Source organism: Chinchilla lanigera, unplaced genomic scaffold (genome assembly GCF_000276665.1).
Source record: "Chinchilla lanigera isolate Chin_1 unplaced genomic scaffold, ChiLan1.0 scaffold00011, whole genome shotgun sequence".
Taxonomy (NCBI): Eukaryota; Metazoa; Chordata; class Mammalia; order Rodentia; family Chinchillidae; genus Chinchilla; species Chinchilla lanigera.
This window is the reverse complement of record NW_004955412.1, coordinates 18032292-18102267: the sequence shown is the minus strand read 5'-3', so window position 1 is coordinate 18102267 and position 69976 is coordinate 18032292. Positions and strand designations below refer to the sequence as shown.

The window sequence follows — 69976 nt, the reverse complement described above, 5'->3', positions numbered from 1 at the left end:
CAGGCAGGCGCTTTTGCCGCTGAGCTAAATCCCCAGCCCCTTTGTTTCTGTTTTATAAGGCTTTTGTGAGAATATAATATGAATTAGTGTAATTAAAACTCATAGCAAAGTGTCTGGGACAAAGTAGGCATTTGATATTAATGATTTATTATTATAAATTGAACTACTGGTTTCTGTATCTAGAATTTAAAGAGAGGTACTTGAAATATAAAATTACTTTTACAAATTATATTGTCTGGGGTGTTAGTATTTTGTTTTATTTTAAATCTGTGATAAAGCCAGGGGTGGTGGCACACGCCTGTAATCCCAGCACTTGGAAGGCTGAGGCAGGAGGATGGTTGTGAGTTCGAGACCAGCCTGGGCTACAAAGTGAACTCAAGGTCAGCCTGAACTGCATAGCGAGACCCTTTCTCAAAAAGGACAAAAAACAAACAAAAACAAAGACAAAAAACCCTAAATCTGTGGTAAAGCTTGATGAGTTAACAAAAGAGAAACACACATGAACCTTGAGTAGTCACATTACAAAGAACACCAGCAACAGTAAAGGAATCTTACATATGAGTTGGGTAAGGAAGAGCCTGTGATGTGCATGTTTTTCTTCAAGGCAAACTTCTCAGGTAAGTCTTTGCTGCAGTAGGGTTTGAGAAGATGGGTCCTGGTAGCATAGACCAGCCTGTCCCTAACTCTCTTTGAAGAGTTAGATCCCTAGTTTAACTGGACCCCTTGACAGTTTATGTATCCCTGTAGTCCTTGGGCAGTTTAATATGTACTCAATTTGTGGTTTGGGGTTTATTTGCTATCTTGATACAAAGTGGAGATTTGTAGGAAGTTTTCACAAGGTTATATCTTTTGTTATTATCCTTACTACGTATCCTCAATGTGAAGGTCTGAGGTTTGCTTAAATTTGCACTTTAAATGGAATGTTCTATCTTCTGGGTCTCTAGTGAATGGCCCAGAGCTAAATACAGATTTCTGACCAGGTGATCTGAGAGAGTGAATCTTCACATGTGCAGTTTATATATTAAGAGTCAGAAATACAAGTGCTTAGCTCTCCCTCTAATGAATTGTTGGTATGTGCTTCTGTTTACTCATAAAGTTGATAGTACTATTACATTTTCTATGAAATTAGGTTTTCTCTCTTTTTTTCTATGTTGTGAATCCTGTGGTCTATAAGTGGAATAAAAGCTAGTGTTTGTGGTGTGGCTGTTGCAGGCAAAAATGTAATTAATCATGTAGACCCATGGAGCCTCTTGCTGTACTGCCTTACTGATGTTGGGTGCTCCCTTTTCCATTGCACAGGCTGCGCACATGTATTCTGGGGCTAAAACTGGGTTGGTGTTAACTGACATACAGCAAGAAGAGCAGGAGCTCAAAAAACAGGACCAAGAAAACATGGTGTTTGAAGGTAAACATGAAAGTGCAAGATGGAGTCTAGGCTTGTGTAGCTTTATTTTTCTTTTTAATGTAGCTGATACAGTAAGGTACCTGATAGTTTGAATTTTTAATTGCTATCAGATCTGAGCTCTTATTTTTATGCATCATTTTAATCTTTCAGGAGATGTATTTCTTTCTCTCCTGAAAACATCAGTTTTTAGGCCTGTACTCAATATACACCTATATGTTGGTAGGAACCACTTATGATCTGGCTGCAGGTGTTCTTATCCAGCATCAAAATCTCAAGTAGTTGATTTCATTTGTTAAAATATTATTTCTAATTTTGACCTTAGGCATTTATCTTAAAAAGATTTCTTCTATCACAGCTGAATTCCAGTTTGCTGAAACTGTGTTTCGTGACAAATCTGGTCGTAAGAGGAATTTGAAACTGGAACGTCTAGAGCAAAGGAGAAAAGCAGAGAAGGACTCAGAACGAGAAGAGCTGTATGCCCAGTGGGGCAAAGGGTAAGGGCAGCACTGAAAGTGAAAGCAAGATTGCAATGCCTGCAAAATGTTGCTTCTTTGCTTTTCTTCAAAGCTGTTTTTAGGAATGGAGATTCAGTATGCTGAATCTCCTTTTCAAGACTGATAGATTCTATACTTGCAGTTGATATTCTGGGGATTTTACCCTTTATTTAATATTTGACGTAGGTCACTGCCAGGGGGAGTTTCTTTGAATGTGACATTGTGGATCTCCATGTAGGAGTGAAAATGTCCAACAGAATGTTTTTTTTCTACCCAGGCTTGCCCAGAGCCGGCAACAGCAACAAAATGTGGAGGATGCAATGAAGGAGATGCAAAAGCCTCTGGCCCGCTATATTGATGATGAAGATCTGGATCGGATGCTGAGAGAACAAGAAAGAGAGGGAGACCCCATGGCCAACTTCATCAAGAAAAATAAGGCCAAGGCGAACAAGAACAAGAGAGGTAAGACTGGGGACCCTCAGAGCTGGAGCTGGCTTAGTGAAGAGAGAATTATTGGAGTGCCTCTACATGGCTATGTGCAAAGAGGGCTTTCCCATGTGATTAAAAATTCTTTGTATTTGCCTGGGAGTTTGAGCTCAACTGGTAGAGATGTGTTTGCAATATGTGATGTTCACGTTCCTTGTGTGGAGTTGGTACATGTACACAGCACGTCCTAATTGCATTTTTGTCCCCTTTCCCTTCCCTCCGTCACTCCTCCCTCCACCTCTTGATCTTCCCATCTGAGAAATATCTGTCTCCCTACTTCCTATTACCTGTTTTTTGTTTTGCTCTTTATTTATAATTTGGGTTTCTTATATAAGAGAAGCCATGTGATACTTAAGCTTGTGTTTCTGATTTATTTCACTTAATATTATGATCTCAAGGTGTATCTATTTTCTTAAAGATGACCTAAGTTTACCTTTCTCTCTGACAGAGTAATACTCCATTGTATGTAAAGACCACATTTTCTTTATCCATTCTTCTCTTTATGGACATACAGGCTGCTTCCAAGATTTAGCTATTATGAATAGTACTGCTATAAACATGCATATGCATGTATCACTGTAATATGGTATCTTTCATTCTTTCAGGAAGAGGCCTAGGAGGGGAATAGCTAGGTCAGATGGAATTTCTAGCTTTAGTTTTTAGAATCTCCATACTGATTTTTAGAATCTCCATACTGATTTTCATAGTGGTTGTACTAGTTTACATTCTTAACAACAATGTAGATGGGTTCCTTTTACTCCTACAGCCTTTGTTGCTATTTTTCTTGATGGTAGCTCTTCTTTCTGGGGTAGGATTTAAAAACTTTTCCCCCATCACCATCCATTTTCTGAATTAAATTGCATAAGTAACTTTTTTTTTTATTCCACTCGTTAGTGAGACCTCGATATAGTGGCCTAGCACCTCCTCCAAACAGATTCAATATTTGGCCTGGATATCGCTGGGATGGAGTGGACAGGTAAGACTATTTCCTATGTTTTTTCCCCTATTTTCTTCTGACCCTAACCTCCACTACCATTCTTAAACTACACTGATTCTCTGCTGTAATCACAAGGTGAGTAGCGTGCTTTTTTTTTTTTTTTCTTTTATTCCTCCTCTTTTAGTTTCCTTTTCAAAATGGTTTTAAAATTTCTAGGGCAGTGATGACGAGCCTTTTAGAGCTTTTAATGATACAAACAACCCATTGTAGCACGTGTGCCATGGTTTCGCCACCACTATGTTAGCCAAACAACTGACTTGGTCCAGATAGGATACCCTTTGTGTTTGGAGATTTGTCATTTTTAATATTTTCTAAAGTTTGGAGGGGTTGGGTGATTTGTTGTGATCTGGAAACTTCTGTTTGTTTTATCTTTAAAATGTGCCTGAACCATCATTCTCCTCACAGTTTTAGGAGTAAGTCTCTGGTAATGTCTCACAGATCCCTACCACCTCATCTCCCTACCAGTGTCTGCCCCTGTGTACTCTAACTTCCTGTCTGTTACGATGGATGAACTGTATCTGCTCCTACTCAGTGTCAGTCCTTCTACTTACATAGTGGGTCTCATCTCCTTCTGCCTACTAGAGAGTATTGTTCTTACATCTAGCACAATGATTGTCAAATTTGTTAATCTCAGGATCCTTTTATAATTTAAACATTGAGTAGTCCAAAAAGCTTTTGTTTACATGGTATATATCTGTTGATATTTACCATTGTATAAATGAAAGTGATATGTTTAAAATGTAAAAGGTCAGGGAGGTAGCTCAGCGTCACAGTGCGTCCCTGTCAAGCGCAAGGTCCTGAGTTTGATTACCGGTACCAAAAAAAAAGTGTTACTATGATTATTATTTTTTTAAATGAAAAATATTTTCCAAACAAGGAAATAGAAGGATGATGTTTATCTCAGTTATTTTTTTCATTGCTCAGACAAAATATCCAATGCCCAAAATTAAGGGAGGAAAGTTTTATTTGGCTCACAGTTTATAGAGGTCCCACTCCATAATCAGTTGGCTCTAAGGCAGGGTGACATATTGCACAGGGACACCATGGCAGCTGTGGCTGTGGAAGACAGCAAAAGCAACCAAGGGGAGAGAGGGAGAGAAGACTTTCTGTCCCTTATATTGTGTGCAGAATACCCACCCTAGGGCGGATGTAGCACTCACACCCCAATCCCAGCACTAGACAGTGAACCAATCACAAACTAGAATCAGCTGCCTCTGAAAAGCCCTCCCTTCCCATGACCACAGGAGGCTTTGGGGAAACATCTAGACACAAACTGTAACAATGTTGATGTTCAGTTTTGCATATCTCATTAATGTTTAGGTTGGTAGTAAACAGCTGGATTCTGCATTTGCCTATTGTGAAATAATTGTTTAGCTGAAGTGTGGAAAGAAAATTCTGCCTTATATATAGGTAGTAGAAAAAGAAGGTGTGTTGTATTTTTTGATGCTGTATAAAAACTCAACAGGTGCTAGTCCTTTCTGATTAGTTAAACCATATCAAAGAACTTTTCATTTGTAAAATACTAGTTAAGTTTTTCAGACTTTCTAAATGTTGATATATTTTAATTACATAATATCAAGAAGTTGCTTTTGGTAGTATCATCTCTGGTTTTATTGCGGAAGCCTTTAAATAATGGGAAGGTAACAAATTCATGGTGATGCATACAGTTTTTCAGAATTCTCATTTACACTTAAAAGCTTGAACTTTATTCTTGGCAACAAATATTGTCAGTTGTTTTCTTATACTGATAGTAAAGCTCACTTTGTATAATCTCTTTGTATAGATCCCATCAAATTTTATATTTAGAGAATTATGCCATCTACAAATACAGATAATTTTACTTTCTTTCAATCTGGATGCCTTTTATTTTCTTACTGTTGAATTAGCTACCAGTAAGAGCAGATGTCTTTTCCTTCATCCTAATCCTAGCAGGCAAACATTCATTCTTTTATCATTAAATGCAAAGTTTCTTCTTCTGTAAATACATTTATTGAGTTGATGAAGTTCTCTTCTATTTCTGGTGTGCTGAAATTTTTCTTCCAGAAGTATGTGTACCTGATTCCAAGTCTGTATTTCCAGCCTAGTTTAGAGCATTTAATTCCATGATGGATTTCTCTTAATATGCTCTTGAGATTCCTAAAATAAAACATATTCAAACCTGCCTTCAACAGTTTCCCCTGTTGTAAGTCTCCTTCTGCTCTTGTGCTGTCTATCGTGGCCGGTGGCAGTCTCATTCATGTGCTCACTCAAATTACTAACCAGTGAGGCAAACTTATCTTCTCCTTTGTCGTTTTTTCTAGTCAATCAATAAGTTCTACTAGTTTTGCCTTTCATGTTATCCCTCTTGCTGTCCTTCTTCCTTTATCATGTGTTGCCAAGGCTACTGCAGAGTAATCTTCCAGAGTAATCTTTTTGAAATGCAGTTTATGCTTCTGCTTTAAACCCATGGATGAAATCGAACTTTTTACCATGTATGACAGAACTCATTATGATTCAGCCTCTCCATTTTTGATCATAGCCACTCCTTTTGTCATACTTAAGGCTCTAGCCACACTAGTTTGCCTTTGGTTCCCTGCATGTACCAGAATAACTCTTACTTCTGTGCCTCTGCTTTTGTCCTTCATGTTGTGCTCTGACCTGAAGTGACTTCCTGACCCTTCTGTCCCTTGTTTGTAACCTCCATCCCTTTGGTTAAGTCATTCTTGTTTCAGACTTAGCTTAGGCGCCACTCCTGTGAATCCTCTCCTGCCATCAAAACCATTCCTCCCCTAGACTGAATAAAGTCGCCATTGTCTCTGTGATGCCCTATGCGTGTCTCTACCATAGATTATGCTTTTTGTTTTTGTTGTTTAACTGTCTGTCTTTAACAGCTCTATTTATCTGTCAGTTTAACAGGACAGGCACTGTGTCATACTAATTTTCCTACAGTGCTTACCGCAATGCTTAGTGTACACTGAGAATTCAGTAAATGTTTGTTTAGTGAATGGAGAAATATAAGATGTGGACATCAGCTAAGAGTTAGCTGGGTCTTTAGAGAATGGTAAGGGTTTGAGTAGTTGTCAGAGAGTGGGAGAAGGGTCCAGGAAAGGACTAAGAAGATAAATTGGGTACTTTGACTGTTTTATTCTATTTGCATATACCTTAAATATGTCTTTTCTCCCTATTCATTATGAACCGTTCTCTTTCTTTTAAAACAAATATGTGCCGGGCGTGGTGGCGCACGCCTGTAATCCCAGCACTCGGGAGGCTGAGGCAGGAGGATCATTGTGAGTTCGAGACCAGCCTGGGCTACAAAGTGAGCTCAAGGCCAGCCTGAACTGCATAGTGAGAGCCTGTCTCAAAAAAGACAAAAATAACAAATAAAACAAATACGTGATGGAGGGTTCTGACTGATAATTATGTCACCTTTGATTACAGATCCAATGGATTTGAACAGAGGCGCTTTGCCAGGCTTGCAAGCAAGAAGGCAGTGGAGGAACTTGCCTACAAGTGGAGTGTTGAGGACATGTAGTCTCTGAGGCTGTGCCAGTGGCTGTGGGTTGGGGTAGTGGCATGGGAGAGCCAGGCACCTAGCTGTAACATTTGCTTGTGCTAATACTCAGGACCCTCACAGACTAGCAACTTGTTGAATGCCAGTTTTGACCACAGAGGAATACTTGAGACCTGATGTATGGACTGAGGCACCTGAACTTTGGAGGTGTGCCAGCACTGTAGCTGGCTTTTGCGGGAGGTGGTGATTTCTGTATTCCAAGGTTTGTTTGGCTAGGGTTTTTCTTTTTCTGTTTTTAATAAATGTACATTTATTTTTTTAAAATCATTTCCTCACTGGGTGTTGTGTTTGGGGAAGAATTCCAGCTAATAATGAATACTTGGGGATCTTGTGACCAATGAATGATTAGAGTTTTCATTAATCTAGTTGGTAATGAGTAAAAACTTTCTCAGTGATCTTTCTTCTGAGAAGACAAGAATTACTGCTAAATTAGATTCAGGAATATTGGAGAGATGTGATAAAGATAGTGTCACAAACTAGTGGGATGGGGGCTGGGGATTTAGCTCAGCGGCACAGCACCTGCCTGGCAAGTGCAAGGTTGTGAGTTTGATTCCCGGTACCGGACCAAAACAAAACAAAACAAAACAAAACAAAAAAAACAAACTAGTGGGATAGAGATGGAAAGTGGTGCTCAGAAAATTGGCTTAGTATATGGACAAAAATAAAGCTGGATCTCTACCTCATACCATATAAAATAAAAACCCTAAAGCAATTAAGGACCTAAATGAAATATAGCTTAATAAAACTAGTAGGGGGCTGGGGATGTAGCTCAGTAATAGAACATGTGCCTAGCATGTATGAGGCCCTGGATTTGATTCCTAGCAACAACAAAAATAAAGCTAGTAAGAACAGATGATGAATATGTTTGTGACCTTAGGGCAGTGATGAATTTCTTCACAATCCATAAGATCTGATTGCTTTGACTATTTCATAATTAAAGCAAGCAGTTTATACTCATTTGGAGTATCTAAAACTGACTGGGGATTGCCTGAATAAGGGATTGAATATAGAAAGAACTCATCAATCAGAAAGAAAAAGATAATACAAAATTAAAATATACAAAGAACATGAATAGGTAAAAATCAAAAGAGAAATCCAGAGGCTAGTAAGTATAGTACCTCACAAGTAATGAATTAAATGCAAATTAAAACTGAATTTCTATTTTAGAGCTATTAGTTTGGCAAAAATAAGTAAGTGACAACTCATAGAAAATGAAAACTCATGGAGAATTTCTGGTTTGCCTATTTTGGAGTGCAAATGGGCAACACTTACGGAAATTAAGGATTACTTGGGAAGCAATATTGTATAGTTTTTAAGAGTAGACTCTCGGGCTGGGAATATAGCTCAGTGGTACAGTGCCTGCCTGGCAAGTGTGAGGCCCTGAGTTTGATTCCTGGTACCAAAAAAAAAAAAATGGGCTTTCAAGCCATACTGCCTAAAATTGAATCTCACCTATGTCATTTGCTAGCTGTGTGACTTTTGGTAAGCTTCATAACTTCTCTGTGCTTTAGTTTATTCATCTGTGGCACAGAGATAATGGTCAGGGAGAAGGGTTAATACCGCAAAACAAAAAAACCACAAAATGACTATTTTTGGGTGCCATGGGTTGAGCCCAGGGCCTCATTTATGGTAGGCAAGCTCTCTACCACTAAGTCATGCGCCCCGGTGGGAACATTTTTTAAGGAGAATCTTACACTTGAACTAGAATAGGGTCTATGGGAAGGAATGGAATGGGACTAGAATGGAGAGTGAAGAGGCGAAGGAAAAGAAATCTGCCTGGATGTTTTTTGTTTTTTTTTTTTTTTTTTTTTTTTTTTTTTTTTTTTGGTTTTTCTCCGGTACCGGGAACCGAACTCACGACCTTGCGCTTGCCAGGCAGGTGCTTTGCCGCTGAGCTAAATCCCCAGCCCCTGCCTGGATGGAAGTGTGTGTAGAATTGGTATTTGTGAGACGGAACAAAGCACTTAGAGCTCAAAGTAAGCCAAGATCCCAAAGTCAGCACGTGGCAGAGTTGGACCTAAAACCTAGTGTTGTTTTTCTGCCTGGCTTATCTTGTCCCTTTATTCCCTACTGAAAACTTTCTTTTCTTCATTATTTTGTATTTTCTTTTTTTAGTAGTACATTTTAGATATACATAATGATCACATTCATCATAGGGAATTTGTACCTATACATGATGTATCTTGCTGCTGCTTTGTTTTCCCATTCCTCTCCCCTCCCTTCAACCCCTCTTCCCCTCACAAAAGCTTTGTTTCCATTTTTTCCTTCTCTTTTTTTCTTTTATGGAGACAGGGTTTTGCAATTCAGGCTGGCCTTGGACTCACTTTGTAGCCCAGGTTGGCCTTAAACTCGCAATGATCCTCCTACCTCAGCCTCTGGAGTGCTGGGATTACAGGTGTGCCCACCGTGCCGGGTTTATTCTCCATTTTGAAAACTTCTTTTAAAGGACCAAGCTAGCTGGGTGAGGTGATGCATGCTGGTAATCTCAGCACTCTGGGAGGCTGAAGCAGGAGGATTGCAAGTTGGAGGCCCAGCCTGAACAACTTAATGACTTAGCAAGATCCTTGGGTGCTGTTTCAAAATAAAAGATTAAAATGGGTGGGGGCTCGGGATGTAGCTCAGTGTGAAGTTCCTTGGTTCAATCCCCAGTACCACAGGGGAAGTGAAGGATAGGGTCCAAGCTATCTGAATAACGTCTATAGTTCGTAAATACGCTAATAGTAACCTCTTAGTATGATTTTAACATTAGAGGAGTTGAGTATGGAGTATACTATTTTATATGTTTCTGTAAATATAAAATTAAATAAAAAGCTTATGTTTAAAGAAGGGGCTGGGGATTTAGCTCAGCGGCAAAGCGCCTGCCTGGCAAGCGCAAGGTCGTGAGTTCGGTTCCCGGTACCGGAGAAAAACCAAAAACAAAACAAAAAAAAAAAATTAAAAAAAAGAAAATGGCCCCAAGAAATATAGATTCCAGACACTGGATTCTGCTCTTTCTACTTTTGAGGTTATACTATTGTAAGCTATTCTTCAGGCTAGCTCCTTTCCTTGGGCAGAAGTGGGAGTGTGTATATTCAACTCCTAGCTCATTGTCATACTGCTCTGCACAGCAAAGTTTTGATTTTATATAGGCTCAAGTTTTAACTTTGTTTTTGTGGGTTCTTATGCAATTTCTTAGGAACAACTTGCTTTAGGCCTAGGTACTTTGGAAATCTTAAATTACTTTTTTTTTCCATTACAGAGGAGTTTTGATGTATTTTCTAGGGGAGACTGGGCTGGAAGGAAAGTCAGTGGACTCTGTTCCAGGTGAACTCTGGGTTTAGTAGGCCTTGGCACAAGTGTATAAACTGTCTTCCTCCAACTTCTCTCCATTTCAGTGTAGAATGGCTCACCCTTTAGGGCCAAGACGCACATGTCTAGTTTGCAGCTGTCATTTCCTAGGCTGGCTCCTAGAGGGCAGTGTGACATGCTGTTCTGAACTAAGGCAAACAGGACCTGGCTGTATACATGTAGACTCCAAAATAGTAGGCCTTATACTCCCTTAAGGATGTAGGTCGCAAAATTCAGTGGCATATCTCTCCTTTTTCTGTCCCCACCTCAGATCCAGAAACACCATCTTATCTCCAGTATGGTGAAGATTTTCAAGAGAGATAACCAGTATTTAGATTTTGATCAGAATTACTCTTTCTTGGACTTTGGAAATCTTTCTGTACATGAAAGATTTTTCTTTTCTCTCTTTTGATAAAATTCAGACCACCTTGGCTCCCTTTCTGGTGCCTTCTCTACTCAGGTTAGGTTTAAGGAAGGGCAATGCAGGAAGCCCTGAATTGTGTGTGTTAAAAGGGTAAACCTTGTGGTGTATGAGTTATGTTTCAATTAAAAATGCAAAAAAAAAAAAAAAAAAAAAACAGGCAGACGCTCTGGTTCACACAGAATATAATTCATTGTTGGTGGCTGAAGAAGCCTTCACACTTCGGGATTGGCTTGTTGGCTAGAGGGGATTCCTCTGTCCTCTTCCCTAGGGTCTCTTGGAATACAGTGACCTCTAGGACACACAGTGTGGCATTCCTTGTGCAGAGGTTACCACCGTTGCCCAGTTAGTATCACTAGCAGCAGGGTCAGAGTCAGGGTGTGGCTGGGCAGCCCCGTGAGAGGGCTGAGCTAGACTGAGCTAGCCGTCTTGAGAGTTCAGTTTTAAACATGAGTTGCTTAGGAGATGTGTGTTCTTACACTGTATCTTTACAGAAGTTAGTTGAGCAGTCTCTCTCTCCCGATGTTCTTTTTTTGAGGCCCACATTCTGGAGCTGGCCTATGAAATTAAGCAGAGAGATTATGGGGCCGAGCTAGAGTGAGCCACATCTCCCTTATGACCTGGGCTTTCTTTGCCACACACGCATTGAGTTGCCATGCAAGGAGTGACTCACTCTCCCCTTTGTACCTGAATGGGTTCCTGTGCTCAGTTGAGAAGTTGCTTGTGTTAAACCTCATGTCACCGACCTTGGGTTTACACAGTTTCACCTTTTCAGAAAACAAGGGCAGGTAGGTAGTCCTGGTGGTTTGGTCCTCGAGTGGTGCCTGTGAGCCCATCTTATTTGGAGGGGACAGAGTACAAACAGCTGATACGGGAGTAAGTTACCCATCACTGCCTATCACGTTCAGCTAAGAAATTACAAAGAGTGTGACCTTCCCTAGTAAGACTACAATCCCTGGTTCTTAGTTAGCAAGGCCTGCTTTCTTTCTTTTCTTTTGGCAGGAGAGGAAACATTTGTGTGGAGAGAGTAACTGCTCAAAATTGTGCTGAGTTGGGAAAGAGCGAGAATTTAAACATCATTCTTCTCCCTGGAGTTCTCCCCCACCCAGCCTCATCCTAGTAGCAAGGTGAGATGTGAGGAGGGGGCAGAGGACTGTTTTGCCCCTGTAGTTCTTACCAGGGGCTTCTCTTTGGGTCTGGAGTGAAGTCCACAGTGCCTGAGGGGCTGAGCACCCCAGGCCTGGGAGAACGGCTTCCTCGCGGTTTCTGTTTGGAAGTTGGTGGATGTGTTAGAGTGGCACTTACCCTTGACTCTTTCTCCGAGGGGATTGAGAAGAGGTAGACAGCACTGCTGGGGAAAGAGGAGTGCATGTTTTGGGAAATAATAACAGTTGTAATTGCTGTCTTTCATTCAATACTATGTGTCAAGCACATGTTAAGTGCATACTCATGGTTCTTGTGCAGCCAGGCGGAAATCAGAGATTGAAAATTGTTGGAGATTAGAGAAAGCCGAATTTCTGGGCTTCCTAAGAAGAGTGAGATTTGGGCCAAGTCCTTCCTTTGTTGCCCGCCCCCTGAAGGAGGGGTTAAGGCCCTTGTGCTGATTACCTCTTGACAGAGAGCTTGGACACTTTACCATGGTCACTGTGTCTCCATCAGACTTGGCAGTGCTCTTCCCCCCTGCATAGGCATCTCCTGCTTTGATCAGCTCTGGATGCACAGGGGTACTGGGAGGCCAGCATGGGGCCGGCTCCTTCTGCACACACTGGGTGTGTTTGCTGCATGGAGACAAGTGTCTGTAGGTCGGGGTGGACCCCGGTGAGCCAGTCCACAGTCACTAAATAGAAGGGCACTACGTCCTCGGCTTGCTGCTTTGCCTGCATTTATGGGTTTGCCTAAACGAGGCAGTGTGTTTTCAAATTCTTTCAAGTTAAAATTTCTTTATTGCTTCTCTGAAAATTTTAATTTATTTTATCTCTGTTTCCTTTCACACTCCTCAGTTATCATGCTGCGACTCAGCAGAGAGGATGAGACACCTGCAGCCGCAGGATAGGGCCATGGAGAATGTTTCTTAAACACCCTGGTAGGCAGCTAGACGCTGCAGCCTGGAGAATTCTTGGGAACCAGGAATTGGAAGTATGTCTGCTAGTGAGGAGAATAGCTGTCGTCATCACTAAGTTGGTGTGCCCGTCACTTTGGGATGAAGATTGTCTCTTTATCTGTAACTCTGAATTAGGACTTCTGTTTCTGAAATATTCATGGAGCGCATATATCTGTCTTTGGGTTTGAGCCGGGCATTCTAACCATATAGAAATGATTTAGAGGATGTAGGGTCATTCTGACCCAAGCAGCCATGTGGGAGGCCTGAGTCTCCAAGCTTTCATGGGCGTGGATAAGCCTCACCACTCCACCTCCTGATTTGCACTTGGGGTTACATTTCCCCTGGATGCATAGAGGAAGCATCTGACCTCCTATTATGAACAGCAGGCAATTTGTTTTTTCTCTTAGATGAGGTGAAAAGTAAAGCTGAGCTGGGGAAAAACCTGAGATTCCAAAAATACTCTGTTCTTTGCAGTTGTGCTTGTAGAAGTATGCCTTGGAAAATGGATGGGTGACCAAGTTCTGAAGTGCTTACCTTTGTCTTGAGAAATTAGGCCCTCCTCTTGCTGTCCCCTACAGATGCCCTGTATCTTGTTGACAGTGCTGGTTACTTACCTGATGCCCTGGCTGGGGGACTTGACTCCATGCTGGGGTTTGGAAGTTGTTCAGATACTGGCTGACACATGCCACATGACCCAGGTGCACTACTGGTGCTACTTTTCTGCCCTGTATGTGACTTGGAAGTATCAACTGACCAAGAACAGGACTTTGGAAGGAAGTCTGATGAGCAGTGTTCATGTTGTATCCTCCTAAGGGGAGAAGGAAGTCTGCAGAGGGCCTCCACTATGAGAGGAATCACAGATTAAAGTGAGGAATGTGAACCCTGGTCTTGACTTCCTCCAAAGTGTGAGGAAGCTTTTCCTATTTCTGGACCTTTCCTCCTGTTTTTGTCTACTGGGATAGTAGACCCAAACTATGTCACTCTTACCTTCTGGGTTGTCTCCCCAAGATCAGATCAAAGGGTCTTTAGTATAGAATCCCAGAGTGGCCTCCCTGCCCTGTTTGGACCATCTGAATTTGGAAGCCTGGACTGCAGGGCTGCCGACTGGGCCAGCAAGCTTCCACCACTGGCATCTGTCTGGGGCACAGGACTGGCCCTCGATAGGTGGTGAGTAAGTTGGGAACAAAGGTTCAGATTTTGCTTTATGCCAAGTGGTACTCCTCTGTCTCCTGTTACTTGTACCCTGCTGGGCTAAGTGTCACCTGAATGGGAGGGCTTCTTCCTATTGTTCGTCAGAGGCTGTGCCTTCCTGGGCTGGAAACACTCTCCACAGGTTGTACTGAAGGGGAGCCACTGAGTCTTGAAGTACTGGCTGGAGTATCTTGGGTTTTGCATCTGGAGTGGTGCCCTGGTGAGGGGCTCCAGACGATATCTCACATCTCCTGGGGCTATCTCCTCCTGGGCTTCCTTCTGTAAAGCAACCCCCTGCTGTGACTTCCACTAGTGGGCAGTTCTCTTGTTCAGGGGGCTCAGTAGGGGAACAAGTCATGGTTCCCTTATTTGCAAAATCAGGATACTTCCCTTTCTGGGGATGTTCCCAAGAAGCTCTGAAATGCATCTAGCATAAGGTTTAGTATGTAGTAGGGGCTTAATAAACAGTGTCTTCTCTTAAAATAGTAGGATATTTTGAGTCTTGCACCAGTGGTGCCCCACCGCTTACCCAAACACCAGGGTCACTGTTGTCACACTCTGTGCGGAGAGCCAGAGTCTGTTGCTGGGTGGGATTAAGGGCTGCGACATTTGAAGAAGAGCAGAGTTGGTACAGCCTTCTGTCCCCAGGAGAGGGGCTGTCTAGAGCAGGGGGAAGAGTAGTGATTGCCTGTTCCAGTGATTCTTGCCCATGTGCCTTGTAGCAGCCTTCCCTGCCCGTTAACCTGCCATCCCCAAGGGGAGGAGGGGGCAGGGACAGGAACCACTTAGAACTTGTTTGAGGCCAGATCAGTAATAACTGGTACTGGGGTTGGGGTGGAGGATGGTTCTCTGCATTTAACGGTACACAGCATTTCAAAAGCAGGTACTGAGGCCTTGAGTCTTGCACGTGAGCACTTGTTTTGAATCAGCACTGGAGTCTTGTTTTGGTGGTTACTTTTGCCCTTAAAGTAGTACTGGTTGGGCTTGGGCTTAGGCTTGGGGTTAGGGTAGGTAAGGTTATGATGAAGGTGGCAGTGGTGGATTCCTGGATAGCCAGGTGGAGCTCCAGTCAGGAGGGTGTCTCCCCCCACCCACACAGGTGTATGCCTTGGAGTTTGTCTCCCAAGGGGCTGGGAGAGGAGAGTCTAGGAGTGCACAGTGTCGAGAGCCACATCAGGAGCTTTGTCCTCCCTCTTCCAAAGTTTCAAGGCTACACATCCAGTGCTGCATAGGGCTGGAGGAAAGTGTATCTGGTCACGTCTGGGACACGAGTGGAACCAGACTTGGTGCCTGAGGTTCAAGGCAAGAGATTGGGAGAGGATGGGCAGATTTTGGCTAGTGCAGGAAATGGCATTTTGACTGGTTGTCAGGTGGAGGCGGTGGAGTAGGTGAAAGGGCAGTGTCTGCGGGGTGGAGGTAGCAGGCTGTCTGGTGCTGACTTACCTGCCATGGGTGTGAGAGGCTGTGTTTTGGTCGGGAGGGGCAGTGAGAACTGTAGCGAAAGCTGTGTTGGATCCTCTGAGGCCTGAGCGAAGTCCAAGACAGGAAGCATCTTGTATCCTCTACTTGTTGACTCTGCATTAGGAAGAGGGAGACAGTAGGAATTTTGGGGATGAGGAGCGGAGGAACAAGGGAGAAGCTGGATAGCCGAGTGACTATTGGACACTTGCCCATAGTTACAGAGTACGTGGAAGTGGCAGAAGGGCAGCACTTTGGCCCTGGCCTAGGTCGTGGTGGCAGTAGCTTCCCTGCTCAGCCCTGTTGCCCGTCCCCAGCTTCTGAGTTGGTAGCTGTGCTTTAGTGAATGGCAGTGTCAGTTCTGAGGTCAGTGTCAGGTTGGCGTGGGCCTTCTGTGAATGTGAAAGCCACTGCATGAGGTAGAGTTAGCCATGTCCCCAGCAACAGACTGCTGTGACTGACAGCTAGGGAGAAGGGTGGGTGACCATGGAAATACTTATGTCTTATCTCTGCTGCCAGCTCAAATCTAACTGCCAGGCTCTGGCCCTTCAGATGTTTGTCTTTTCCTGCCCTGATCTCCATGCCCTACAAGGTCTTCAAGGACAGGAAATCCACACACCTCTTCTAGTCTCGGGACCTCCTGGCAATTCATAATTCCGTTAATGACATTCCCACCCATGTTTCAACTCTTTCCACTCTGTCACTCTCTGTAACATACGTGTATTCCATACCTAAGCAGTTCTAGCCATTTTCCCTGTGGCTTCACCATTTGTCTGAATAAGCTGTCTTTTTTTTTGAGACAGGGTCTCACTATGTAAATCAGGTTCACCTTGAACTTACTGTATAGCCTAGGCGGGCCTTGAACTCATGGCAGTCCTCCAGCCTCAGCATCCTAAATGCTGGGAAGCCATCTTTTTAAATTAATTTTTTTTAAATATTTTTTTTTGTGTGGCGCTGGAGATGGAACGCAGGCCTTGTGCATGTTAAGCAAGTGTTCTACCACTGAGAACCATCCCTAGCCTCTAAGTTATCCATCTTGGGGCTTATAAAAGCCAACTATCTCCTTTGTAGCTCACAGAATTCCAGTTAGAGTGAGCATGGACCATAATGTTCAAGATGCTCTGATCCGTGTACGGTAGATATCATTTCCCTGACTTTTATTTTAATCAGAGATTTGGGGATTAAATTCACTTTTATGGTGACCAAGTCACACCATTGGTTCTTGCTGTGCTAAGTATTGTCACAGGTCCTCTCTGTCCTTTACACAGAGAATAAGAGAGGATACAGCCATGTTGTCCCATCTGTCATCTGTACAGTTGGTTTTGGACCCAGTGTAGTGATCTTTATCCTCTAGAAATCTCACTTTCTTATTCTTCTATGCTTTTTCAACATTAAACATAGTGAACTGTTGGGCCTTACCTGGTTTTTCTTGGTGCATGAGAGAAGTTTGCAGTGAGGGTTACCTGGACCCAGTCTCCTGAGCTCAGGTTAGCTGGCCAGCATCCCAGAGAGCACTTAGCTTCTGAGTTACAGTTGGCAAAGTCTTCAGATGTGAACTAAAGAGAAAGTGTTGACAAGACAAAGCCACTATTCAAGCAGCCATCTGAGGCACTGGGATGTGACAGGTTATAGAGGGGCTCCGTCTGCCCAGTTCTACTTGGAAACTTGGTACTGCTCCCACTGTAGGAGCTGTTACTGATGGACCCTTTTTCTGAGCTTTTCTGGCACGTTGAGGACATTTATCTTGCCATTTTGTGAATTATGAGACCCTATGGCTAGCAACTTGCCTCTATTCCTCAGATCTCCAGCCTCAAGCCCAAGGCCAATTAATAGCTATCTTTTTAAAAAGTGTTTTATTTTTTGAGACAGGGTCTTGCTTGTATAGTCCAGGCTGACCTTCAACTCACTATGTAGCCCAGGCTGGCCTCGAACTCATGGTGATCCTCCTGCCTCAGCCTCCTGACTACTGAGATTACAGGTGTGTGCCACCATTTCCAGCAGTAGCTGTCTTTTATTTTTTTAGTACTATTCTGGGCACAAGGTGCAGATACTGTCCATGCAGCAGACTCAACCACACCCAACACATCTGTTGCTGATGTTGGCATTTTATAGGGGAGGAACCTGAGGCTAAAGACCACAATGCTACCAAAGCCTATGCTTTTTCTCTAAATGAATACAAGGGTCTGGGGTGGTTATTCTACCCTGGGTAGGAGGAGACCAGAGTGACTGCAGGGGCTTCAGGAGACCCTGCCCCAGCTCCTGAGAGGATGTTTAGTCAGCTAGGCTAACCGATGGTCATGGCTGCAGTACCAGCTGAAGGCTTCATTAGCACATGGAACTCTCCTGACAGATAGATGTTCAGCCGCCTCCTTCAGGCCCCGGGACAGGGAGTCTAGCTGTGTATGGGAGCAGGGTGGGGGAAGCGTGATTGCCCTAGTGCTGCAGGGGAGGCTGAGGGCAGGAGCACCCTCCAGGGGCGTGGGGGAAGCAGCTTCAGGGGGAAGCCCTGTCCACAGCACGCATTCATTCTCCTTAGCTTTATCTCAAGGCCCCTCACACCCAAGCTTATCTGCCTCTTCTCTGTACTCTCCAAAATTCACACTTGGCCTGGCAGAGCACCACGTTTTCAGATCTCTGGACTTCTAACATTTAAAAAAATTTTTGTATTCCTGGAGGTTGTATACAGGGCTTTGCACCTCCTAGGCAAGTGCTATATCTCTGAGTCACATCTCCAGTCCTTTTTAAAATTTTATTTTGAGGAATGATCTCACTCACTTGCCCAGGTTGGCCTCGAACTTGCAATTTTTCTGTCTCAGCCACTCAAGTAGCTACGATTACTGGTGTGCGCCATCATGCCCAGCAAGGCCCCTGCTTCGGCCCTATTCCTCCTTTTTGCTAGTAGAAACTTCCTCATTCTCCAGGCCCAGTGCAAATGTCATTTTCTTCATGGAGTTTCCCCTGGTCCCTTGCTACTGGCAGAATGGCAGAATTAAATGCTTCCTCTTTGGGTTCCCTCCCATAACACTTGTACATCCCGACTCTATTATAGATGTCCCTGTAGTACAGTGAATTGTGATGTGTGTTTTCCCTCTGCCAGACTTAGAGCTTATTAAAGACAGAGGCCAGTCTCCAACGTCCACTGCAAGGCCTGCCCTGTACATGACACTCAGTAAATATTTGTTCAATCCACTAAACACGGGGCTGAGGATTCGCTGCAGCTAAGAACTAGGGAAGTCCAGACTTCCAGGATGCAGTAGCACCGATCTTATGAATCATGTGCAAATGTAGGTAGGAGGATCTTTGAAATCTTCCTGAAGATTCGGTGATACTTCTTTTTCCTTTTCACAATAATCTTCTCTTGTCTGGGGCAAAGGGGTAAACTTGCCCTTATGTTTAGGGAGAGTATTAGCATGATCCCGAAGAGACAACATGGGAGGACACCTAGAACTGAGCCCCCACAGCCAGTCCACTAGAGGACAGTTGCTTGAGTGTGGGGTGTGACCTCCTTGGCCTCCCCGGGTCTGGCCACTGCTTTGCTGGAGGGGCAGGGGAAGGGAAGGCAGTTCAGCAATACCTGTCTATACCGGCTGGGTTCTCTTATTTTTCACTATGTCAAAGGACTGCAGAGTGGGGGCTAGGGCTGCTATCTTAGACCTCTAAATGCCACAGCAAATGACTCCTGATGTTAGAGATTTTCCTAACTCAGGCTAGGGAGTCATCTGGAGAAAAGCATATGAGACCAGGAAAAAGGGAGAGAGTTTCCAGGAGGCCTGAATCCACATCTACAGTGCCCAAGGCCACGCTGCAAGAGGCTGCCCTGCTGCGCGGGGATGAGCAGGCTGCTTAGTGTTGCCATCTGCTGGACACATGCGGTGATCGCACTTTACTCTTCTGGTGCTCCCTCCCCTCTCCCTGCGTCTGCTCTTCTGTCTCTTTTGTTCTTGCTTCTGTCAAATACTTCCCTTTAACATCTGCCTTCCCTCTTTCCTCAGGTGGGACAGACAAGATGCCTCTGCCTCAGCACAGGGACAGACTCTGAATGCTCTTCTGTGGTGCTGGCTAAAAGGAGAACTTCACCCTGGGGAGGGGGTTGTTCACATCCACGCTCACTTTCTCCACCTTCTCCCACGCTCTCGGGGACCCTGAACCTGGCTGTGATTGAGGCCATTGAGTTTGTCATTCACTGGGATGCTTCTGTGTGTGTGTGTGTGTGTGTGTGTGTGATTAATAATTATGACAAGTCAGGTGTAAACCAGCATTGTCACAGGTCAGCTAGAACTCAGGGTAAGCATGGTTTGGGGGATCTCCCAGCCTTCTTTTTATCCCTAGGTCAGGTGTGGAAGGGGAAGGTGGCCAGCAGAGGCTGCTGCAGCACTAGTTATGCATCTCATTACCTAAAAGGCTCCCTTCGCTGGTACCTTCTTTGCCATTCAGGGGCTGTGGGAGGAAGAGGGCCATGGGGGCTGAAGTTGGTTGTAGGAGAGGACTGGGCACCCCTGAGTGAGGATGTATCAGAGGGTGTAGTCTTGGCTTCCCTGGGCCTGGTGTATGATGGGGTAGGGAGGTTGTGTGCTTCCTGTAGCCCATAACTCTAGGACATGGTTTCTCAGAAATTCCATCATTCTTGGATTGGACTGTGACTTTCTGAATTCTGACAGTTTTTGTGACTGTCCCTTCAGGCAAAGTGTAGGCAAATGGTTTCCTAAAACTACTAGATTTGAGGGGTGTGCCTTTGAGACACATTAGCCCTTGGATGCTTTGGCAGGAGGCCTCACACCGTGAGTCAGAGGGGACCTGAGGGATGCCCGTACCTTCTCTGCCGGAGTTGCTGAATGGCTTGCAGGGGGCAACTTCAGACCTGTGAAGGAGAAGAGCTCCTGGAAACCACCGGCCCTCCCTCTGCCACCAAATTCTAACTCTGCCAGTAAGACCCTCTTTCTTCCCCATCCAGGGGATTTTCCCTCCCTTCGCCTCTAAGTACAGAGTTGGGAGGCTTTGCTCCTTGTGGGAGAAAGGGATTTCTGCACGGGGTTGGGGTCCTTCCCTGCTCTGGCTAGAGGAAAGCCTTTGTGACTGAATTGGAATTTGGTCCCCACCTCCCTAAACTGTGATAATCTGACCCTAGATTATCTGTCCAGCACCAGTCTCTTGTTCCTGTCTTCCCTCCTTACTCACCTGGAGGGGGAGGCTGGTCTCAGGCTTTGCAGGTTATGTGCTGCTGACCATACCATGGTAAAGGAAAATATATTCCAGGCAGGCTGCAGGGAGAGCTGCCCTGCCTAAGCAGAGAATTCTGGAGCGGCAGTGGGTATCCTGGGTAGCCACAGGGATTGCCATGGCAACATGTGAGGCAATACAGCAATAGCAGCAGGGAGGCCGGAGCAGAATTCCTGGGGTAGTCAGAAGAGGGACTTTCAGGTAATAAAGAGATCATAGACTCACACGTACCACAGCATGGGGCAGGGTGTCCCTGCATGTTGCTCCTTGTCTGGGAACCCAACACTCCTGTTTCTGGTCTGTGAGGCATTCAGCCTGGTTAGAGGGCCTGTTGGTGTGTGTGTGTATGTGTGTGTGTTTGTCTGTGTCCGGGGGCAGGGGGATCACATGCAACTGCAGAGTTTTCTTATACACTGAAAGAATTGCAATGATTTTGGACTGCTTCAGCCTGCTTCTCTACCTGGGGGATGGGAAACCATCAAAGTTAGCCTAGGCTAGTAACCAGGGCTTGGTGATGGGCCTATAATGTGCTTTCTAGCTTTCCCTTGCAAGCAGCAGCCTATTTGGAAAAAGACAATAAATGAAAGCACTTTTCCTGATCTCCGGTGCTCTCGAGCCAGCGTAGCCCCTCCCTCCCCTGGTGCCTTTGCCCACTCCCCACTCATTACCTCTGCTCCATTCCCCAGGCTGTGTTAACCTGTCAGGTGCTGGGTTTGGGGCGAGGGGCAGTTGCTGTTGCCTTTTTCACACATGCCCCTTCCCAGCACAGTTCTTAGCACACAGAGCGGGCCAAGTCCAGTGCCTGCCAACCTCCTCCCCACCCTGCCTCTGGCTGCCAAATCTGACTTTGATTAGCGTGTGGAGGGGAAGAAAGCAGGAAAATAGAATATTAAAATCTTAATTCAATTTAAAACACTGTCATTCACAGGCATGCCAAACAGCGAGATGACTAATTATTATGCAAATGAGGCAGATAGAAAAGTGATTAATAATTGCACAAATTAAAAATTATTGTAAACATCCTGTGACGAGTGATAAGTCCGATGGAGAGGCGAGGGCGGTGGGCCGGGGAGGCCATGGCAGAGCTGGCTCCTGCATCCTTATTTCCTCATTAGGGGGATTTAATTAGTGCCTGATGATGGGGCTCATGCTGCCAGGGGTGGAGGAGTGGGTGGCCAGTGCTCGGGCTGTGTGTGCCGGATCCTCAGTCCCTCTCCAGCTCCTGTTCATTGCCTTGTGGCTGGGCTGGAGCTGGCTGGGCAGGAGGAGGCGAGTTGAGAGGGGAAGGCTGTCACTATGAAGGACAGGTGGCAAAATTCCACTGCTTTCCACTGGCCTTTCACCAGCTGCCACCCGCTACGGAAATCCTCAGGCACTGTCCAGGAGTGATGGCGAGGAGGCCCCCTGGTTCCCCTTGTTCAGCTAGCAGGTCCCTCACGGTCTGTTGAAGGGACACAATGGAGCATGCGTAGTGTTGCAGGTTCACAGTGAGGATGCACAGGCCTGTGATGTTGCTTGGGGCCTCCTGGTCACCCCAGGCCCAAGTTTCCAGGGGACACAGAGTAGCTAAGTCAGTGTTCAGAGCCTGGTGACTTGCCTTTATCTGGGTGAGTCTGCTTTCAATCATCCCATGATGGGGCAGGTGTAGGAATAGCTTTAGCTTGGGTTGGCTTGGTTGCTGCAAGGCTGTGGGCTCGGGAAGCCAAGCTGCTCTGGCCTAGCAGGGGCACTGGTAGGCTCCGGGGCATGCAGCCATGCTGGGTCTCACTTGGAGTAGTAGGGCAGCAGCTGACATATTCTTGACAAGACCTATCTCCCAACTATAGCCCAGACTCATCTGCCAGGTGCCAGAGCCCCGAGCTCTAGGACAGTGTGGGTGGGGCTGGTCTAGACCAGGGCCAGGTGGCCAATGAAGGAAAGCTTACCTCCCTGATCCCCATCGTCCCCTTGGCTGTAGACAGATGACTGTAGGGAGGATAAGGTTATCAGTGCCTTTATCTTCTCCCCACAGATTCCAGATTTTTTCCCAATTGGACTAAAAAGCTGAGGTTTTTGTAGGGCAAAGCCCTAGCCTTTGTCCTCAAATTTCGGTTCCTGAGACTGTGAGGCATAATTATTTTTCCTCCCATGTGGGTCTGGGGATGAGAAAGGGCTGCTCCTGTTTCAGGGTCACAAACATCCTAGGTTTAACAGCTTGTACCCAGCCTTGTCACTGTGTGTGTTGTTCTCTTTCTACTTCTGGAACAAAACACCCAACACAGTTTAAAAAAGGAAAGGTTCATGTTGGCTCACAGTTTCAGGAGTTTCAGTCCATAGCAGGCTGGCACCAAAGCAGAAATACCATGGTGGGAGGGAATGGTGGGGAGAGCTGCTCACCCCCCGGCAGCTGGAAAATGGAAGAAAGAGAGAAGGAGCCTGAGGAAAGATGCACCCTTCAGAGGCAATGTGTCCTGTGACCTGACTCTCCCAAGCGGAGTCTGCCTCCTAAGAGTGCATTCAGTTATGAGCTCATCAAGGGCAAATCCATCCATGAGGTTAGCACACCATGATCTAATCACCTTCCAAAAGATGCGCCTCTGAGCACTTGAGACACATAACCTAGCCTAACCTAACCTAACCTAACCTAACCTAACCTAACCTAACCTAACCTAACGCAACACAACGCAGCATGGCCACCTGGAATCCTGTTTTCACTTCAGCCCCGAGGTTTCTCTTTTGCCATTCTGATTCCCAGAGGAGAAAAGTTCTTTCCCACTGGGACCCCAGGTCCGTCCCCCTGACTTCTGCCTGACACCTCCCGGAGTCTGAAGGCTCTTCATTCACCAGGTGCTGTTTCACTGGAGGCTCTGACTTTCCATCACTTCCTTCTCCTGCACCTCTCTCCAACCGCTGCTTACCTCTTCCCCGTGCTGCCCAGACCACTCCTGGGTTCTCATTCTCTTCTGTCGGGGATCTTCCTGAGCTCTTCTGAGGCAGCAAAGGGTGCTGGTTGTGTGTGACTTTGGGCAAGTTGCTTCACCTCTCTGAATCTGTTTCCTCACTTTTAAAATGAGGAAAACTCTCCTTCATGGTATTTTTCACTTATCCTTTCCTGTCTTCATCATCCATTCAAACAAGGCATCATTTCTGTATACCAAGCACTAGGAATGACAAGCTGTGGATGGTTTCAAAGAGCTTGAGCTGTTTTGGGATAGCAAGAGGGACAGCATGTGCAGAGGTCCAGAGGAGGAGCAGAATAGACATTCAGACGATGGGGAGGGGTTTGGGATGGCTGGAAGATAGATTGTACTGGGGAGTAATAGGGCTGAAGCATCTTTTATTCCATGGGATCTTTCTGCTATTTTGTGGGCCCTGAGGAAGAAGGAAAAATAAAGGAAGAAAAAAAGGAAGGAAGGAAGGAAGGGAAGAAAGAAAAAGAAAAGAAAGTGAAAAGGAAGAAAGAAAAGGAAAGAAAGGAAGGGAAGAAAGAAAGAAGGAAGGAAGGGCTTTATGCAGGGGACATGCAAGAAGTGTTTTTTTTTTTTCTTTTTTCTTTTTTCTTTTCATTAGTACATGTTTGCAGTGCATAATGGTTACATTCACAGTGGGGAATTGGGATATGTACATTACACATCTTAATTCTTTTTATGCCCCTTAATCTTTCATCCCTCCATCTATTGGTTCTTGTGCATCTCTTTGCTTTTTTTTTGGTATTTTTTGTTTATTTGTTTGCTGTTCGTTTGTTTTGATTTTTTGAAACAGGATCTCACTGTGTAGTTCAGGATGGCCCTGAAGTGTGGTGTAGCCCAACCTGGCCTCAAAATCACAGTGATCCTACTGTCTCAGCCTCCTGAGTGCTGGGATCACAGGTGGATACCACCACGCCAAGCTTCTTGTGGATCACTTTATGCCAAATGCATTTAGTCCAACTCTTAGAGTTCCCAAAATTCTAACAGTTCCAGCATTGCTGAAAAATCTAACTCCAAAGTTTCCTCTGAGACTAAAGGCAAACTCTTAGCTGTAAGGCCCTGGTTGGTTCTTCTCGCGACCAGCCCACCTCCTCCAAGAGGATCCTCTCTTTCATCAAGGAAGCTGTATCTGCAGACTGTACAGGTTGGCCTGGGGAGGGAGCCAATAGCCCAAGCAACTTCCCAGGTTGGCAGAAGCTGCAACTGTCCAGAGATGCCTGTTAGTCAACCTGTAATTCCAGCAATCAGGAGGCTAAAGTAGGATTGGCAGGAGTTTGAGCCTAGCCTATGCTGCACAGTGAGTTCAAGGCCAGCCTGAACTACATAGTGAGACCCTGGAGACAAACAGCTAGAATTGTTTTAGAAAGACCATTTCACCTGCAGTGCAGAGATGGGCAAAGTCAGTGGCAGAGCTGCCTGGAATACAGCATGTTGCAGAACCCATGTGTGCCTTGTAGGGAGCCGCTGATCATCCCAAAGGGCCCCAGCTGACTCCATTACACCCTCCACAATCCCCAGAGTACCCTAGGAACACCCCAGGTTCTGCTCAGGAGAGGGCATTTTCTAAGGCAGAGGAAGCTGGGGCCTTGCTAAGGGATAGGAAAGGGGCAGGGAGAGGGGGCCAGGGCGGGAGCTGGAGGCTGGGGAGAGTCAGCACAGCTCCAAGGCTTGAAGCAGCTGGGTGCTGCCTGCCCACTTGGAGCTCTCAGTTCACCCTCCATGCATCATCTTGCCAGCATCCACACCCTGCGGCTCACAGCAGACACCCAGCAGTGCCTTTGTTAAGGCTATAGCCCTGCCAGGGGCAGGAGGAGGGAGGAAAGGGGAATGATCCTTGGTTGCAGTGTATCTCTAGTGGCAGAAAATTTGGGATAAAAAAAAAATCAATATTGCTGACATATACCCACTACCCTTAATTGTAGAATAACAGGACAATCTGAGATAAAAATCACTAAAAATAATGATGTGAGGTCTTAGATTTGTGCTTCCACCTCACACACTCCCAATATGAAATAAATCTCTCTGCATTTTTATGGCTGTTGCTGAACCTCTCTGGAATGTCTGTGGAGTGGGCAGCTGGCTCTCCTTGGGTCTGGTTTCAGCTCCTGAATCTTCCCAGGAAAGTGTGTGTGTGTGTGTGTGTGTGTGTGTGTGTAGGCTGAGAAAGCAGAGGTGGTGGTCCAGGCAGGGCCTTGTATAGGGCAGAACATTGTTTTTTGCTACCTCCCCCGTAATAGGAGGCAGAATGGGAGGATGGGAGTGTTTATGAGCCTCTTTTCTTGTTCTTTTCAATTACAATGATACCTCAGGTAATTAACTGCTAATAACCTTGTTAATTTAGAATGGATCCTCTCCCTTCTGGCCATCTCAGGGAAGACAGAAGCCACAAGGGTCAGCAGGTATGGAAGAAAGAAGAGGAGGTGGGAAGGAGGATGCTGGGGCAGAGCCCCTGGGGTAGACAGCTGGAGGTTTGGTGCCTCCTGGTTCCTGGCCAGAGGGCAGGTCTGGGGAGAAGCTGCCTGAGCTCAGGGTGTGGCGGCGCCCTTGAGTAGGAAGACCAGAAGCACTGGGATCCCTCCAGTCACTCCCCATTCTGAACAGTGTGCCCATCAACTCAGGAAGAGGATCCAGGGGCTCAGCCCAGTGCCCTTAACCTTTGAGACGCTCTGTGCTCAGCTGCTCAGTGCAAGGCATTACCCCAGTGGGAACTGGCACTTGTCTTTGGGTTTATGATCTTGCAAACCCAGCCCAATGAGGGTCTCTCCCACCCCTGACCTCTATCACAGGGATTTGATGTATGTTCAGGAAGAGAATAAATTTCTTGTTCTGAATGGTTGAGACATTTACCAAGAGTCTGGCATTTGGATGAGGTATCTGTGATCATTTCCAGTTCAAAAGATTTATTCACATATTCATTGGAGAAACTTTAAAGTCTAGCCCAGGTCTTAATGATACAGAGATGAAGAAAGATATGGTAGGTACCCTCAAGGAGTGCATTTTTTTTTGCCAGCATCTGACAAGGAAACAAATAATGACAACACAGGTGATGCAGAAAACGGGAAAGAAAATACTTAACCTTGTAGGGAAGGAAGAGGTAGGAAAGGTAGGAGTTGGGGAAGGCTTAACAGCAGAGGGCGTGTTTACACTGGGCACGGAAAGATGAGGAGCATGCTGGGTAGGTAAGAGAGGGTAAGAAGGCAATCCATCCCACAGTAGTGTGAGAAGCCATGGCTGCTAGAGGAGCAGAAAGGAATATGGATGGAGAACAGGGTGAATGTAGGGAGATGGCTAGAGGGAGAAGCAGAGCTGGATCATGAAGAGTTGGAGGGATTTCTCCTGAGAGGTGACTCTTCTGGCCCACAGGGACTTAGCCAGGACAAAGCGGGGGCACACCCATGCCTGGTACCCAGAGAGGCTCCAGCCTGTGGCATTAGGTTCTAGCAGGCCTGGCAAGGAGCTTCTCATCCTCCTCCCTCCCCCTTTGTATCTGAGAGAAAAAGAACAGGGTGGAGGGTTGGAGCTGGAGATTAAGGGATAAACAGGTCCCCTGGTTTGGTTTTCCAAACAGATTTTCTCGTTCCCGGGGCTTTGAGCCCATTTTGGAGGCAAAGCTTCTGAGTTTCAAGACCGTACAGCACATCTGTCCCCTCCTTAGGGAAGCCACTGCTCAAATGCTGGGAATCTATTCCCAGTGAGCTCTGGCTGTGCTGCTCTGGGGAAGCAGTGCCCACCTTCCTTCCCAAGCCTCTGCTCTTGGAGGAGGCCCAGACGGAGGTGGCTGGTACAATTCCTAGGGAGCTGACAGTTGCGGGTATATCATCCCTGCCAGGAGGGAAAGAGGACCTCCAGGAAGCTCCAGTCTAAAACTTGGGGACTGAAGCCATCCTAGGCCACCTCTTCTAATAGATCTTGTCAGCACCCCCAAAGGGCAGGACTATTAGCTTCTGAGTTGGGCCTGAGGAGCCTGTACCTCCATTCTCTGTCCTCTTCCTGCTGTTCCAGTTTTTTTTAAAGACAAACAGCCGCAAAGCTCCATCTCTTAATGAAACTGTTTGATGTTAATTAATTATGCAGCTGCCTCATTTGCATGCACAGGCTGTGGCTTCCCAGCTTCTCTCCCACCCTTCTCTGCCAGGAACCTGTATATGCCTCAGGCAAAGCAGAGACTGGATAAAGCCAGTGTCTACCTACTCATAAGCAATCCTTCCTGCCACCTTTAGTGTAGGGCACAGAGGCTGGCCTCGAGGTGGCCTGTGGAGTCACACTTGGGACTACTGCACTGGAGGCATGTGCAGCAATGAACGCTTAACCCAACCTAAGAAGCCAGGGTTGAGTTTCATTTAGTTTACCTCCTTTATTTGCCAACTGTTTGACCTTAGACATTAACCTTTCTGGCACCAGATGCCTTTGCTACAGAGTGGAGGGAATCTAATATCACTGCAGGGGACCATATCTCGTCAGTTTGTATGTCCCATACTGGCTACCTAGAAGGGGCTAAAGCAATAGTTTTTTGAATCACTGGCTGAATCAAATGGTCTCTTTGGCTCCCTTAACTCTAGGATTCTGGGGAGCCCCACTTTTACCTGGATTCCCAGTTCTACCTGCTGAGACTGCAGGCTTTCTGACCCCAAACTGACCATAGCATTGACACGGCATCTTCTTTGTGTAGAATCCATTTGTCATCTAGTATACCTGTGAGGGCTGCCTAAGCTACAGCCCAGAGGCTGTGTTTTGGAGGAGGCTAGTGGAAAGAATAGCAGCTGCCCCTGCTTAACTACTAAGCCCCTGATGGAGATATGAGGGGATGAGGCCAAGCCTTGTGCTGAAGAGGAAGGGACTGAAGTCTACAGTGTTGAGGTGACTAAGTGGCAAAGCCCTTGAAATTCACATACATGGCAGCCCAGGCTGGGGGAATCAAAATTCACATTGAGTTACAACACAGTGAACCTGTCAAAGGCAGGGTGGAAGGTAGGATGGAACCTCCAGGCAGTGAATTTCAAACTTTCTGAGCCCAGGGGCCCCTCTAGCTATGGTTCCTTTTTCTATAAAGTGCACACACTCCCTGAAATCCAAAAGCATACTGGGGGCATGTAGGGCTACTGGGCCGAAAGTAAAAGGTCCGGCGTGGTCTGGGCACAGAAGTCTGAGGTTTTAGAAAACTAAAGGGAAAGAGGGACAACAGGTACAGCAGGGACCCGATGGCCTGGCCTGGGTCTACGTGAGAAACTGGAGAAGCGACAGGGAAGCCTCTGGGAAGCGACAGGACTTGCTTCGAAGGGAGTCGAAGGAGAAGGGGCCTTGTCTTGGTGTTGGGCATGGTGCAGTGGCAGAACTAGGTAGTCAGGAAGAGCTCCTGGCCCTAGGATGGTGGGCATGGTGGAGGTGAAGCAGGGAGGCTGCAGCAAGGAAACTTCTGATTGCTGTAGGGAGGGACAGGGCAGGGGCCTGGTCTATGTTTATACTGGGGGCTTCAGGTTCCACAGCAATGAAGGTGCAGACCTGGGATAAGGCTGGGGCTTCTCCCATTGTCCCTTGTGATTGAACCTCCAGAGGGACATGTGTAATTGGCATCATTCATCCATGGTGGTGATAGCAATCTGAGACTGGAGAGCCGGAAGCTGGGATTTCTTGTGTAGAGAGGAGGATGATGGAAGGGTGGCCTCCTGGTGAGTAAACTAACAACTAGGCAAAAGCAGAGCTTGCGGGAGGGAATGCCCTGGGATTGTTAGCTAGCATTCACGTAATTCCAAGTCCTGCGATGTCACCCTACACCATGGGTATCCATCCTTCTGTGGGGGCTTCTGCTCAGATGCCCTTGTCCACCTATCTCTCCAGCCAATAATCAGGTTTTTCCAGAATGGTTATGACCACACAAGGCTGCCTTGTCTCTCACCCATGGTCACTGGGCTCTGGGGGTCCTGTTCTCACTGTGGGAGCTGTACTGGCAAGGAACCATTGGAATCAGGGCTTCAGTAGGATGGAATGTTCTTGGCTGAGCATGTTCAAGAAGTTAAAGGAGATGGTTCTGGGTGTTGGGAGACGTGCCAGATGGGGAGGTAGTGAACTGGGACTTGGTACTGATTTGCTACTAGCTGCCTGATTGCTTTTTGATAAGTCATTTTTTTTCTCTTTGCCTCCAATTCTTAATCTGTAAAATGGGATAAGCAACCATCTACCTATCTGCCTGCCTGGCGTATCCTTCCATCCCCCACCCACCCACCTGGCAACTATTTGTTGAATGCCAACTCTGTGCTGGGCACCTTATGTAATGCAGAGGATACACAGGGGTGACAAGATGGACATGGTCCCTTTCTTTGTGAATCTTAAAGTTGAGCAAGGAAAAAGACATTAAATGATACTACTGCTGCTGCTGATACCTGTCTGCTGTAGCTGCTCAGGGACTAAACTAATGAGACACTATGGGAAAAGGGCTTTTACAAGCACTTTCTTGCTAGGATTTCTTGTTATTGCAGAGGCCCCACCCAAGCAGGAGCCAGAGAGGCCTGAAGCTCCTTGAGCTTCACTGTTGCGTCTCAAACACCTCCATTCCCTCTCTGTTATCCACCTCAGCTAACCCCTGGAGCTGCTACTCTCTCCCTTTGCCCCCTGCCTCCAGCTTCCTGCTGTGCCTTCCCTGCAGGAGGGAAAGGAAGCCTCAGTGATCAGCCTCGTCCTGGCAGAGGGTGGGGCTGGGTGAGCTGAGCTGATTGCTGCTAATTAGCAGCACTGAGCCTTGGCCAACCGGAGAGGCAGGTAAGGGGAAGTGGCAGGAGGGGGCACATTACATGGATGATCTTGCTGAGGGCATCATAGGCCCAAGATTCTCCAGGGATAGGTCCTGAGGCCACCCCTCTCCCATGCCATCCCTTGCTCCCAGGTAACAATCACCTGTAAAAGCATGCTAGAGAGTGTAGATGTATGGTGGCAGAAAAGGAGGCAGGTGGCTCAGAGGGAGGCCTATTCCAATTCTGGCCTTTTCTAGATTCGAGAGAAGTGGCTTTTTACCTTAGTATTCTTGTCTCCAGACTTCTTCTTGGGCCATTACCTCTGTAGGGAAGATAGGGAGTGCCCTATCTTCTTCATCACAATTTGCATCTGTCCTTTCGGACTGGAGCAGTAACCTCCTCTACTAAGTCTGCCCTACCCCCCATCTAGAAGTGACCCTTTCTTCCTCCAAATACCCACAGCACTCTCAGGCAACCCACTGACATGGTTCCTTCTGCCTGGCCTGGCACCTATATGCATTTCAAATCCCTCTCTGTACAGATGGGGGCAGTTTATTATAGAGGGCAACTTCTGTGGACACCAGGTTCAAAGAACTAAATAATAATGAATGATAGAAATAACCAAACCAGTCCTTCTAAGAGAAGGACGTCCTGATCATTTCTGACTGACTGATTTGGAGGAGCCATGGAGATGCTTACACTGTGAGGCCAATGAGACCATTTTGCCTAAGGGCCGAGTATTCTGGAAGTTTGTCTAAGGTGTCATCACTGGATTGCTATCAGATCTTTGGGCCTCTTGGAATTTGCCTCTGTAGAGGAATTGCTGCCCAGTGACTTTACCCTTAACACCAAGGCTTTGAGAATCCTCTAGATTTGCACCTTGGTTTGCAGGGCAGAATGATCAGCAATGGGTGGAGGCATTTGTCAATCTGTTATAATGTCACAGAGAAGCCCTTTGATGTTTGGCCCAACCAGTGAGACTGATAAGTGTACACCCTAAGCTCACTCACTGCTTCAGTAAGGGTAATGAATGGAGCTTTCTTCTGTGAGAATCCTGGAAACGGGTTTTGGACAACATAAACTTTGACATTTCTGGTAGCCAGCATTTGACTAGTCATTCCCAAGACTTTTAGAAAAGAATTTTGCTAAGGGGGGGTAGAGGGTGCACATCCTTTTTTTTTTTTTTCTAATTTGCCAGGTGTAGTGAATGTCTGTTGTCTTCCTTTCCCCAGCATCCCTGAACCTTCTTTTTAGTTACAGAGCTCTACTTCCTTTGGGACTCTGACTATCCCCTTGTTCAGGTGGGGGGGGGACAGAACTGCCACGTTGGCTTCCGAAGTAACACCATGATTCAGGTCTGGCCAGCATGGTATCCTCACCTATAGCCACTGGCCACAGAATGAGCATCCAAGGTGGGGAAGCCTGAGTGTGCCCCAGATTGGGGCTGCAGATATTGAAGGAGATGGAAGATGTTCCTCCCTGAAAGTTCTCTAGCAGGGATAATGGAAGCCCAGAGAGCCTTTGTCTATGACCCAAGGGTCATTCTTCCCATGACCAGTCCAGGGAGGGAGCTCAGACTGAGTAAGAGACAACACGGGCAACGCAAAGAGAGAAAATTAGAGGCCCAACAATGCCGTTTGACTTTCTGATTTTGCCCCTGTAACTCATACTTAGCTGAACCAACACATCTCCAATTCTGCAATAGCAATTTCAATCCATCCCCTGTAACTGAAAGAGATCTGGGTAATTACTATGTAAGTTCATATGTGTACTGAAAAAAAATATGTATATATAAATATATACACACACGTATGTATATAAAACCACAGACAAAATAGGAAGGACAGTTTCGGAATTGAGAACACTGTTAAAGTTGAGTACATTTAGCTGTATGAGACTGCTATAGTCCCCTTCTTTGTACTAGTGGAACTTTTTTAAGGTCAGCCCCTGATTGCAAGCCTGTGTGTAGAAACCAAGGATTAGCTATTTCCTTCCAGAGACAGGTTCTGAGCGGGGAAGGGCTTAAGAGAAAACCAGGGTGACTTGGACCCTAGAGGCAAACTCAGCTTTATGCATCATGTCATGAGGGCTGTCCCCGGCCTGGCAACTCCAAGGGAGGGGTTATGAAATCTAAGGTTCCCACCCCAGGCCTAGTACCTCCTGTCCCTCCAGTGTTCGAACTTTTCAGCCTGTCAGTGCCCCCAGGAGAGTTCTAGGGTGCTTTGCGAGCGCCCCTGAACAACCATGTGTGGCTGGTGGAGTAGGGAACCCACCCAGCTTGGCCTGGTGTGAGCCATGGGGGCTTTATCTTGCCACTAATGGTTTTCTAAATTGGTGGCAGTGGAGCAAAAAACCCAATTTGCGCCTGGAGCACGCGTGATTACTATTGTAATAACCTCAGCTAATAAGAATATGATGTGGGGCTAGGCTGGGAGAGAAAACACATTTCTCATTAGCTTTTGATTAATTACTCTACATAATTTCTTAGTTGTGGTAGCCATGGAGTGGGGGTGGGGTGCTGTATCTCTATCTCACCTTAACCCCGGTGGGCGCAGCGCAGTCTAGGGACTGATGTTCCACAGCGGACACTAGAAGAAGTCCCTACCTCCCCTCCACTTCTCTCTCCTCCTCGCCTTTTCCTATCTTCTCTCACCTTGCCCCTCCAGCCTTCTTTCCCTGCCTTTTCATTTCCTCTCAGCCCTTCCCCAAGTCCTCATGCTGGCTCTGTCCCCTCCCGCTGCCAAGGAGGCTGGGAAGGGCTGTTTTGCAGGTCCCGGCAGAACTTTCCTGCTGCCTGAGCCCGGATTGGATATTCCTGCAGCTTCCCTCTGCTGCTCTCCACTTCCCTGGGTCTGCCTTGGGGACTGTCTTCTGGACTCCCCTCTCTCCTGCTTTGTACCTTCTCAGGGCTGCTGTGTGGTTCAGGATTGTTCGTCCCCTCTTGCCACCTCAGCACACTGAGAGGGGCCTCCTGGCTGAGGCCTCTGCCCCATCTCCTGGCCCCTGGCCCCTGGCAGCTGGGTCTAGGCTGCATGGGGCCTCTCAGATTCTCATACCTGAGACCTACTGCCCCATAGGACGCTGGGTGGAAACATTTTCCCTTTGTTTGTAACCCAGTGGGCTTCTGTTGACCTCTTACCTTGTACTCAGAGCTGTGCTAGCACAGTGGGGGAGGTAAGAGAAACAAAAGCTGTGGGTTTTGTCGTTAAACTGGGAAGGGTATTGAGGAGAGACAGAATGTAATACAAGGCCAGGTGCCCTGAGTGCCCAGTGGATGAAGGGGAGAGGCCTGTGCAGGCTGCAGGCTGCAGGGCTCCTGGAGGCGTCTTGGAGGAGCAGGTGGTGGGAGGCTTTGACAGAGCTCAGGTTTGGGTTGGCAGAGAAGAGGAGAAAGGAGAGGGAATTCCAGATGTGGTGCAGAGTGCACACAGACCTGGAGGTGGGATGCTGGAGTGACTGGAAGATGCAAGGGGGTATTTTAGTGGTTTTTTTTTTTTGGTCTTTTTGAGACAGGGTTTCACTATGCAGTTCAGGCTGGCTTTGAACTCACTTTGTAGCCCAGGCTAGCCTTGAACTTGCAGCGATCCCCCTGCCTCAGCCTCCCGAGGGCTGAGATTACAGGTGTGCACCACCACACCTGGCTAGTAGTATATTTTAAGTGGTGGTTTCAATGGGAGATGAGCTGTGAAGGAAAGGGGGAGGCAGACTTGAGGGTCAGATGAGGATTTGGGAGATATGTGATGTGCAGTTGGAAATCCTGAAAAGCACTGGGTACCTGGTTGACCTTAGAGCAGCAGTTTTTTGAATGGGGTGTGATGGGGTGTACTAGTGCGATGGCGTGAATGTTGAGTCCCTCCCCCATATGTAGTTGTTGGAACTTAACTCTCGGGGTGATGAGGACTTCACCCTCACGAATGGGATTAGTGCCCTTCAAGGAAGGCTGGAGGATACAGCAAAGGTATGTCTATGACAAGCAGCCCTCACCAGAGTCTGTAGCTGCTGCTCTTGGTCTTCCCAGCTTCTAAGACTGTGAAACAAATTTCTTTTGCATTAGCTAACCAGCCAAAGGTATTTTTGTTATAACAGCAGTGGAAGGGCTAAGATAATTAGTTTTCTATTGCTACTGTAACAAATTACCATAAAATTAACAGCTTAAAATGACACAAATTTATTATCTCACAATTTAAAGGTCAGAGATTCAAGTTGGCTTGACTAGTTTCTCTGTTCGGTTATGTGAGTCTGAAATCAGGAGTCAATGAGCTGGGCCCTCACAGGGAGGATCCGGGAAGAATGGGCGCCCAGATTCCTCCCGTTTCTTGTAGCTGCAGTACTGCGCTCCCTTATCACTGCTGAAAAGGCTCTGGCCTCCTTTTCTGCCACTCTTTTCTGCTCCTTTCTTTTTTGCTCTACGTATCTGATGTGAGCTGGAGAAAGTTCTCTGCTCTGAAGGGCTGATATTAGACTGACCCTACTCAGTAATCCAAGATCGTCTCTGTGTCTTGTGGTCAGTAGTCTTAATCACATCTGTGAAGTCCCTGTACCTATGTAAAGTAACATATTCATGGATTCCAGGGATTGGAGCATCGGACATCCCCGAGGACAGGCATTATTCTGTCTATTACATGGGGCCAGGCTGAGGAGGCAGTTCCTGCAATAGACCTTGTCAATGGAGAAAGGGTGAGAAGCAGGGGTGAAATTAGAATGGAAAGGCTGTGGAGGTGCCTTGTCATTGCAAAGAAAACCGGGATTGCTTGATGACTGATTGATGACCAGGGTGTTTGGTCGTGTGTGTGGGAGGGCAGCACAAGGGGAAAAGAGGAGTTGTTTGGTTCAAGGCTAGGAAATGACAGATAAAAACTCATTGGTCATGACAGAAAGAGAAGCTAGTTATTGAGAGTAGATGATGCATCTGTTTCAGGAAGGATGACTCAAAGGTGACAGCAGAGTCCTTGCCAGCCCGAAATGGTCTTAGGAGCCATTGAAAACGCTTAACCAGAAATGCCAGACCTGTTGACAGGAATCTGTGAGCTAGTCACATGGAAGCCGTGGTTGAAGGCATGGGGAGAGAGGGTAGGAGGAAAATTAGGCAAGAGCCTTGAGGGATGAGCAAAGACAAGGCAGGAGGAAGAAGAGCTAGAGCGAGAAGACAGAGGCTCAGTAGGGCCTACAGGGCTGTGCCAGCCTGTGGGGGGTGATGGGGGGCAGAAGGGATAAATATTTTATTTTTTTTAATTTTTATTTTTTGGGTACTGGGACTCAAACTTAGAACCTCACACTCGCCAGGCAGGTGCTCCGCCACTGAGCTAAAACCCCGGCCCAAGAAGGGATGTTTAAAAGCCGGGCAGAGGAAGAGCTTAGCAGAGTGGGAAGGAATGGAGGGTCAGTGTCAGGGAGGACCGGTTGAGGATGGAGCTGCAAGTGATCCATGAACACTGGTGGTAGGGCTATCTCTGGAAGGCCCACTCACCCGCTGTGAGGTAGAGGTGTGTATGCTGGTGGCTGGAAGTCAAGGGTAGGGAGCCGGGGCCTGGTCACTTCAGTGGAACTGGGGGCTCTGGACTCCTAAGCCGCTGGGCACAGAAAGCCTTATAAGGTGGAGGCCCGTAGCCTGTGAGGAAGGGCCAGGGAGGAGGGGCAGGGCTGGGCAGGGCAGTGTATCAGCCATCCTAGGGTCATTCCTGTCTTGGGGCTACTTTCTCTCCCCATGATTATCTTGGAGGGCTGAGTCTCCAAAGCACAAATATTACTGGAGTGAAAGCAGTTATTTTTTCAAGGGAATTTGGGGAAAGGAGGCCTATGGGTGTTCAGGTTGCCAAAAGGGTCTAGGGGAGCCCGCGAACACGTATGTCCCTAGGGCTGCTGGGGCCATCAGCGCATGGTCATTTTTGCCCCCTCCACATATCCAAGCCTGGATGAGTATCTGCCTCCCCACCACTTCAGACATTTTGCAAGCCATTGTTTGAGGCTTAACTGCCTGCCAAAGCACACAGCGTGGAGTCCCCGGCAGCCACGGGCGACCCGTGGTCCGCGGGCCACTGTGCTGGGCCACAGTTTGCGCTGCCCGGCGCGCACCGCCCGCAAACTCGGCATAGACCCCGCAGCCAGTCTCTGGATGGCGCCGCCTGCAGCCGCAGGGCGCGCGACACCTGGGGCGGCTGGGGCGGTCACCGCCCAGCCGAGCCCAGCCCAGGTTCAGCCCCCAGGGAACCTCGGGCTCGGACATATGGAAAGTGCAGAGGGCTGCTGTGCTGACTCGGCTGGGGCTGCGAGGAGGGAGATGGCCTGGGGACCGGGAAGGCCCGGGAAGCCCAGGGCCTGGAGCGGTCGCCTCCCCGCCCGCGACTCCCTGCGCGGCCTCCCACCTGAGAGGGAAGAGGAAATCTCGCCAGAGAACCATGTAAAAATAGATATATTTCAGGATAAGCAGCGAGCCTGAAAAAACGGCTGAGCCGGAGTCTGCTCCGCTGACAGAAGATCTATGTACCAAATTCCTCTTCAAAATCTATTTCTCCAGAGATTTATTCTTGCAGGGCTCTCGCAGCACCAGGCGACTGGGAGGCCGAGGCTACCGCTGGCGACCTCGCCGCCCCCAACTCTTTGCCTAGCGACCATTTCCCAGCGTGAGCTGCTGTCCAATTAGGTAGCAGCTGATGAGAGCAGGCCGGAGCAGAAAAGTCAGGGCTGAAATGCAAAAGGGATTTGAATGGCAAAAAGGTCATTCTCATGCATTACCCTGGCTGGGTCGGAAGCCAGCGTGACGCAAGATGACACCCATCCTGGCGGCTGAGAGAATAAGTGATGGCTATATTTATGTTTCCATCTAAATGCATGGATCAAAGCAGACACTTTAATCTATTCAACAACAGCCCGAGGATTAAAAAGTTGCAGGCAAATCACACTCTTAAATTGGTAATATATTTTTGCTTGTCACTTGACAAATCATTTTAGAGTGACTCCAGGCCGGGTGAGAGACCTGAAGATTTGAACCTGGCTTCCTAACCTGGAAGGAGCCCTAACACCTAGGCCCAGGGTATGGTTCAAACCCTCACTTGCTTTGGTTCCTGTGAATCTAGTTTCAAGGGACGCCTCCAGGGAGCCTAAAGTCACACAGACAAATCTGTCTTAATCTCCACGTCAGTTTCGGAGTTGAGCACCATAATTATCCCACTTGCACAAGCCGGGAGTCTGAGGTAGGTGGCTTGCCTGGGTCACAAGATAGTAAACAAGTGGCAGAATGGGACGCAAAGCCAGATGTTTGGGGTCCCGGGATAGTGCTCCTGTCCCTGTGCTAGAGCTGCTGGGTAGTAATGCACTGCCCTCCTGCACCCATGCAGGGCAGCAAAAAGGAACAAAACCCACACTGCCACTGGCTGTGTAACCCTTTGCAAATTCCTGGGGCTGGAGAGGGAACTTCTCACCTGGTGACAATAGAAATAAAAGCCAGACAAGGAGCGAGCACAGAGCTGAACCTGGGCGAGAGGAGGGTGTGGGAATGATCAGGCTGTCCTTATGAAGAAAGGAGCAAACTTTTTATCCAGTTGCTGGAGTGAGCTAGGCCTGATAATTTTCCACTGGTCATTTGTGTGGTATTTGAAGGATTTTTTTTTCCTTGTGTAAGATACAGATCAGAGGTCAGTTTGTCCTCGGGGTGCAGACTGGATTTCATGGTGCTTCACCAGGTCTTTAGGCTCTGAAGGAAGAGTTGGAAGGTAGGGTAAGAAACACCATACATTGTCAAAAGAGGGAAAGGCGGATACCATAGTTTCAGGGGGTAACAGGTTATGGGTTACGGCTTGAGAGCTTCTCTGTCCCTTTTCCCTGTGGTGCTGGCCCCTGGCTGTCCTCTTCCTTCACTACCCAGCTTCCTCATGTGTAAATGGGACTGTGTAGTTCCACCTTCTTGAGATGGCCTTAGGGAGGGAATGAGGGGTGGCACTTAGTGCACTCTCTGACGTGGAGTGAGAACTCAGGGCTGTGCTGAGCCCGGAAGCATGGAACTGGACAGACAGACGGGGACTCACAGGAGGACTGCTTAGGAGTGACTGAAGGGACTGGTGTCCTCGTAAGAGCGCAGGCTGCCTCCTAACATAGGCTGGGGTGCGAAAAGACAGGGAGATCTGACTTGCTCAGTGTGGCTCTAACAGGGACAACAGGGTCCTTAAGGAGGATGTGGACATTAGCTAATAAGAAGCAAGAACTTTCTACTCACCAGTGTTGGGCAAAGAAATAGCAACCTCACCCACAGGTGGCATTTAGACCAGATTTCCTTGGGGGGTCCTTCCCTCCCAAGCAGGGAGTCTACAAGTCTGTGAGTCGTAGCGTCAGCTCGCCATCCTTCCTGGGGAGGGTGAGAAGAGTCGGGTTGCTAAATGGGTCAAATAATTATTTTTAAAGGTGCTCACTGTGTGTATTTCATTATTGAATCCTGATTTATGCATGGCTCAGATCCTCACTAACCGCGCATTGTGTGGGGTGGGTGGCAAGGCCACTGGGGTGGAAGGAGGCAGAGTTGACGCCTGAAGGGAGAATTGTTTTTTACCCATTACCAAAGTGGTCTTGGAACCACAGTAGCTCCAGGAAACAGAAGAAAAAGTGAACTTGGGGTCCAGGACACTCGGGTTCCCATCTGGCTCTGTCTTTAACATGTATGTCCATCTGCAAGTCGCCTGAAGTCCCTAAGCCCCAGGCTTTCCCGTGCAGTTCCAGGAAGGGCGACGTAGCCCACCGCTTGTGCCCCGACTGCTGGGAACAGTGTCCTGTCTGCCTTCTGGTCCCCTAGCCCTCTCCTACAGCCCCAGGGCTGTGTTGGGCTCTGGCGTTCTTGGGCACAGCCTCCCCGGCCGGGCTGCGCACCAGCTCACATCATCACGGGGGCTGTCCTAGCGCCGGCTCTCGGGGCGGGGACAGTGCAGCCGGATTGCACCTGCTGCCTGTGCGGAAACGGAGGGCAGGTGTTGGGTTTGGAGCGCAGGTGACTGCTGATGGTTGAGACGGCTCTCCTTGCATGGTCCGGGAACGAGGCGAGTGCCCCGCACGCGTGGGCGTCAGAGCCCGCGAAGCGTGCGGTTCTCTGCTTGGACCAGTGCCCTGCGTCTTTTCCTCGCCTTCAGCCTACTGCCTCGGGTGAGCCTCGCAACTGCTAAGCGAGGGAGGTCAGGGCATTATCGGATTCGTTTTACCAGCGTAGAAATCGAGAACCGGAGAGGTTAAATCTCCAGCCCAAGGTCCTGCAGCCAGTCGATAGTGGGCCTGAACTAGCCCTCAGGGTCACCGGACTCTTAATTCCATTTTCCTCATGCGGTCCCGCAGCGCCATCCAGTTCAGGAAACATTTATGGAGAGCCACCTGTGGGTCAGGCCCCCAGCTAGATGTAGCGGTTAGACTGGGGCTCTGGCTCCACTCCTGCGAGGGCACAATCTTAGCTGTTCTGTTTGGACCCGAAGTTGCTGGAGTACCCGAGACGTTGTCCTGGTGTTCACACACCTGGCCAATCTCTGGGGCCAAACTCCTTGGCTTGTGGTGCAAGGCCTTTCTGACCTGGCCTCAGTCTCCCTTCCTGGCTTCATCTCTCCCTGCCCTCCACCCCAGCTGCACAGCCCTCCACCCTCTGGTCTGCCCTGTGGCTCCGACCTCAGTGCCCTTTTGCAGCCTTGAAGTCAGCTTGGCTAAACCTACTTGTGCTCTTAGGCCTAGCTCAAATGTGACTCCCACCTGAAGCTTGTTTTGATTTCCCAGGTCGACTGACTGATTGTTCGCCATCGGTGAATGACCGCTTTCCTGGTTCTCAGTGCCCTCTGTGTGGCCTGTGTGATGACCCCAGGCAGGTGGTGTTCAGTTCCAGTGGTGGTCCCCAGGATTTCCTCCCTCGGTTGTGACTCTTCAGGGCCCGGCCATTGATCTATGTCCGGCCCCCTCCCTTAGCATCTTTCCACGCACAGGAGATGGGCAGGTGCACAGATGAAGTGGCCTATGTGAAATTGTTTTGTCAAGTACTTCACAATGCTAATACTGCTACGCTGAAAAGCGCTTAGGTTTGTACCCTAGGGGATAAAGGATGTTCATCTCAACAGCCTCCTAATTTTAAATTCTAGATTATTTTCATTATTAATGTGAAAGTAAAAAAAAAAAAAAATAACAATAGCTGACATGTGTTGACCTTTTGTGTCCAGAAAGTATTAACTCTCATTATTATCATAACAGGCCTGGAGACACATGTGCATACTACATTCATCTTTCAATTTCTGTCATTAATTAACAAGTTACAATTAGGACAATATTGAAACAATGTCATTAATCTTCAGATGTACTTCAAGAGATTCTCAGTGAAATGAATGAAATGTCATCCCCGAAGTGCTCTGTGACCTTTAGTTCTGTACAGCCTCTGTGGATGGAGCCTGTGGCTGTCAGATGTCCTTGCCTGGTCAGGGCCTAACCTGTGGCCTAGCTTGATATGCCATGCTCTGTGCTTTGGCCCCTCCTTGCTGGGTGGGAAGCAGCAGGCCGCTTGTCCTTGCACTGCAGGGACAGTGGACAGTGGACACACTGGAGCTTGCCTGGGGAGTGTGGGACACCTCTGGGTGTCTTAAAGAGGAGTGGGTGGCTCTGTGAGTCCATCATCACGATTTTTAATTTCAAGGCCAAATGACATGATAGAGCTATTGGACTTTTGTCCTTTTAGCATTTATGGAGGACACAAAAAGCTCCTCTGAGGGGCTGGGGATTTAGCTCAGCAGCACAGCACCTGCCTGGCAAGCGCAAGGTCATGAGTTCGATTCCCGGTACTGGAGAAAAACCAAAAAAAATAAAAAAATAAAAAAATAAAACGCTCTTCTGAGTAAACAAGCAGGGAGAGTTAAAGGCCTACTTCTGTGGTGGGCCTGGTTCACAGGCAACAAGCCAGGGAAGTTGTTGCTGGCTTTGTGATTGGGCTGCAGCACCAAGTGGAACAACCATCTGGCGCCTGAGCTGTTGCTGCAAGCTTAGGCTCCTCAGCTTTGAGCCTTAGCATCCAGAGGCTGTGTTCTGCATCTGTGTGTGTGTCTGGGGGTGTCCCGGTGAGTCGCAGGTGACAATAAGGTGCATTTCTCTGATAAACACAGGTTTGTGTGCGGTTGGGGCGAGTCTGTCACGAGCACCACCTGTGTAGTGTCTCTGTGTGTGGGTGTGTCTAACAGAGCGTGTGCATTTAGCGAATGTGGATCTTCCTGGGCGTAATATTATTCACTGAGTGTGAATGAGCATTTATTTGCAGGGGTCTGGATTTTTGCTTGAGAAAATGGGTCTAGACATAAATCTGGGGTGTGTCTGGTGTGAACGTATGTTCACAGCAAGGTGTGCATGGGCATTGTTCAGTGTGTGCCTCTGTCATGGTGGGTGCATGAAAGAGGTGGCGGGTGAGTGGGTGAAATGTGCAGACAGGTCCCAGTGGACTCTGAATGCCCAGCTCTTGGGGCTCTTCCTGGCTTGGTTGCTGCCACAGGTCCCTGGTGGTTCTGCCTTTCTGGTCCGCAGAGAGATCAACACCCTTCAAACCAGCTGCCTTGTTGGCTGCGGCTCACTCGGTCGGCCTCCCGATGCCTGCGGTTGCCATGGAAACCAAAGTAGGTCTGCTTCTGTCTGCCACCATCCCTGGGCTAGGGCAGCTGTGGGCCAAAGCCACTGTGGTGAGGGCTGGCCAGGGGGAAGAGAGGAGGAGGAGGGAATCTGGGGGACCTTCTGATCCTGTTTCTTCTCACACCCTCCTGGGGGCTCTTTTCTGCCTCCAAACATGAGGGCGGATCCCAGATGTCAGACTACTGGGATTGAAACAGCTCTGTCAGAAAGGGCTTGAGCAGTTGACTTTTTCACACACATGCACAATCCCTTCCTGAAAAGAAATTCAAGACATATGCTAATTCTACATTATTGTACATGTCATTTGTACACCATTAATTCAGTACCTAAAATAAAGTGGCTTTTAGGAGCGAGCTGGTGATATCTGATGGGAGGACTCTGCATGTTTTTGTGGCCTGGTTTTCTAATAGGCAACTGCTCAGAGTTCACTGCACTGGGAAAACTTGAACACCACGGTGTTAAGCATTGAGGAGATCATAGATCCTGCTTAGTTCTGAAAAATGGAGCAGCGAGCACAAACCTAGCTGTGTAAGCAAAGGGCAGTGCATTGTTAGGGAGACACACAAAAGTGGTACAAACAGAAGGCAAAGCAAGACAGTGATTAACACAAAAGTGGGGATAGCAGTGAACTCTGGGGAAATGGGGTGGGGGAGGATGTTGCAGCTGTGTTTGTGTGTGTGTGTGTGTGTGTAGGAGAGTGGCAGAGGGAGATTTCAAGGCATGGGTAGGTAATGTTTGATGTCTTTGATCTGGTGGTTGAGGTATAGATGATTGTTGTTCATAAATATATATACATATACATATGTATATATATATATATATACACATTTTTTTTCCTTACACTCTTCTGTGCTTGCAGTACACATAAGAATTATAAAAATCACTGTCCCTGAGCTTGTGGCCTCTGGCTTGATTCAGGTGGTAACAGGTGGTATGGGTCAGGGTAAGAAGATAGGTCACATTTTAATGGGTTCTGGAGCTGCCTCTAGCACTGCCTGGCTGTGAGACCTTGGAGAAGCAACTCAGTCTCTCTTAGATGTACTTTTTTTCTCTGTGACATGACATACAAATTTTGAGCCGTCTGTGTGCCAGCCACTGTGCTAGGGAAAGTTATGTACACATATCCCCAAAATCCATGGGCTCCTCACGTGGTGGCGGCACTTGGTGTGGGGAGGAGGTGGGGGCTGTGAGACAGACTTCCGGTAGGGACAAGGAAGGAGGGCAGGTTTGATTGGGTCTTAGAAGATAACTGGCAAACAGGAAGTGATAGAAGTGCAGGTATGTTGGCAAGAGCAGCAGCATCCCATCATAGCAGGAGGATGGAGGACCCAAGGACAGGTATGCTCAGTTATCAAGAAGTGTTCTTTCAGTGTTAAAAGAGAGACTCTCCTAGCCTGGTCAAGAAGGAGACAGCTGGTTCAGCTTGTGGAGGGGTTCGGAGAGGAGGAGGGAAGGTACCCGCCTGGTGTTGTCAGTCTCCTGGTCTTAGATGCAGGTTGAATCTCTGGATCTTGATGCTCAAGACCTTGGGCTCCTGCTGATAACCTGGACTCCCTCCCCACTGGCCAGACCTTAGGGAAGGATCACCCTGTGGCTTCAGGCTGCATGAGGCCTTCACTCCCAGCCTTCACAGATCACATAGGTCCAAAGCAGGCTAACTCTGGGGATGTATGGAAATAACTTTCTCGAAATTTCCCTGGGCTAGGACAACCCTGGGTGCTGATAGGATATTAATTAATATGATGAGACCTTGCCTCATCTTGCTCTGCCCCTGGTACCCATGCAGATCTGACTGTCACTTTAGACACACAGTAGTGAGGGAAGGAATCCTTGACTAGGGACCTGCAAAGCTGGGTCCCCATCCTGGGCTCCATCTCTTTGGCAGGAGGACAAGTCTCTAACTTTCTCTGACAGGTCTTAGTTACTCTTGTTTCTAAAGTGGGAGCTGGAGCAGTAATCACCTAGGAACTTTCCAGGTTGAATCATTTTTCCCTCCCAGGTGGAAGAATTTGTTCTCTGCTCTTGCCTGCTGGGCACTTTTGTCAGGAAACCATACTGCTGTGCTTGGTGGAGATGGTGTTTGTCACTGTTGAGGGGTGTAAAGTGTTTTTGACGTTGCAAGAGTGTAGCATTAGGGCTCTAGAACATCTCCTCCATGGGGGACCCCTGAGCAATCTCTCATGCAAGAGCTCTTCAGGAAACAAGGAAGGTAACCTGTACTTGATTATTTTTAGAGTGTGGAACCTGCCTAAAGGGCAGGTAAGCTTTGCAAGAAAGCTGGGAATTGTAGGCTACCTGAGATAGGGTCCAGGAAAACCAAAGGAGAGAAGGTTTCTTTAGATTATTAGATGCATGGAACCCAGGGCTTAATCAGGACCACAGACCCCAGGCCCAGTTAATGTCTACTCCAAGGACTGCACCAACTCCCAGGAAAAGATCTGAACACATAGTCGGTGCTCAGCACTTACCAAATGAACACCTTTGGGGCAAATTTAAATTTAATGTCATTGATATTTTTGAATATGGTGACTCACGAAGACCTTAGGAGGCAGCCAGGTGGGTGTCAGAGGTCCACCATCTCTCTCAGTGGTAGAGAGCATGGTTTTGGAAACAGATAGTTAAGGGTCTGGGTCCTGGTCTTGTACGTGCCAGCTGTTTCCTCATCTCCGAGATGGATGTTAGTACCTGTGTGCAGCACCATGAGGGTCCAATGCGACCACTCACACAGGGTGCTTAGCCAGGTATCTGCCATTGGCAGCAAGAAGGGCAGCACGATCTGGTGTGTGTGTGTGGCTGGCAGGGTGGGGGGTGTAGTGCAGAATACAAGGATGGAGAGGCAATTCTGGACAGGAAGGGAATCGTGGTGAGGCTTGCTGCTGAGGACAGCAGGGAGTCTTGTGTGGCTTTTCATTTGGTCACTGCTGTGTAGAGCTGAAAGTGAGAAAGATGAGCTTTGGGGAAGAGGAGAACACCAGGCAGGACATTCACTTGACCCATTCATCCTTTCGTCCATTTGTTCGTTCAACAAAGATCTACATAGCATCTATTATGTGCCAGGCACAATTCTAGTCACCAGGGAGGCAGCAGTAGGCAAAAATCAAAACACCTATCTCCAAGGAACGTGTTCTAGTGAAATCTAGTGGGATACTTTTATCACGCAACAGACCTGTTTGGTGCGCTTGTCCATTGCAGGTTTTGTATTTATCTGCCCTTTGTTTTTGAATAAAAGTCGCTCTCAGAATGTCTGAACCTTGCTTGGGAAGGCCATGAGGAAAAGGGAAAATCTATCCACACTGAGATCAGCAGGGATGAGAGGCTGGGGGCAGGTCACATCATAAGACTAGGGCTAGTGGTATTTGCAGGGCAGCACCAGCAGGGCTGGGCTGGGAACCTGGGAGGCGGCGGTTTCTGAGTTTAATGTTAATGGGAAATTTAGGTCAGGAATTCAGCACAGTAAGGAATCTCTTTTCTTCCTGGACTAACCTTGACCCATCTGGGAGCCTAAGTCTCATGGCCAATGTGACTGTGGCTTGGCTGACTCCAGATTTTGCTCAGTTCTTGACTGTCATTTGTCCCAGCCTATAGCCCCTGACCTGAGCCTTCCTCTAATATTCTTTGCTCAGAAGAGAGTAGTAACATCAGAGTCAAAGGCAACCACACACAACCTCTTGGAAATGGTCCCTCTCCCAAGGTCAAGAACTTAGCTGGGCATGGTGGCACACACCTGTAATCCCAGCACTCGAGAGGCTGAGGCAGGAGGATCAACACAAGTTCAAGGCCAGCCTGAGCCAGCCTGTGTCAAAAAAAAAATGTCTTTCCAAGGTCCAGAACTATTTAAAGATGAAATGTGGTGACATACACTTGTAATCCTAGCTATTTGGGAGGCTAGGGCAAGAGGATTTTGAGTTTGAGGCCAGATTGGGCCACTTAATGAAAGCCTGCCTCAACATAAACAGTTAAGAAGAACTGGAAATATAGCTCGGTGTTCCTTGGTTTCCACCTCCAATACTGCAAAACCAAACCAAACCAAACCAAACCAAACCAAACCAAACCAAACCAAACCAAACCAAACCAAACCAAACCAAACTGAAAAGAAACAAAACAAAACAAAACAAAGCCAAGCCAAGCCAAGCAAAAACAAAACAAAACAAAACAAAACAAAACAAAACAAAGCAAAGCAAAGCAAAGCAAAGCAAAGCAAAAACAAAACAAGACAAAACAAAACAGAACAAAACAATACAAAACAATGACCAGTCGAATAGGCATTCTCCATGAATGAGCCAGTATGATAGTCTGGTAAATTCTTGTTCTTGTCTGCGAGGACACTTTACGGGGTGGTTCAGGAGATCCCCCAGAACTGTGGCATGCACAAGAAGCAAGGTTGGCCGGTCACACTCAGAGTGTCCTGTCTTGGGCTGGGGCTGGGGACAGGCTCAGCCTCACAGCCAGCTGGCACGCAGCCTAGTTGCAGGAACTCACTCCGCTCCCTCTCTCACCCGGGCCTCTGCTCTAGCTTGTCTACTCCCCTCCTTCCAGTGCCTTCTCCTGTTCTCAGCCTAGCTGCAGAAGCACTGAATATGAGAGAACCCAGACCCTGGCGTCGTGATATGGACCCAAGTGCAAGTCTCAGCTCTGCTGTTTTCTAGCGTATCAGTTTGGGTGAGTGAGTTCTGCCAGTGCCCCTAACGCTGGTCCTCGAAGGGGAGCAGAGACTCAGAGTCAGGTGGGAGGGTCACGGATGGTGTGGGCAGGGTCTCCAGCAAGCATTCAGCTTCTTCCTTTTTGGAAGACAGCGGGGTATCCATATGTTACTTTAAACAGCTGCTCAAAAGACCACCTCCCCCATGAAGTCTCTGTGCTGAGAGCCTCCCTGCTCTGTCCTCTCTCGCCCTGTGCTGTTGCATAGGCTCCAGGGCCTTGGCTTCCCTTGGCCAACTTCGGGTGGGGAAATGCGTGTCTGATTCATCTGTTAGTCCCCTCGGTGGAGCAGCAAGTGGGAACATTTGCTGATTGGTGGGTGCAGGGGGCCCTGGGGAGTGAGAGGGTGAGGGCTGGTCTTGGGACAGTCTCCAGGCTGGCTGCAGGGGAGGATGGGGAGAGGCCTGCAGCCATCTTTCTGACTCTGTCACCACTCCATCTCCATTTGGGGCTTCCACCCCCATCCTGCTGACCTTGTTTCTGGTTGGCTCAGCCCATCCTGCTAACGAGCTGAGCCAGCCGCCTGGCGCCTGCCTCTCCGATGTGCTGACTCAGTCCTGTGGCTCCCGCTTCCTCTGCCCTTGTTTGAAAATGCCAAGTTAATTGCTTCCAGCTCCAGGCTGCCCTGGAAGGAGGCACGGCCCCCTTTTCCTCTACCTTTCCCTCTGCCCTGGGGTGGGGAGATGGCCCAGTGCCCTAGAGCCCTGGGCCTGCTCTCTGTGCACAGGGCGGCGCAGGGGTCAGGGAGGGGGTGTATGGCAGAGGAGGAGTGGGCTATCAGTGTCCCTTAGGGAGCAAGGGTCAGAAGGGGGAGGGCAGAGGCTGGTCTCCATATTTCCTGGCCACTGGGATCCAGGGGATGCCAGCTTCTGAAGGGATGGTCCTGGTTGAAGGGAGAGGGGCTGTGAGGACTGGTGGATCTCTCAGCTCTGTGCCCAGACCTGAGGGCAGGGAGAGGGTAATATGCTGAGATGGAGACTAGGCTTTAAGTACGAAGCAGGAGAGAAGGAGGGGAAGGGAGGAAGGAACAAAGAAAGAAAAAGCAATGTAGATGGGAAGGTGAGAGAGAAGGGAAAGAAGGGAGGAAGGAAGGAAAGAAGAAAGGAAAGAGGGAGGGAGGTGGGAGAAAAGGAAGAAAGGAGGGAAAAATGAAGCGTGAGGGAAGGAGAAGAGAAAAGAAGGAGGGAGAGAAGGACAGAAGGCAGGAAAGGATGGAAGAAAGGGAGGGAGAGAGGGAGCCAACGGTAATTCTCGCACAGAACAGCTCTCTTTGAATTCCCACAAGATGGGCTTACAGATGCACTACCCAGAGGTGAGAGTCAAAATATTTAACAGCAGCGTGGCACCAGCTCTGACTAATGGGGATGGGGACCAAGCAAGGAGCTGGGCAGGGCCCTAGGTCCTGAGCTGTGCCAGGAGTTAACCTCAGAGTTGCTGGGCTGGAGAGGGGCAGAGGAGGGCGAGCAGGTGAAGGTTTCAGTGGTCCAGCGACATGGGCCTGGCAGGCTCTTCAGCTGTTCTGCTCACTGACACATCCTTGGCGTTGCTTGTAGGGGCCCCGCCCTTTGCCCGATGAGCAGGTCGGCTAAGTGGTGACTGTGAGTGGTGGGACACAGACGGGGGAGTCTGGTGCACATGGAGAGGGGGACCGTGGACGATGCCCAGCTAGGGCCTGTGGGGCTGGGGAACCGGGAGGGGGGCAGAGTCTGGAAGTGGGCAGTGCTGAGAGGGTGCACTAGGGACTTTTTAAGACCCTGAAAACCCTTCTGAGGGTTGGTCCCTGGCTCAGGGTGCGGATGCCTAGGGACAGGCAGATCTCCGGGAGAGGCAAGGGAGGCCTACAACTCTGCACATCAATGAAAAGATTATTTTTGTACTGTGGCCAAAGAGGAAGAAGGCAGAAGAGGACTGGAAAGGAAATGTTATACCCTGTGATCATCAAGGCACAGACAGTCGAGGGACCTTCCTATGGCTCCCGGGGAGCCCAGGTGCTTCCAGGTGGGGTTCTAGCTTCAAGATCCTTGAAATGACCTGGGCCTGGGGTGTGGGCCTCCTGTCTCCTTTCTGTCCCACCTTCTGCTGAGGTCTAGGAGGACTGGGCTGCCTGTAGGAGAAACTATGGGATCGGGTGAGCTGACAGAGAGGTATGGGTTAGGGGAGCCACTGGCTTTGTCTTACTGAAGAGCAGGTCTGTAGATCCCCTCCCAGCTCCCCAAAGCAGTGGCTTTGCACTGGCTGCAGTCAGAGGAAGGAGGAAGAGAATGAGCGAGTATGGGAAGCTGTGATCACATGGGCCACCTGCTCTGATCTCCAGACCAGGAGGAGCGCTGGCATCTCTTAAGCGCTGGAGACAGGGCCAGGCTTGTGCTTGCAAAGGCCCTGGAGAATTTCCAGCCTGAGGGGCTGGAGGCCTGCACAGGCCACACTGGCTCCTATGCTGCTGCCAGGGCTCCGGCTGTCACGTGTTCCTCCTCGCTTCCTTCCCTGGGTCTCCAGCCAGCCCGCTGGCTTGATGAATTAGCCCCATAGATATTCTGTTGGGAAAGCAAACACATATCATATATATCTTTGACAAGTTATTATTCTCCCTTATCAGGATTCGGGTGCATCCGCGCCCGCCATTACTCACACTGCACACCCGGCCTGCCCAGGACCCAGCTCCAACCACACCAGGAGGCAGTGTCGGGCTCTGCGTTGAGATGTGTGGGTGTGGGTGAGCGTGTGGAGAGCCCCCGCCTGTCCTCCAGGCTGGAACCACAGCAGAAGCCACCCCGGCCCAATGGTCTGACTGGTCCCTTCTCCAGGCAGAGGCAGGGTGCAGCCCAGGTGAACGCTGTGCTGTTCTGGGCCTTTGATTCTCTCCTGGGAGCTGGAGGCTACAGTTTTGTCCCAAGGAAGGTTCTGGTTTGGGCCTCACTCGTGCCCTGCTTGTGGGGTAGAGCTGGGTGTCCTCCTTTCCCTTTGCCCTGGGCTCTCACCAGCTGCCAGCAGACAGACCGCTCTGCCACTGCCGTCCATACCTGAGTTTCTTGGAGCCCAAAGGGGCTGCTCTAGGATCCCTGCTTGGCCCAGGGGTGGCACAGGCCCAGTGGCAGGCGAGGGCCCTTGATGAATGAGATGTAAGTGAATGTTAGTGCTCTCAGCCTCGCCGTTGGGCCATGATTTGTCATCTTTCACCCAGCACATTCCCATTCCCCTAGAGGCAGGCTCCATATTAACAAGTCCTCCGCTTAGGAATATAAATGGGGCATCTGGAATTGCTCCTGACAGGCTGAAGGCAGCTAATGCACTCGAGCCTTGGGGCGGGGCAGCAGGAGGAGGGCTTGATTCTGAGGGGACTTCCGGCCAGTCGGGGAGAACCACACCCCACACCAGCTTGTGAGGTGGGGATGGTGGGATGGTGTGGTGGTGGGGGCCTGTTGCCTCCCCTAGGGCGGGGTAGGGGGCGGTGCTCCCAGACTCCTACCTTGCAGTCTCTCAGCTCTGATGGGGTTTCGGGCACATCCTTCCAGTACCTCAGCACAGTCGGGGAGCCCTCAGCCTGTCACGGGAGAGCCCTGCGGGTGTTTAATGTGCTATCAGCGTCGCTTCTAGGAGGCTGTCTCCTCCTCCAGCTTTAGCCGGTGCAGCTGCACATTCCTTGGTGCCTTCCCTGTCCTGCCCTGGGGACAACTGCAGGCACCCTGGGCTAGGAGAGGGTGCAGGAGAGGACCGGAAGACTCGCCGAGGGCAGTGCTGGTCTGGCCTCCTCTGTGGCCCGCTGTGGAGCCTCAGTGGACTTGGTACAGAAGCTGAGCAGGCTCCTGCCCTGGCCTGCCCACGGGCTGCAGTGGGCACGAGTCACAGCAGGATCCTTGGCCCTGGCTTCAGTCTATTGGGGGCAGATGGGGGAGAGTGGAAGTCTGAGCATCCTGAAAATAGTTTTGTGCACCCACAGAGGGTGTAGAGCTGGGATCAGAGAGGCTCGTGGGTGCACAGGAGAGGAGTGGTGGTTGGAGGCCAGGTCTGGGGAAGGACGATGGACAGCTGCTCAGAGTTCTGCCCGGAAATCCAGGGCCAGCCCCTGCCCCCTGAGGGGGCTTTCCTACCTACTGGGGAGGGTGCGGTGCATGAGCTGACAGGGATGCTCTGGAGTCGGGTGTGTCAGCACTTTCGGGCCACAGTGTCCAGACCTCTCAGCTCCAGCGCCTGGGTAAAGTGTCTGACCCTCGGGGGCCCGGTGCACACAGCGGGTGTACCCACAGACGACAGAGAAAGGTCTCCCTTCCCCTGGGCTCAGGCGCATCTCGCCTGGGTGGGTGGAGGTGTTGGTTGGTATTAGCTCCATGCCCACTAGAGGGCAGTCCAGGCCCGCGTTTCTTCTCTCCTAGCAGCAAAGGGCCCAAGGAAGAACCCGGAGACGCGGTGGGGGTGGGGCAGGGCGGAGCTGTCACAGCCCGGGTTCTTGGTACAGGGAACGTGGGTGCTTGTTTTGCTCCTTCTCTGTGTTGTGGCCTCCTAGTGCCCGAATCCTTCAGTTCCAAGTTAACAAATCTCTCTAGAAATGTTAAAGCCATGGGTAAAAGGCATTTTGTGTAAAAATTTAATGTGTACAATACTTATTTTAGAGGCTTTTACAAAAATGGTTGGTGCATGTTATGCAGGTCAGAAGGCGCTGTAAGGAGACCTTGCAGTTGGCGGGCAGAGTCGTAGGCTTTGGGGCCAGAAGGCCTGGTTGGCATCCCAGCTTCTCTACCTAGCTGCTGAATGAAACTGAAGAGCTTCACATCTCTGGGCCTCAGGCACCCAGCTGTATAATGCAGACTATAATGCACACCTTGTAGGGTTATTGTAAGAATAAAGGGGCTGGGGATTTAGCTCAGCAGCACAGCACCTGCTTGGCAAGCGCAAGGTCATGAGTTCGATTCCTGGTACCGGAAAAAAAAAGAAAAGAATAAATACCGTAAGGGCGATCTGTGCCACGTCTGGCATAGAGTTAGCGCTCTCTGTAATTTTTATGATAAGCAATCATATTAGATTAAGATAGAAAGACTATGTTGGATTAACTAATAGTCAACTTGCAACACCCAGCTGAACTGAGTCAGCATGGTGCTGGGTGTGGAAGGCCCACCTGAGGATTGTTGCCAACAGCTTAAAAAGAGAACTGGAGGGGAAGATGGTGTTGTTGATTCTACTGGAGAAGCTCGTCACGCTAGTTTCCCTGGATATTCTCATCCTCGGAGGAGCTCACGTCCTTGCTCTCACTGAGGATGACTGCGGTTCTTTTTGGGGGAGCTCTGGCCCTTACTTTAAGCGTCACTTCCTGGCTCCAGTACAGATCCCTCAGCCTGCTGGTACAGATCCTTCATCCTGCTGGTGCAGACTTTCTAGCTTCTACCACTGACCTTTTGGCCTTCCTAGTGCAGATGCTTGATTCAGGCCAGCATGAGACATTGTTGTGGAACCTAGGCCTCTAGCTGGACTTGTAGAGGACACTGCCATGGGCTCTAGGTCTTCAGCTGAACTCAAGCAGAACATTGCCTTGGGATCCGGGGTCTCAGCGGGATTCTTTGTGTCTCTAGTGTGGGCAAATTTCCTGCACTCTTTGCATTTGACTCTTCGGGTGAATATTATAAAATAATCCTTTAAATTATGTGTCCTGTATTAAGTTATGTCCCTTGTAAACCCTGACTGCACAAAGACCAAGGCCCAAATTTAAAGCAAAAATACCATTTTCCTCCCATTAGTATTTTAAGGACTCCTGAAAAACTTTTCCAACCTTGACATTTTCTAGGCCTTCATACAGAAATGGGAGGAAGGGCCTCATGTAATACTCAGGCCCAGAGTCTTGTTCTTATAATTGTTGGATACACAGGTTGCCTCCCTCCCTCCCCTCTCTGTGCACAGGGATCCCTCAGGCACAAGCTCAGTGTGTGTGTGTGTGTGTGTATAAAGGATGTATAGGCTTGTTGCTGGCCAGGTGTACATCCATATTTATCGGGGTGAATCCCTGGGAAGCAGCTGGATGCTGGAGTGTGCAAGCAATCTGGATGGGCCAGCTGCTCTGTTCTTGACTGACCACTGGAGGGAGGAGATTGGGAATGTCAGCTACAGCAGTGCTCTCCTGATTTGTCAGGTTGACCTATGTCTGTGGTGTAAATACTCCCATGGTGGCTGATGGGCACAGGACATTCTGAAGGTGTAACACTGCGGTCCATCCCTCTCAGTATGAAGAAGGGGCTTTAGTCCAGGGTTGGAACAGCTCAAGGTCACACTGTGAGTTGATTATGGGCTCAGCTGGATCCCGCTGTCAGTCTGTGCTGGAGTGTCTGCCTGTCTTCCTGGTGTGACCATTGAGAAGTTCCCCATGACAGTGGGGACAGGGAGATGAGGGGTGGGCTAGTCATGTGGGGGAAGTTGTGGGAGCTTTGTGATCCAGGCCATGCCTATCATACCCATCATCCCAGAGAGCCCTGAATTTTACCAAGAGCTTTCTTGCTTGCTTTATTTCTTCCTTCCTTCCTTTCTCCCTCCCTGCCTCCCTCCTTCCCTCTTCTCTCTCCCTCTCTCTCTTCTTTCTTTCTTTCTTTCTTTTTTTCTCTCTTTCTCTCTTTCTCTCTTTTTCTTGTACTGGAAATTGAACTCAGGACCTTGTGCTTGGCAGGCAGGTGCTGTGCCACTGAGCTATATCCCCAGCCCACCAAAAGCCTGATTACCTAGCATTTCCAAACTGAATTTTCACACAACCAGGTAAGGCATATGATATGACTGTATTTCATAAAAGAGGAAATAAGAATCAGAGGGATTATATGATTTTTTTTCCAAAGTTATATGACCAGATGTGGTTCGGCAGCCTCTCAAGCCTAGGTCTGAGGTCAGTCCTGACTCTCTCCCTTGCCCAGGATGCTGAGGCAGGAGACTTCCCACCCATACAGCCTGCAGAGGAACATGATGCCCATCTACCTAGAACACCAAGATCTGGGTGCGTGTTGGCACCTGTGTCTTCCTGTCTGATGTCAACCTGGCACAGGAGATCCCTTAATATGTGTCTGCCATGGGGATCTGCTCCTTGAGGAATGGCTAAGTTCTCCCTGCTTCTGCCTCAGGGCCAGGTCCTTTGGTGCCTGGGTGCTGGCCACCACGTTACCTGTCTTCTCATCCAGACCTGAGACCTCCATGGCTGTCCTCACCACTCACCACTCACCCCTCCGCCGCGGCCCCTCCACCCTCTCCAACCTCCCCAGGCCTTTCTTTCATCTGTCTTGGAACGCTGCAGGTCCCTCATGCCTTGCGTGGGACCTTGTTTTGGAGATAAGTAGACAGACAGACAGAAAGTAAGACAGACAGGCCAATGGAAGGTAGGAAGAGAAGAAAGACAGGGAGGAAGAGAGACAGAAAGATAGGTGTGTTAGACGGCTAGTGAAAGCAGACAGCCAGAGCGGACATGTGCCATACATTGTGCCATGTCCTTACTGTGCCCTCTGAGGCGAGAACTACTTGCCACCCATTTTAGAGCTGGGGAAACAGGCTCAGAGAGGACCTTGCTCAAGGTCACACAGCCAGTGAATGGGGGGTGGTTCAAACCCACTGCCTCTGCTCTCATCACTGCACCTCTAGGCCCTCCTATTAGTTAAGAAAGGCCAGAGTGGTTTACTCTGCAGAGAGAGAGACAGAGAGAGACAGAGACAGAGACAGAGACAGACTAGATCTCTATTCAGCCCCCTTGTATGCCAGGAGCCAGGATAGCTCTTGCCAGCTGTGTGGCTTTGGGAAGATCACCTCACTTCTCTGAGCCTTGGATTCTTCATCAGAAAAAGAGAATAAGGATTTCATGCTGTCTCTCTCTCAGACTGGTCCTGATTCCTCATGGTATTCAGTAATGATTGAGATGACACACTTGTTCATTTAACAAAATCTACAGAGCACTCACCAGCTGTCAGGCACCAGGAACAGGAGTGAGAACAAGTCAGATGCTGTCCCAGTTCCTGGTGGGGCTTCCGGCCAAGGGCTGACAGAGGCCACTGCAGTAGACAGGGCTAGTTGCTAAGGCTGGGAAGTGACAGGAATCAAAGGAGGGGCCCTTAAGCCGGAGTCAGGCTTCCTGGAGGACGTGGTGATTAGGCCAAGAGGACAATATGTAAGAGGTGGTTGTACACAGGACTTGAGGGTTGCTCAGAGGGTCTGAAAGTAAATGGGATTAAACTTAAACATACCTTGGTTTGTGTCAAGATGGTCTTGAGCTCTAGGATTTAGATTTTGTGTCCGAAGAACTCTTAGCCTAATTGAAGGCTGTCAACGTTTTTACCATTTTCTTACAGAATTTCATAGTTTTAGCTTTTCCATTTAGGTCTGATTCATTTCAGGTCAATTTTTGTAGAAAGTATAAGGTATGTGTTTGCAGTTCTTTTTTTGTGTGTAAGGTTATCCAAGTATTCATCACAATTTTTTTGAAAAAAATTTCATGATCACATTGAATTATCTTGGAATCTTCATAAAAATCATTTATTAAGATGATGATTGATTTGATATGTTATATTCATATATTGAGTATGTTGTGGATTCCTTTGTTTCATTGATCTATATGTCAAACTGCTCTGATATGATCACTGTAGCTTGGTAGGTTGAGGCCAGCCTGAGGTACATAGTGAGACCCTGTTTTAAAATCACCCCCCCACCAAAGAAAATTAAGTAGTATAACACTTCTAAATGTCTCCCCTGTCTATTTTAGGATTTTGCATTTCCTTTAGAATTAGTGTCAATTTCTTAAAAACAAAGAAAATAAAAGAAGAAGAAAGGATATCATTCTTTTGTTTATTCCTTGAATCTATAGATCATTTTTGGAGCATTAACACCTTAATATTGAGCATTCTGATCTATGAACATATCATATTTCTACTTAGGCTTTATTTCAGCAATGTTTCATAGTTTTCACTGTATAAAACTTCTATAAATTTTATTAAACTGATCAATGCTTTTTAGCATTTTTTGTTTTAATGCTATTATTTTTAAAATTTCACTTCTAATTGTTTGTTACTAATATATAGAAATCAAAAAACACTAGCTCTTAATTCCACCACTCTGGAAGGCTGAGGCAGGAGGATCACAAATTGGAGCCCAGCCTGGGAAAAACTTAGTGACTAAGCCAGACTTAAAAAAAGAAAAGGCTGGGGATATAGTTTAGTGAATAGGTCCTGAGTTCAGTCCCCCGTACTGCAAAACACAAAGCAAAATACCACCCCCCCAACCTGAAAAACTAGACTTGTATCTTATCTTTGTTAATCTTGTTTATTAGGTCTAGCCCTTTTTTGGGGTGAATTCTTTGGAAATATTTTAGAGATCATCATGTTGGGTGATAAAGACAGTTTTCCCACCACTTTCAAATATATTAATCATTTTTTCTTGCCTTTTTGCACTAATTAGGACTACCTATATGATATTAAATAGAGTGGTGAGAGCAGACATCCTTGTTTTTCCCAGCTTTAGTGGAAAGAAACTCAATCTTTTACTATTAGTATGATGTTAGCATCAGGGTTTTAGTAATGCTTTTTAAGGGGTTAAGGAAGTTCTCTAATTTGCTGGGAGGTTTTTTTTTTTATTTTTAAAAAAATTTTTCCCCCAGTACCGGGAATCGAACTCACTACCGTGCGCTTGCCAGGCAGGTGCTGTGCCACTGAGCTAAATCCCCAGCCCCTGCTGGGAGTTTTTTAAAAAAAAAAATCATAAAAGGTATTAAGTTTCATCATGTGATTTTCCTGTACTTATTCAGATGATCACATTATTTTTGCCTTTTGTTTGTTATATGGTGAATTAATAGATCTATTAGCTTTGTTTCATATATTTAGATGTTCTGTTATTAGGTGCATACACATTTACATTGCTATGTTTCCTTGAATAATTGATCTCTTTATCATTATGAAATGGCCCTATTTCTCCTGTTCAACAAACAACTTTGTCTAATATTAATAGATCACTGCTTTCTTTTGAAACATGGTATATATCTTTGATTCTTTTATTTTTAATCTATGTCTTTATGTTTCAAGTATTTGGTTTTATTTTTTTTAAAGCACTTGGGATTGAACCCAGGGCCTTTGTACTGAGCTACATTCCCCAGCCCTTTAAAAAACTTTTTTTTTGAGATTTTGAATTAGGGTCTTGCTGAGTTGCTAAGTTGCCTGGACTAGTCTTTTTTATTTTTATTTTATTTTTTTTTTGAGACAGGGTCTCTCTATGCTGTTCAGGCTGGCCTTGAGCTCACTTTGTAGCCCAGGCTGGTCTCGAACTTGCAGTGATCCTCCTGCTTCAGCCTCCCAAGTGCTGAGATTATAGGTGTGCATCACCATGCCTCCCAAAGATTATGATGAATTTTTTTTGGTACTGGGAATCGAACACACGACCTCACACTTGCCAGGCAGCTGCTATGCTGCTGAGCTATATCCCCAGCATCTGGACTAGTCTTAAACTAGCAATCTTCTTGCCTCAGCTTCTCAGTTCTCTGGGATTACAGGCATGTGCCATCGTGCCCGTCTGGGTCTTGCATTTTAATCCAGTTTGATCATTTCTGTATTTTAATTTGAGTATTTAGACCATTTATATTTAGCTTAATTATTGACATGCTTGGGTTTCAATTTACCTCCTTGCTTTATGTCTTCTTAGTTATATATGTTCTTTCTTCTCAGTTTTCTATTTTATTTGGGATTGAATTTTTAAAAATATAATTCATTTTATCTGCACTACTGAAAGTCAGTACTTTTAATTATATTCTCTCACTTTCTAACAGAGCTTCAGGGGACAGAGTGGGCCGCCTGAGGATATGGTAAAAGATATAATTCTTTAAAAATATGTCTCAGGTCTTGAGAAAAATGACTACCTCTGGACTCAAAATGCTGGTACAACTTGTGAGACTCTTTTCCCTGGCTTCCTCTCTTCTGAGACATAATCACCTCAGCTTTCGTTAGTCTTCAGGATGGTGTAGGCTGTGCCACCAATCAAAACCAGAGAAAGAGACTTAAAATTAGGATTCCAGGGCTTCTGGACCTTCCCTTCCTAGCCTTTCTGAGGGAGAAACCTCTTCCACAGGGATTGCCAGGGCAGTGGGATGCAACACAGTAAAAAGAGTCGTCCCCTTGACTGCCACCCATTTCTGGGGACTGTGAGACATTTTTAACTTTCCAATTACTTTCCTGCCTGGAAGTGGACTGGGCCAGAACAGTCTCGGTGTACGTCTGCATTCTCACCGCGCAATACCCATTATGATGTATCGGAAGATCTAGGGTTACAAAGAAATAGGGGTTGTGCTTTCATGTAGTAAATCCTTTACTCTGGTGATACTCAAGTCATAGTTGGACAACCACTTTGCAGGGAGTATTGTAGCAAGGAGTTTTCAATAGCAGATTGGACAGTGGGCTGGGGTACTGCTCTTAAATTTTCCTGAGCATCAGAATCACTTAGGAAGCTATTTCAATTTTTATTGTCTTGAAGGTAATATATGCACATTGTTTGAAATATGTGCAAATAATACTCAGTGGCCTATAACAAAATGCAATGGTTTCCTTTCCCAGCTTTCTTCACTCTTGGCAGTCCCCATCCCCAGAGGAAACAACTTTATTTTAACTCTTGTTGCTATAGTACTTCTACTCATCTCCATTATTCTAAGTAATGTTTAGATACTGGTACCTTTTGATAAGCAAGTATTGATAGCCTTTTGATACCAGTTTTAGATAGCCCTTTACTTTTGCTTATGAGAAGTGAGGACCTAGTTATCGTAACTCCTAATATAGCTAGTTACATCATCACTTGAGATATACCAACGTTTGTCATTCATTTGGCTATGCCAGAGGAAATATTCATAACTCAGCACTGCCATATATATTATTTCCTATATTTTCCTTTTTTTCTAAAGTTAATGATTACCTTGTTTTTTAATTTGCTCAGTTTTATGTATAGTAACTAAAAATTTTCCTATACCCCCTAATAGCCTCTTAGTATGATTTGTCACAAAAATCAGTTTCATGATGTAATTTATTATTTTCAGTTCTACAAAAATTAGAACCACCACTCCTTATATCCGGTTTCCTTCTACCTGGGTTGATTGCTTCTAAGATTTGCTGTGCCTCTTTTACCCAAGGCTTTTCCTTGCTTCCATTCTTGGGTTTCCCTTGCCTCGCTTCTTATTTCTAAAACTCATGGATTTCTTGTTTCTAAACCTCATGCCTTGTCTTCCTCTTCTTATGTGTTTTGGTAAAAAACATCCTTCAGTAGTTTCATCACATTGTTGGTATAAATACAAAAGCATGGTGATGACTTTTCTATTTCTTGAGTCATAGTGCTCCAGTCTGGACCAGTAGTCTTCTATGTGTTATGAATAGTTGTCATTATAGAAGCTATTGTTATCTTCATCCAAGAGCTTCTCTCAATGCCTTCCCCTTTCTTGGATTACTCTCTTTTTTGGTGGAAGACATGCTTTTTTTTTTTTTTTTAAAGACATGATTGATAGCCTCACAAAAAGTATGAAAGAGATAAACTTTTTGTAATCTTTCAAAATTGAAAAGTCTTCTGCTGTATAGTATAAGATAGGTTAGCTGGGTATAGAATCTATGGCATCCTGTGCCATTCAGTCATATTTCTAGTTTTTTGGGGGGACACATGATGGGATTATATACCCTTATCTTCTTTTTTTTAAAATTTCCTTCCGGTACCAGGAATCGAACTCATAACCTCGCGCTTGCCAGGCAGGCGCTGTGCCGCTGAGCTAAATCCCCAGCCCTGCTTATCTTCTTTTTTATCCCTCTCATCTTTCTGAAGTTAGGTATTATGGTATGATCCATAAAATGTGAGCATGAGAAAATATTCCTTAGATGGAAGACTCTGAGAGATGGTGTGTGATTTACCATGTTTCCGTTCTGCCCTTATGATGGACATACTTAAGATTCTGGAGATTCTATCCATCTAGATCCCTGGGTAAGAATGTCTTGGGACATATCCCTTCCCAATTATATAAACTTTAATTGTCATAAATCATTGAGATTTAGGGTTGTTTGCTGTCATTGCATAACTTAGCTCACCCCAACTGATATCAAGATAGATTGCTAGCAATGACATACCAGTGAAATAAAAAACCTAGGGGCTGTGTAGTGAACTGCAGAAAAGCACTTCATTGGGTATTATAAAAGTGGAAATTTATATTATGAAGTGGGAAATATTCATTAAAATTTCCTGAGAGTCGGATCACATTCTTAAGGAAATTGTAACTCAAGATGACATTATGGGAAAACAGTATGTTAGCATATGTTTGATTATTATTGACTGTGCTTGGCAAGGTATTAAAAGAAACTGTTCAGAAAAGAATTGGCCAGAATGCAAGCAGAAATGAAAGTGAATAGAGACTTTCCAAAAATGTGGGAGCTTGAAATATTTTGGAAAGCCATGATTTTCGATTCCAAATAGTAGGAGATAAAATTGAGAAAGGTTATAAATGACTAACTTCAGGACAGGCACAGTGGTGCACAACTGTAATCTCAGCACTCGGGAGGCTGAGGCAGGAGGATTGCTTTTGAGGCCAAAAGCAATCATGGGTTTGAGGCCAGCCTGGGCTACACAGTGAGTTTAAGTTCAGATGGAACTATGTAATGAGACCCTGTCTCAAAAAAAAAAAAAAAAATTAAACGATCAACTTCAAATTCATTTTTGTGGTTAAAGTAAGGGTATGGTCCTCTTCCTACAGTTACAAGTTGTGCACAGGATAATATATTTCAGAGTAAGTGTCTTGCTGGGTGTGGTGGCACATCCCTGTAATCCCAGGACTAGGGAGGCTGAAGCAGGAGGATTGTGGTGAGTTCAAGACCAGCCTGAGCTACAAAGTGAGCTCAACTCCAGCCTGAACTGTACAGCGAGACCCTGTCTCAAAACAAACAACAACAACAAAACAGAGTAAGTGTCTTTCAGGGATGTAAGATTCAGTTATTCCTTTAAATAGGACAGATATCTCAAGGAAACAGACACTAAGCCTGTTTAGATCTCCCACACAGTGGTGATAGGTTCTGGGTACCTTGATCTTTAGATGAAGAGAGAAGACACAGGGATGAGAACTTAGAGACACATGGGTTTGGGAGTTATGTCCCTATAAGAAACAGAGATATGACTTCTGGATTCTATTGTTGAAAGAACTAACAGATAAGAAGGTGAGATATTGAGAAAGTTCTATTTCTAAGAGAATCAGCAGTCTAGACTGGAAGGAGCATTCAAGACCTAAAATGACCCTCCCTATCAAGAGGAAGTGCTAAGAAAAAAGCTCAATCTCATTGTTCCTTCAGACACGGTCAAGAAGAGTGATGGAAAACAGAGAATGCCCTAGAGGAAAGAGTGGGAACAGTAGAGGATGGCACACAAGGGAGCTGCACTCAGGCAGCATAATTGGAGCCTAATTCAGGGACAGTCTTTTTTCAGGGATTACATCCTGCAGTTGCTAAGCACCAGTGTCTTCTATGTGTTCCCATTTTTCCTCTTTCTGAATGGAACTGGCTGTCGTGGTCATCCTATGCCTGTTCCACATTGTATCTTGGGTGTGTGGAGCAGAAAACTTATTTTTAGCTGATATGGCCCCTGGTTTAGAGAGACACATCTAGATCTAGTGTATCTTCCAGGATGCACCAGCCAGGAATCCTGAAATTTGCTTTCTTGCTTTAACTAGATGGAGTTTTGGGTTGTTGTCCTTGGGGAAGAGAGTGAGCATATGATGCTTGGTAAGGACAGTGAGCCAAATATTTTGGAACCAGAGGATGGACTGGAAAATACATAATTTGTGTCCATCTCACCAGGTACACAGTAGAATTTCACTTGTCTGGAAATTATGCAAGTCTGTGTAATTAACTATGCCTGAGAAAATGCATGCCTTTTTCTGATAGAATTTTTGAAAGAGCTGGTGAGCCATTTTTCATGTTTTCTTTTCAACCATACAAACAGTTGGAAATCCCAAAAATCTGGGTATCTGCTGTACTGGTAGCATCTGAACCTGTAGAATTGTATGTTACTGCAGCATAACCAAGCCCATCCTGACTGATACAGAATTCTAATTTAATTGTAAACTGCTTTCTTCCAGAATGTTTGAAACACATTTCTTCATTGCCTTCTTCAGGTTGGCACTGCCATCGAAAAATCTGAAACTGTTCTAATTCTCAATTCTTTGACGGAGACTTCTCTATTCCCTTCTTTTTTTCTATTTAGATTTTCTCTTTAATCTTACTCTCCTGAAATTTCAATGTTGAGTCTTAATGGGAGTTTATCTTCTTCAACTATGCCTAGTACATGGTATGTCCTAATTTCTACTCAGAAATTAAAAGATTTGTGGGAAATCTCATGAATGATTTTATTGATGATTTTTTCCTTTCTCCTTGTTTTCCTCTTCTTCTTTAACTTTTTATTTTTTGCAATACTGGGGAATGAAACCAGGTCCTTCAGTGTGTTAGACAATTTCTGTATCACTGAGCCACAAGCCCTTATTTTCTGATATTGCATCTCCCGAACTAGTGGTCTAATTATTTTTTTTCTCTCCTATTTTTAACTTTTTCCTCTATTTTCTAGGACATTTCACCAAATTCATCTTATATCTTTTCTATTATGTTTTTCATTTTTTGCCATCAGAAATTCCCTAGTGTTTCTTTTTTTATTCATTTTTGTTTTGTGGGTGCAGAAGTATATCATTCTGAAGATGTTAAATTTTAAAAAAAATTTAACATCTTCCCCCTATATAGTTTTTTGCCCTTCAAGCTGCTTCTTCCTGCTGGTTTGCTCTGACTTCTGTCTTCCAAATTAGTGACTTTCTTCCCGCAAGTATCTTACAATTCTTGCCTGTCAGTTCATGGGCTGAACGGACGAAGGAGCTGGAGGAGGCTGAGCTTGTGAGTGGCTTGTCCACTTTGATGGGACTTTTGCTGGAGAGCACCGTCAGAGTCTTAGGTTCTCCTTTTGGGTCGGTCACATTCTCCGGATGGCACACAGACAGCTCTTGCTTGAAGAATAGAGTTCTAGTTGTCAGAATTGTGGGGCCAGGTGGGTGATGAAGTCTCAGGTGCCTCTACTTAGTATTACACACTAATTTCCAGGTTTATGGTCTGGCTCTCACCCCTCAGCTATGTGGATGGACCCTACTCCAGAAACCTTCTTTTTTACTCTCAGGAGAGTAAGCCTTCTGTCTTCTGCTGTGAGTAAGAGGAGAGGCAGTGCCCTGCAGCACAGCATGGGGAGAGTAAAGCAGCCGAGACCCAGGAGCATCCTGTGAAAGTGAGGGATGGCAGGGGAATAGGCGAGTCTCTGAACAAGTAGAGAAGAGATTTCAGGAGCAAGGGGGTGAGTATCCCATCTCTGTTCTTAGCGGCATCTGAACACCCAGGCTGGCCCCCTCTTGCCTCCTACCTGGTCTTTTCTTCTCCTTGGATCTCACTGTCCTGGCTCTTGGCAATGCTCTCTGGACCCTGCTCTGTGCCGGAATGCAGCAAGCACCAGTCTCTACTTCTTGATGGAAAGCAGGGTGTGAGCAGGAAAGGGAACCAAAGACAGTGGCCTTTGTCCCGTGGCAGGACAGCATTGCCTCTGCAGTGTGTATCTGCCTCTGTGAATGCTGTTTCTGCCCATGGTAGAGGAGGTGCCCATATCTGGGGACTGGCGTGTGTCTGTGAGTGGGTGATGCTGGGTGTCTGTGCAGCTCTTAGAGCCCGGTGGATCCCCAGGTTAGGAAGGCAGCATCCCACCCCCTGGCTGGGTGCAGGCCCTGGGCTCCCCTGGGCTGGAAGGCAGTCGGAAATCCTAATGTAGGAGGCAGATCTGGCTTCAAGTTCATGCTGCCACTGTGCCCGGGAGAGACATTTCTAGACGTTCATGGTGGCAGGATCATTGCAAGATGCTGATAAGCAGTTCTGAGAGAAGACACAGATTGGGAAGCGAAGGGGAAGGACTTCTTTTGTTTGTTCCCTTCTCAATCTCCCCACAGGCGGAGGAGGGGTGAATGAAGGCCACCTGCCTCTCCCAACCCTTTGCTGCCTCATCAGCATGCAGTGCCTGCTGCTGCGGAGAGGGTCCTTGCTGGCATTGTGCCTTCAAGGTTACGGGCAAGTTGGCTTCAGCAGAGATGCTGAGAGGAGAGGGCTGCTGGCCAGGCCCCGCCAGGCTCGCTGGGGAAGAGCGTCAGTGTGGAAACCTGTGCTTCTCGTGTCTCTCAGTATGTGCACCTCTCAGCAGTGCGCATGCCTGAGGAGGGAAGGGTAGGGACCCGATCTCCAAGGAGCCTCCTGTGCCTTTACAAATGCCGGTCCCTGGGCTGGGCCTCAAGGAGCCCCTTGTCTGATGGAGCAATTAGACCAGAAGTGAGTGAGTATGAAATGGTACGGGGAGAGTGGCTTCAGGGAGGATTCCAAGGGCCACAGAGTGGGAGTACTTCACCCACAGTTTATTGGATGAAAGATGTGGAACATTGTTCCGGGTGGGAAGGAGAGAATCTCACAAGTGGCCCTACAGGTGTGCATGCAGGTGAGGGGCCCTGGCGTGGCAGGGGAGGTGGAGGATGCAGTCAAAGGTGGGGTGAGGGATACAGCTGGAGGTGAGTTAGAGTGGAAGGGAGGTGTGCAGGGGGAGATGTGTTTCCTGCATGTCTGAGGAGTCAGCCTTTCTCCTAAGGTCCTTGTATCTTGCATGTTGGGAAGGAGCGAAGTGAGGAAGTTTGTGTTTCTAGAAAGAGTATTTTGGGTTCTTTGGGGAGGAGGGGTTAGAGGGAAAATACTGGAAAAGAGCTGGGGAGATGTCTCCTGAGGGTCTGAGTGAGAGACGGGGGTGCAGAGTGGAGGTGGAGACACTGGAGAGGGCGGTGCCCAGAGGCTCGTGGGAGCCCCACGTGGCGGGGCTTGTCGTCACCTTGTTGTGAGGCCAGATGGCAGGACCCTGGGCCTGCCAGGATTCTCACCAGCTGGTAGGGTGGATGGTGGACTCACTTGCCAAGAAAAGGAGGGCAGGAGATTTCAGGTAGATGAGGGCAAGTCCACACAGGTGGGAACATGGCAGCACACATGGGCACAGGCATTAGCAACGCAGGTGCTGTCTCTCTAGCAGAGAAATTTGCGAGCCTGGCAAAAAGTGGCACCTGAGGTAGGGTACAGGTGAGTGCGCCAGACAGGGACGTGGTAGGAATAAGAAGAAAGGAAAAGAGAGTGGAAGTTGCTGCCTGGGTGAGGCAACCATTACAGAATTAGGACAGGAGCCCTCTGGAGGCAGAGGTGAGTCAGAGAAGCAGAGGAACAGTTGGTGAGCACAAGGGCATGCAGAGGGGTAGTAGCCAGCTGGACCTGTACCTGGTAGTTGAGCACATATGACTTCAGTCCTACATGTAACCAGAAAGACCACTGCCCTCTAGGGACGGTTCTGGAATCACAATGGGGCAGAAATGCAGGTTGTGGTCTGTGCTATCACTTTGCATTAAGTGTGTAATAGAATAGGGCCCAGTACATGGTGAATGTTCGTCTTTGGTGGCTCTGAGGCTGCCGTGAGCAGAGAAGACAGGTGTCGCTGAGTTCACACCTTCTATTCCTGCCCAGCTTTCTCTTTCAGATATGGTGAAGGACATGCTAGCAAGCTGTTATGAAGCTAGGTGAAACCTTACCAGCACCTGGTTTCTCTTCTACATACTATGTAGATCAGGAAGTCAATGCAGTGCGATATTAGCAACTCCACAGCTGGTTTTGAGTTAGGCCACAAGCTGGTATAATGCTAGCGTGTACCAGTATCACTGCTAGGTTACAGATAAGGTCTCCTCCCTCCCCAGCCAGGGCTCTCAAAATTAGGAAACTAGCAAAATGATGATTTGAAAAGAAAACAAGGAAAGAAGAAAAGGGAAGTACCTTCCCAATACCTACAGAGACAGCTACCGTTAACATTTTAATTTATATCTTTTCAGTCTTTTTTCTTCTGTGGGCATACATTACATATGTAGAATAATCCACTGCAATATATATACTTTTTTTTTTTCCGGTACCGGAGGTCGAACTCACGACCTCACCCTTGCCAGGCAGGCACTGTGCCGCTGAGCTAAATCCCCAGTCCCTGTGATATCTATACTACATACAGCATAATACTATAAATAGGATATTTACATATAAATATATAGAGGGTATATGTGCTACAATAGAACAATGATGTACATATAAAGGTAGAATATATACTACATAAAGAATATGTAATGCTATATAAGGAATATAATATATTCTTTTTTTAGGAATATAATATATTCTACATAATCACATCAAACACTAATAAGAAAATGAATTCATGCTGTATAAACTGTCTTGTTAAATCACAAGACCCCACTAAAATCACAAGATTACTTTCCATGTTATTAAATACTGCTTTGTAGTATTTCATATGGTGGTGGAACCATAATTTGTTTAACCAACTCCTCATTGTTGAACAACAAATTATTCCCAGTTCTTGCTGTTAGGTAAATGTTGTGAAGGTAAATGTTTACTTTTGTACATTGATAATTTTTTAAAATGAAGCCCTACATGTGGAAATTTGGGATCTAAAGTAAAAAATTCCAAAACTTCTAATATGTACTGACTGACTTATCTTCAGAATGGCTGTGCTGGTTTGCACTGCTACCAGTGGTGATGGAGGTGGCCCTTTTCCTCACACCCTCGGCTGGGTGGTATCATTTTCCTAGGGCTCCTTTTGCCCATGAGTTGGGGAAGGGAAGCAAGCCTTGCCCTGGTCCCCAAGTGTGCTCCTGCCTGAGCGAGTGTGAGCACTGGTGAGATGGGCCCGTCTTGGTTGGGAGAGTAGGCAGTGGCAGTGGATGGCAAGGATACAGAAGGACGGTGCCCAGAGGGAGGGCTGGGCCCTGTCCCCAGGCATCTGGACATCCTACTGGAGCTCTGGTCATACGGCTCAGTGGCAGGACCACCTGAATCTTGTTCTGGGTAGACGGTTTGGGCCAATGGGGTAGTAGAGATGGGTCTGAGAGACAAGGTGGATGAGGGTGGAGCAAAGGCGGACACCACCAGTCACTGGCTTCAGGAGCTATAACGAAAGCAAATATTTGGAGGCTGAGATTGCTTAGCTTTCTCCTTGGAATCAGCAGACTCTCGGAGGCTGGGATTAATTTGAAGAAATTTACTAGCAGAGTTTGTGGCAGATAAAACAGTTTGCTTATTTCACACTTGTATGGCCACCTGCTAGGAACTGTTTGTTCAGTTTCAAATTCTTTAATTAAAATCAACATAAAACAGATTGAAAACATCCCAAGAAGGGGATGCTTGATTTGCTGGAGGATATTGCAGAAAGATGGAGCAAAGTGGCTCAAAAAACACTCCGTCACCAGGCAAACAGGCGGGTAGGAAAGTGCAGCCGGGAAAGGGTGGGGCTCAGGTTTGTGCATGTGTGTGTGCAAGTGACTGCCAGGAAACGAGCAGACTCACATGAGTCTTCTCCTTACTTTTGCATTTTCCATGATGATGGAGGGTTGGGGTGGAAAAATAAGATGTCTTCTTTGCTTTCACTTCATAGAGAAGATCAGCTCCACAATTATTCTTCCAGCATATCCTTCTGTGTCAGAAATTATGAATATTAACCCAATCTTTTACTTCATATAACTCAGAATCCAGTGAGAGAGGCAGGGAAATGAAATAGCAACTATAACTCAGTGTATGCAGAAACGGTAAATGCTGGCTGCTGTGGAAGCTTGAGGGGGAGCACGGCATTAGTCAGCTTTCCATCGCTGTGATAAAATGCCTGAGATAATCAATTTAAAGGAAGAAAGGTTTATTTTGGCTTGTGTTTCAGAGGTTTCAGCCCATGGTTGGTTGGGTCTGTGTGGAGGTACCACATCATGGCAGAGGAGGCTACTCACATCCTGGCAGCCACATGGTGAAAGAGAGAGATGGGAAGGGGCTGGGGTCTCAGTATCCTCTTCAACTTCACTCCTCCAGTGACCTAACTTTCTTCCACCAGGCTCCACTTCCTAAAGGTCCCACCTCTTCCTAATAGCACCATGGGCTGGGGACTATCTAGGCCTTTGGGGACATATTCAAGATGCAAACTGTAACAAGCAACTAACCCCGAGCTGTGGAAGAGGTTAGAGGGTCAGAGCAGACTTCCAAGAAGACATAACATCTATTTCAGCTGAGATCTGATGAATGAATAGAAATTATTCAGGTTAAAGTGACATATCAGTTAGCTACTGCTACAATACTCTTCATAACAAACATTCACACTATCTCAGTGGCATGTGACAATACCATTTACCTAAGTCCTGCTTTTGTGGCTTGGCTAATGGAGGGGGGGTCAGCTGATTTTGGCTGGATTTGGCTGCGTGACTCTACTGATCTTCTCTGTGCTCACACATCTACCTTCTGCCAAGAGGTCAGGCTGGGCCTGATTGGGCAACTCTGCTCCCTGAGTCTCTTACCCTCCTCTGGGAGTAGCAGGTTACCTTTGGCATGATCTTCTAATGGTGATGGAAAAAGCAGAAGAAAGCCGGAACACACTTTCCAAGGTTTGGTCTTGTCATTCTTGCCAGGCTTTCACTGATTGAAGGAAGTCACAAGTCTGTACTCAAGGCTCAGGGGCAGGGAAATATATTCTACCTCTTCTGTAGGATAATATCCTGCTGCTCCTCAGAATGGAAGCCATCAGTGCAATCCAGCAAACATGGGTGGGTGCCGTGGTGGTGTTGTGGGACAGAGAACAGCAAGTATGGGTAGAACTTGGCACACCGAGAACTGCTAGGGGAGCATGAATATGAGGCGGGCTTGCAAGGCTGGAGACTGCTGGGCAGGCCTGCATGGGAAGATGAGGAAGGATCTTCACTATCAGCCCAGCCTATGGATTTTATCCACAGGGCAGTGAGGAAGCAGTGGGGATATAAACAGGCAGTGATATGGCCAGGTTTACCTGAGAGTTGTCCCTCTAGAGTCATCCTTGGCCCAGTGGTCAGGGCCTGAGCAAGCCTGTAGTTTCCAGTGGGCCTCCTGCCCACTTCTGGCTCTGGAAGATCCTGAGGGTAAGGCTATTATCCTTTCCATTTCGTTCCTACTGCTGAATCCCCAGCTGGTGCCTGGGTCCAGGTGTCTGGCCTGGAGTGCCAAAATTGCACTGTCAATGGCTCCTGGCCAGCCCGTATTTGGATTTCCCTCTCTCTGTTCCAATCCACCTCATCAGTGGTGCCTTTTGTAAAGCTTGGGGAGTAGGGGCACAGTGGGCTGGTCATGGCTTTGTGACTGATTCCTTGGTTCAGGATAACCTGCTGCTGCTGCTGCTGCTGCTGCTCACTGGCCATAGCTTGAGAACTCACTGAGGTTCTGTGAACTCCAGTGCTGCATGTGGAGAATGGGAACTATGACGACTGTACCGCTGCCATCTCCCACCTTTTCTGTGCTGGGTCTGAGCATCCTCCTCATCCTTGCTGTGCGGGTGCTGGAGCTGCCGGTTGCTGAGAGCTTGCTGTGGACCAAATGGAGCTGACTCACAGTGAACAGTACTTCTTCAACCCACATGCATTCCTGAGGTCCCTCTTCTTCCCTCCAGGTACCTATCTCCTGATTTGGAGACAGCCGTGAGGACCAAAGGAAATGGCACACATGTGGGTGTCTGGGTGCTGATAATGACTAGGGTTAGGGTAGGGACATAGGAAGGGCCGGGCAGATTCTCTCACTTCACTTTGGGAAAAGTAGCTCAGTTAAGACAAAACTCTTAGGATTCTGGGATCTAAGAGAGCAGGGTTGAATCCCAGGTTGAATCCCTTCCCATTTTGATCGAGAAACTTAGCTGCTTTGAAATTCAGTTTCCTTATATTCAAAATGGGTGAAGACTCTCTGCCTTGAAGATTCTCTGCCTTGAAGATTCTGTAAGATGAGGACTATTAAGAAACAGCAGACAGCGTTAGGGTGCAGGACGCACTGTGCTGTACTGATTGTGATGCGGTTAGATGGTAGCCTGCCTCATAGGACGTTCTCGAAAGTGGAACTTCATGTTCTGATTTTATGTTTATTTAACCACCATCCAATGGCTTTTCAGGGTAAGTAAGGAGGGCTATGGTCATCCAGGGGAGAAACTGAGGTTCACAGTGTCAAGTGACTCCCCATGGCCCCTGAGTAACTAAATCTCTAGGTGGATCCTGACCCTGGGCTTGTCTGACACTGGGTTCTTGTTCACCCCCAGGCTCTTGGGCTCCTGACCCAGCCGCCTGCCCCTCAGGCATCTTTGTGCCTAGCAGCCTGGGACAGTCCTCTGTCCTGGGCCTGGCCCTCTGCACCTTCTGCCCCTCATACCGGCTCCCCAGAGTCTGCTCTTGGCCAAGGGGCACACTGCAGTGAATCAGCCTCCTTTGTGGCGTT

The 69976-nt window shown here is 47.4% G+C and overlaps 2 protein-coding genes and 1 long non-coding RNA gene across 8 annotated transcripts in view; 2 read left to right on the top strand and 1 right to left on the bottom strand.

Moving 5' to 3' along the window:
* Bud13 (BUD13 homolog) overlaps positions 1–7199 on the top strand; it is an 18318-nt gene extending 11119 nt beyond the window's left edge. For both annotated transcript variants that reach the window (XM_013511205.1, XM_013511204.1), the window contains exons 7-11: positions 1300–1405; positions 1761–1899; positions 2177–2361; positions 3280–3361; positions 6800–7199. In XM_013511205.1, coding sequence (XP_013366659.1) covers positions 1300–1405; positions 1761–1899; positions 2177–2361; positions 3280–3361; positions 6800–6893 — 606 coding nt within the window. In that variant the 3' untranslated portion in view covers positions 6894–7199. The remainder of the gene's footprint in view (positions 1–1299; positions 1406–1760; positions 1900–2176; positions 2362–3279; positions 3362–6799) is intronic.
* A 3493-nt stretch (positions 7200–10692) lies between these two features.
* On the bottom strand, positions 10693–20748 carry LOC102018816. 5 transcript variants are annotated; one of them, XM_013510958.1, is made up of 10 exons: positions 20606–20746; positions 20242–20288; positions 16850–16986; positions 15416–15547; positions 14502–14572; positions 14044–14251; positions 13396–13589; positions 11858–12031; positions 11368–11516; positions 10693–11238 (listed from the first exon to the last, which is right to left on the bottom strand). In XM_013510958.1, the coding sequence occupies exons 3-10, from the start codon at positions 16866–16868 to the stop codon at positions 11178–11180; spliced, it is 1008 nt and encodes a 335-aa protein (XP_013366412.1). In that variant the 5' UTR covers positions 16869–16986; positions 20242–20288; positions 20606–20746; the 3' UTR covers positions 10693–11177. The 5 variants fall into 5 exon arrangements, with proteins under 5 accessions (XP_013366412.1, XP_013366408.1, XP_013366409.1 ...); XM_013510954.1 differs by having other exon boundaries at positions 10694–11238; positions 14502–14632; positions 20606–20744; XM_013510955.1 differs by lacking the exon at positions 20242–20288 and having other exon boundaries at positions 10694–11238; positions 14502–14632; positions 20606–20744.
* A 36-nt stretch (positions 20749–20784) lies between these two features.
* On the top strand, positions 20785–40436 carry LOC102019993. Its single transcript, XR_259998.1, has 3 exons — positions 20785–20848; positions 25937–25994; positions 40056–40436. It is a non-coding gene; the product is annotated as an uncharacterized LOC102019993 (long non-coding RNA).
* The last annotated feature ends 29540 nt before the right edge of the window (positions 40437–69976 follow it).

What these genes read in the sequence shown, in the direction of transcription:
- LOC102018816 (XM_013510954.1), bottom strand. An exon ending in TCCCCCAGCCAGGGCATCAG is followed by an intron (nt 12,032 to 13,395) that starts GTAAGTAACCAG and finishes CTCTTTCCCCAG; the next exon opens with CAGTGCTGTCTACCTCTTCT. An exon ending in GACCCAAAGAGAAGCCCCTG is followed by an intron (nt 11,517 to 11,857) that starts GTAAGAACTACA and finishes CCTCCAAATAAG; the next exon opens with ATGGGCTCACAGGCACCACT.